We start from the raw sequence: 72,089 nt of genomic DNA on the forward strand, positions 1-72,089 counted from the left end.
AACTAAGAGCCGGGCAAGTAAAAGGAACATGATACTAGCATGATAATGGGCTCTTTCTCAGTGCTCTGTGTTCATAATGTGCATTGTCTGTGCACGTTTGAATGGGGATCTATCTGCTTAATGTTGTATGTAGCCCACAGTCAGCCCGAGCGTAACCCTCTGTGAGCTGTCTGTCTTTCTCTGGATTCATGCATTTTCTTCCCACTTCTGACTGTGCGCTCTCTCCCAAACGCACACACCACATGCACTCGCACTAAATAAGCGCTATTGTAAAGCCATTACAATGTGAATGAGGGGCCCACCAGCTCCATTGAGACTTGTTTGAGTGAGTGTGTGTCAATGCAAGTAGGTTAGGGAGATTGATGAACTAGTCGGAAGGGAGAAGGGAACACCTAATCAAGTTAAAAACACTGTATGATTGACATGCTGTGCCAGGTTGACTGACATTCTACAGAAGTAGGCCTAATGGAGCCGATTCACATGTGGGTGAACATGCGTGAATGTGTTTTTTGAATAGTGTGTTCCCTCCCATGATAGATACCATACTTGATTATGTTAGTGCATTTCTATACCAGCTCTAGTCTAATTGTTGCTTCTACCTTGTGCCACTCATGATCCTTGAGTCCTACAACTTGTGCAAGGAGCGAGAGAGGATCAGCAAGGCGCGCCATTAACTTGCACCGGTGCGTATCCGTGTGTGACATCCCTCATTCGACTAACACCAACTAACGGGCCGTGAGCTTTTACCGGGCCCGTGATCGCTGATGCCCGAGAAAAAGGCTGTTTGTGTCAATCAAACCGCGCCCCCTCCCCTCCTTCCTTCTCCCTCTCCTTCGATCGCTCGATCGCCTCCACTTGTGTAGGCGCTCTTAAACCCGCGCATTTACGCACGGCAGTCAGTCGTTAACGTGCAGCCTGCTATCTGTGCTCCTCCGTCTACTCGCTGGCTAATCTCCACTTTCAAGAGCAGAGATTAAGAGGACAAGTGGGCATAGCGGGAGAGAGGAGAAGACAGCGGGGGAGACGACAGTAGGAGAAAGAGAGGAATGATGAAAGGGGGGAGGAGAGCTGATCATTCCGGCTGCCCGCATCTGCTGCTCTAGTGGAGGATAGAGAGATAGAGAGGAGATGGCACAACGCTTCAGCATCCAGAACACACGGGAGTGGTGCGCCACCGAGACCGGAGCCCCGGACCCACCCGAAGCAGCATCGCACTCACCGCTCTCCCGTCACGCCTCTTCCCCGCACGGCAGCGCCTCAGTCTCGGTTAGAGGTAAGTAGGCGAGTCGGCGCTCGTTCTCAACATAAACTTCAGTGGCAGGAAGCGGGATGGAAAACTCTCTGGAATCATCTGCTGTTAGTTTGAGTTCATCTTTCAGCCTGCGAAGAATCGGAGATGTTTGCTCTCGTTTTCCATAGAGATTGAACAGCATTAACGGAACAGCAGAATAGATTTTAAATTTTTTTTTTTTTTTAATTTTATTTTTTTTACCTCCAGTCTTTCTTACTGTTTTAGGCTACTGAACACCTCGATCCTTCACTGCTCATATAATTTACTTAACGTTGAGTAGATTTAAAAAAGAAATTACACTTATGAATAACGATTAATATTACGACCACTCACCAAAAAAAGAAAAAGAAAAAAAAAAGATTTTGAAGTTGTGCAGTTTGGTTTACAATTTAAATCTCAAACCTTTATGTAGCATTTCACAGAATGCATGAGACCTAACTTGTAGTCGTAGTATATTCTACATTTTTCATGCCGCATGATGCAGAGCACCATCGGGAGTTTCATTTATTAAAATGCCAGAAGAAAACTTTCATGTGAAGTCTCGTGTGTTTATCCGATTTCAGCGCCCTCCTGTGGCTCCCAGTGGAGAGGCACATGCAGAACTGTAGTAACAGGTTAAACCGCCACTCACCTACAGATGAGACGCTCACGTTTCACTTTTTCTCATTTGAAATCTCAGAGCGCCACTTTGAATCTGAATAAGACCGAGTGTGTGCTCCTTTTCTTCATATAAGAGGTATTCAACAGAATGAGTGTAGTCATTAAAATACCTATTAAAATGGCACACAAAAAAGTACTTTCTCTTCTGTGCTGGCTAAAAAGAGTTTTTTTCTTTCTCTTTTTCATTTTCTGGTGTCATATATAAAGCGTATGACGGGAGTCCCTGCTCTGTGACCTTCTCTTTGCATGTGTTCTCTAAAGGCAAGGAACAAGGAGAGAAGGATGGGGAACATGAGGAAAGACTATTGATATTCAAACAGACAGAAGGAGAGAAAGAGGGGGTGTAAAAAGATAGAGAGAGGGGGAGAGTGAGGCGTAGAGAGAGAAAGAGAAAGAGATGCTGTGGGATCTTTTCTTCTCTCTGCCTCCCGGCACATACATTAAGATGCTAATCCTGGTCTTTTTTGTCTCTTTCTATAATTCATTGCATTTTGTTCCTCTCTCTGCTCTTTTTCTCTGTCTCTCTCATTCTTGCACATTTCTCTTGCTCTCCATTTCCTCTGTACTGTCATGGGCTCCCCCCAGATTAGTGCTCCTGGCGAAAGGATTCCAACTCTAATTTTGTGGTATTTCAGATGATTAGGTTCAGAAATAGGACAGAAGTGCACAGAGTTTGGCGCAATTAGAGGAATTCTCGGTAGAGCTTTATGGGACTGATTAGTTGAACTCCCATCCACCTTCCCACATTGCCATATTAGCACACAACCAGCTGTTGTTTATTTGTGAGGACTGACTTTTGTGTTTGTGCTTTTAACTGCGGTGTCACTTTGTGTGTGTGTGTGTGTGAATACGTGCCAGAGGTTGGATAAGCCCTAAGGATGCAAGTTGTTTTCAATCAGCTCTGTAGTTACCAGCTGTGCCCTCTCACTCCCCAGGGTGGCACAACCTAGGTACACACTCACACTCACTCTAACCCGCGAGCACACACACGGAGAACTAATGCATACTATTCAACCTTGCCCAGCAAATTCACTCTTTCTTCTTTTCTCCTTGTCCCCTTTCTCTGCAGGCATTAATCATCACTTGCTCTGTCTCTGCATGTGATTCTTCCGCAAGGATTGGAAGGAGTGTACCTCGACCGCTTTTCCTCAATGAACACCTTTGTTCCCCAACATCCGGCACAGCTTCATTCTCCACCTGCCATGGTGACATGACGCACCCCTGAATGGCTTTGCTCCTTTCTCACACTCATAGACAATCTCTTGGGCTCCTCAAACCTCCCAACCTGGTGCAAACACTCTTCTAGGCTCCAGCAAACTAGAAAAGACATCTCCTCCTGCTACGCGCAACAACTCCCCAGTCCGTGATGACGGTAGCTGTGCGATTCCGTCGCCACCTGCGTAGGCTCCTGCTCCTGCTGGCCTCATGCTGTCTCCTCTCCCTCCTCCTCTCAGCTTATTTTCTGTTTACAAACTCCTCCCCCTCCATGCAGCTCGGACAGTCCCCAGAACCTGCCTGCTCCCAGCCTCTCTCCATGTCACCGTACCATCAGCTTCCATACCCGTACCCTCCCAACCCTCCTCACACACACGTCCACACCGACCCGGTAGTGCTGGTGCTGGTGGAGTCCCAGTACTCCCAGCTGGGTCAGGACATTGTGGCCATATTGGAGTCAGCACACTTCCAGTTTCGCATGGAGATCGCCTCAGGGAAGGGCGACCTTCCGCCACTGACAGAGAAAGGCCGCGGCCGGTTTTCGCTCATCATTTATGAGAATCTATTAAAGTATGCACATGCAGACACATGGAACAGACAGCTGTTGCATCAGTACTGCACTGAGTACAGAGTGGGCATCATAGGTTTCTACCGCTCCACAGAGAACTCCCCCCCACTCCTCAAACTCCGAGGCCTCCCGCTGGTGCTCAGGACCAATCAGGTGCTTTGGGACTGCTGTGTGGTGTCTAGCTCACCTCTCCTCCATCTGACCAAGCCCGGCACAGATCGCGGGCCTTTACCTGGGGAGGACTGGACTTCCTTCTCCTCCAATCACTCCACCTACCAGGCTGTGCTGCATGCACGGGCCAAGGAGGGAGCAGGGGCAGGTAGCGGCGATAATCCAGGGCCTGGCTTTAGTTTAGGTCTCCAAGCCACTGTGGTACAGGACATGGGACTCTATGATGGGGTGAGGAGGGTACTATTTGGCCAGGGACTCGGCTACTGGCTCCACAGACTCATCCTGGTGGATGCCATCTCCTACCTCACAGACAGGAAGTTTACTTTGGGTCTGGACCGGCACGTACTGGTGGATATAGATGACATATTCGTGGGGAAGGAAGGGACACGCATGAATGCCAAGGATGTGAAGGTATTGAGGGTGATGGGTGTGTGGTAACGTACATTAGAGAGAGAAAATAAGGAATGTTTAATCATTGCCATGTAAGTCTGCAGACACCTTAGCAAAAGATTTTACCTGGAGTGTATTTCTGAGGATTTTAGCTCGAGCACGGGTGCATGAAGGGGCAATTTTTGAAAGCTCATGTATGTGTGCTTTTGTGAGCATGCGCTAATGTCTGTGTGTGTTGTTTGCCAAGTGCATATGTGTTGGGGTACAGCGAGAGGGTGTTTGTCTCAAATGGAGGTTTAGCCAGAAGTAAAGAGGCCATTTAAGGGAACAAAGACGTGGAGTGTAAGAGAGAAAGAGGAGAGATGAGAGAGAGAAAGAGGGGTAGTGAATGAGCCAGTGAAAAGATGAATGGCACTTATTCCTCTTTTCCCACGTTCCTCCTCTAAGGGAAACTAAAGGAGAGTCAGCCATGCAGCCCGCCTCTCAAGACAGCTATTGTTTCAATACACACGCTTGCATGAGCAAACACACACACACACACACACACACACACACACACCTCCACAGATACACACTCGCAGGCATATAAACCCTAATTTATGTATATTTTAAAAAAGAGGGGAAAAAGTGTGGATAAAACACTTCTGCATGAGGAATTTTGTTTGAAATCAGTGCTCACATCCTCCCACTTTGTCCTCACTCAGGGCCATTCAAGAGAAGCAAATTGTGTTTGGTGGGTAGTTCTGTGTGTGTATGTGTGTTTGGGGAGGGAGGGGGGCAGGTGAGATTCTGCAGTGATGTGCATGTGCTCAACCCAGAGGCATCTGCCCGTCTCACTGCAGCCACAGGATACACATGATAGGGAAGTGTGTGTGTGTGTGTGTGTGTGTGTGTGTGTGTGTGTGTGTGTGTGTGTGTGTGTGTGTGTGTGTTTGTGCATGGGTGTTTTTCTGAATCACTACTTTAGATTAGAATGTCACTTTCCGTCAATGGCTGACACCTGTCCTGTCAGGCAGTGAAAAAAAAACCAGCCACCTGTCTGTGGCTGAAACACGGGAAGGAGATGAGAGGACTGGGGCGGCTGAGAAAACAGGAGGGCAGTGGGTGGTGAAGTGGAGAGGAATTCCACCCTTGAATATAAAAAAGATGCTTGTATCCAAAAGGGATAAAAGCGTGCATATTCACACACAGACACACATAGTATTGCACACACATACCCGTGAACATACACGATCACAAAATGAACACACAAGCACTCTCTAGTTTGAGTTTTCATTTTAAGTCTGCCTGACTCTTCAGCTTTGTAGCATAAATATACATGAGGATGAACTAGTGCCATAACAGAAGGACAGGGAGATGGGGATGGAGGAAGAGGTGGAGAGAGGGAGATGGAGAGATAGAGAGAGAGAGGGGAAGAAAAAGAGAGGGCAATGCCATTTGAAACATTCACATTTCTCCTCTCTCCTTCAGGATAGCTGGCAATCACAGTGAGGAAGAGCAGAGGAAAAAAGAGTTGGAGGGAGGGAGGGGTAGGTGGAGTATGGCGCCTAGGGGGAGAGCTAGCAGCTAACTTTGCGATTTCAGAGAAACAAAATGCTGAAGGGAAATGGGGAAGCAGAGGAGGGAAGTTAGAGGAGTGGGGATATGGTGATTTGTAGCAGTCCTCCCCTCAGAGAAGGAGAGCCTCAGGTAGAGTTTTCTGATTACGCTCAGGCTTATTTTAAGTGACAAGTGTGTATGCACATGCACGCCATGTGTGTTCATAATTGCGGACGCCAACCATTTTATGTCACTGTCATCTTTTCTAAATGCCACGTATCTTTGATTAGTAAATGGTTAGTTTTCAGATGGGCCCATAAATGGAAAAATTTCCCTTCTTAGCGAAGTGTCATTGAAAAGCTGTTGAAAGGATGACTCACATTAGACGGCCATGTGTCAAATATACATTAAGAGTCGGGTGAAGGTGACGGCTGAAAAGATTCTCTAGTTTATTTAAAAAGCAAGGATGAATGCTTGTGGAGTCCAACGAATTATTTAAGCATGGCAGGAAGATGTATGGAGAAATGTATAAGTTGAGGCTGTGCAGAATCGATTGACAATGGCTTTAAGGAGTAAAATGACATCAAATGGAATAAATTCAGTTGGGTAGAACTGGTGTGCATAATCACATTATAGCCCAGGTTTATCCCCAAAAATCTACATGCATGTTCAGTGTTATGTGATATCATCCCGATGTCATCAGGACATCTAAGAATGTTTCATTCTAAATATTGTGGCGCTGCAATTAGCAAATATCAGTACGAGATGCCACAGAACAGATGTGAATGACGATGAAGTTAATGTGAATCCTCTCATCCCCATGGTGCTTTAGAGACAGCTTGTATGTAACACGACATCAAAGTATGTAACAGGATGTGTTATTGACCAATTAGTAGGACAAGGCGTTTGCAGTGCCAATGTTTGAAATCCCTTCTTACCTCTGTAAAGCCAACATTCAATCTCCTGTTCTCCCCGCGAGAAGAAGGGAGAGGAGTGAGACAGAGAGAAGCCAATTAAAATGCCTCCCTCCTTCTCTCTGCACTCTTCATTAGTCTCACCCCACGAGTTCATCTGGTGACAAACAATACCTACACCCCCCCCTCCACGTCGGCCCTCCCCCGTCCGCACACACACACTCACGCACACTGCTGTATTTCCTCTGTTAAAATGATTCACAGGGAGGCACCCCACAGATGACATTTCTCAAAATGAGGGATGATGCCAGTCAAAAACTCCCGTCAATGATACGCATGTGCCCATGTTTGCATTATTTAATTCATGCGTGTAGGTTTTCTCCTGTTGTCTGCCTTGGAGTGCTCGTTAGGGAGGTGTTCGATTCTCATCTTCACATCCCTCTTTATCACATCCTTCTTTCCTCCCTCCTCCTGCCCCACGCACCCCCTTCCTCGCCCGAATCATTGATCACTATCTGCAGACTATTTGTATTCCTCCCTAAACCTCTCAACTCGTTCTCACTTTTTTCCTCCCCAAGGTGTTTTCTGATGCCGTGTCATCTAAGTTGAGAGGACACACACGCACATGTGAACGCACATACTGTTCAAGCCAAGACGCACACTCTCTTTGCACATAGGGCTGCATTTACTTTAACTGATTAGAGATTTGGCATTTTTATGTATCCAAAGGAAGGTAGTGGCACAGTGATATGCACAGTCAGCTCACATCAACTCAGAACCTTTCTGTGTAGCTGTGCTTTGTGCAAAATGTCCGCATATTTGTATGAGTGCAAGTTAGATTATTCAGTGATGGTCTGCTGGAAATTACCTGCGTTTTGCCCATTTCAGGCTGTGGCAGTCAGTCTCTTGTACCCCTGAAAAGAAATAGTGGGCCAAATAAGATTAAAACATGTGCTTCCAAACACCCAGGGGGGCAGTTTTTGTCAAATAATTGCTATTTTCATGTGGCCCAATAGCCCTAAAATGTTATTTCTCCTTTATGGGTAGGAAGCCTGTTTCCAGCTAGAAGATAGTTATTCTACCTATGACTGCATTCATTGCACTGAGGAATGTGTGACTGGGGTGAGATTTGAAATAAAGACTATAGATATCTGGGCTAAAGTGTTTTTTCATGTCTTCATGATCACTTTGGTCTGGCAGTGACCTAAAATTGAAAGCAAGACAAAAAGTGGAATTTAACAAAAGGGGTAAAATTCAGACTTCATTGAAGATTGTTGGCTCCGCAGTCTGGAATTTATTGTGCAGTCCTACTTAGAGTTCACCTTAATTAAGAATGATGCCTATTTGCAGCGTAAGTCAATTAAACAGAGCTCATTTCATACCTGTGTATTACTTTGCCAAATTCTGACACAACTAATGAAGAAAAGACATAAACTGCGGCGAAAACATTTGAAAACCAGTGGATGGAGACAAGAAAATGGGAGAAAAGGAGACTTTTATTGCTACAAGAGGCACACAGATTTGTTTTTCTTAATTTGTCAGACGACATCCTCCATTTAACACATAGCAAATGCTGACACCCTTGCTAAAGAACCTTAGGTGTCAGACCTTAATGGTTCTTAAAATGACAAAGTTGCAGGTGAGAAAGGGAGAAAAGGAGATGACATAGAAGACAGCAGAGAGGAACAGGATACTGCTTCCAGCGTGATGCTTCCCGACATCTGTTCTCATTCTCCCCCCTGTTCTGGACAAGTGAAATTATCACAGTCAGCCCTGCAGGGAAGGAGAAGTTTTACAGTTGCAGAAAGAACAGACGCTATCACATGTTTATGAATAGGGGAGTTTCATTTTTATTATATACCATACGGTACAGAAAAAGACAGCCATCGCTGTGTCATTGTAATGGCGACGCCTTTCAACAAGCAAATTATCTTAGTAAGTTTTTTTTTTGTTTAATTAAGTATTTTTGTTAGTGCTCTTGTTTTTACTCCAGATTCACTGTGAGAGTGTGGCTGTGTGCCATGCATTTTCCTCCACAAAATGAGGCAGGTTTTGCGGTCACAGCAATCACTGAAACTCAAAATCCTTGAGGGGCTGCCAAGTAGAATTTAGTGTAAGTATAGCGATGCCAAAGCAATCACAAGTACCTTGGATCCGTAAATGCAAGTGAATAGATGATTTTGTAAAATGCTCCAATATGAAAAGCTACACAGACTTGAAATCTGACAAGCGAGACTGGAAGTGAGACAGAGAAGGGAAGAGTAAGCAAAAGGAAGACTGGCATTAACTGGTGAAGCGCTCTTCCTGCTCATCAAATAGAGATGCCTGACCCAGTTAAATTTGCTGGTCTAGTGTTCACATTACATGCACAGCTTCACATAGACGCAAACACATGCACTCATGGAGATGAGTCAAGAACTTTGACCTGCTTTTGCACAAAAATGAAACCCCACAAATGTGTCTACTTTTCTCATTCCTCTCGAGCCGCCTTTAAATCTGTTTGCAAATAAGTTATTTTATAATTACTTTTGTTATTTTTGATCTCCCAGCCAGGCTTATGGCTGCTAAAAGAAAAAAAAAAAAAAAAGAAACAGTGCAAAGGCGAGAATGACAGAATGGGTGTATGGTGGAGAGGTGGTTGGTGTAAAGGGTTTGTGAAAGGCAGTGAATGCCAGCTGTCCAGATGCCTGTCTCCCATCTGTTTGAACCCCAACATCTAGCTGGCACTTCTTCCAGTGCTTACCACACACACACACACGCAAGAACACACAAACACGCACACCCGCTGTCGCTCCCACATACACAGCAGCAAACTGGCATTGCTTCTGACACTAGCAGTGCTCGGCAGCTGTGGGATTGGGCACAGAAATGAGGGCTATCGCTAACCGCTAATCACAGTGTGTGTGTTTACCTTCATCAATAGGATTGTCAAGATCTCTCATAGTCCCACCTCCTGCTAATCCAAATCCCCTCTTCTTTCTTATGAAGTATCTCTTATGGCCTATTTTAAAACCATCTCCAGCTTTGAGCTCTGTATCCAGTGGACAGATTGGCTCCATATTGCTCAAAGCCCTCCATTCTCCCAGATCTGCTGCCGTTACCCTCAGAAAAACAGCAGGAGGGGACTTCACTGTCCCTCAGAGCCAGAGTTAGGGTTTTGTCATATGCTCAGTGTCCTGTTTCCTTTTGATTGCAGGGTATAGCTTGTACCCACAGTTCTGCGTCCTTGTGATGATATACAGTAGAACAGGTTTTTAGTTTCAGTTTAACTGCCACAGTCCTCCAGCACGTTGTTTTTGGTTCGCTGAGGTGTTAACAAAACTTCCTGTTACTGTTACTGTGGTTGCTCTATCCTGATGTGGTCGCGATATGAATATTTTACCAATAATGTGCAGATTTCAAAACTGTATTATTGGCTATGACACACAACTGGCAAACAGATCTTATCCCCATTGTCTGGAGAACACACACTGAGCCCACCAAAATAAAAATGTTGTAAACGCAGGGAGGTTAGGTTGCTATGAAATTCACAAAGGCCCATAAGCTTGCTTCTTCAGAAATGTTTGTTGGATGGTTGAATAGTTTCAGGAAATCCCCTCCCCCGACACCTTTCTGACGTTGGATTAGGGGGGGCCACGTCCGACCCTTCATGTAACTTTCTGAAAACCGTCAATCCAGTTGACACCCACTTTATGCTGTGGTTGCTGTGCTGAGGTGAGAAAGGAAGCAGGACTTCAAGTTCTCTCTCGTGCTCTATTTTATCATCCTTTACGCAATTATTTCAGTTTTCATGTCAACAACCAAGCACAACACTATGAACACCGTCCAAGAGACACTGTCTGAAAATGTGTGCTCAAGCATTGTCGGACCGTAACTGCAGTACAAGAAGTGCTCGATAAGATGATGCAAAAGAAGATACTAAAGAAAAATGTGCTCATAATACAGAGTGTATGTGGTTATATCCTGTCGTTTAGACTGTCTTGAAAGGTAATAATTAGACTAAAAAAATAATAATAAAATAATAAAAGGGCTAAAACATGCAACAGCACCTGCACAGTTGATTGTGACTCTGAGTCAGTGGCGCATCACGACAATGTCCTGCGTGGCTCTTCTCTGTTCTGCTATGGATGTTAGGTGGCAGACCACAAATGAGGTGTTTAAACTAATATACCGCACATTTGGACACACACCTCCGCCAACCCTCACAGATACCAACACATGTGTTAATAATGCATTTCAACCAAGTGCATCAGGGAGCGTATATTGAGTTACAATGCAAAGCACTCAGCTACAAACTTAATTTGATTCCGAAGTCTTTGCATCCTCGCATGTTTGCCTGTGTGTGGCATGGCAAACACGTGTGTGTGTGTGTGTGTGTGTGTGTGTGTGTGTGTGTGTGTAAGATGTAGAGGATGTCATAGGAGAGAAGACAGGGGATCAGATTAGGGAGCTGTGCACATCTGTCAGCATGTAGCCATCTTCAACACCATTAGATTAGAGTTAATGAAGATGCTCTGTGCATGTGCCTGTATATTTGTTAGTTTGGGACACACACATACACACTGAGGGAGAGAGGGTGAAAAGAGAGAGAGAGAGAGAAACTGCCTGGAACGGATTCCTTGCTCTGACATCAGCTGCTCAGGTCTCGTAAATCAGGAACGGTTCCTGGGGATCGATTAAAAGCAGCATGACAAAGATTGGTAATAGAGATGTGGCATGTGGCCCAACAGAAAGACTCAGGCAGACTGAAATATACGGAGAATAACAGTATAAGAGTTTCATAAATAAACAAAATATTTGTGTGGGAGCAGATTGCAAAAAGTGCAACCGTGGCAAGGAGATGGGGTGGGAGAGTGCAAGAGAGAGCGAGGGGAGAGAGTTATAGAAAGGGAGAGAGAGCGATCTTTCCTCCATGCTGCTTCAGCCTTCCTTTCAAATTAGAACAGTCCCGTCTCCTGAGAATGTGACATTTTCACGGAGCAGGCGAGGGAGAGATGGAGGTTGAGAGAAGGGTGGGGTGTGGGTGGTGGAAGACAAATGGGGAAGGGGGGCAGAGCGGCGACTGCAGGTTCTCAGAAGCAGTAAGAATAGAGGGAGAATAAGAAGGAGAGGAGGCAGCAGTAGAGTGGGGGGGGGGTGATGCAGGGTTTCACTTGGTAATGTTAGGGATGGATGGAGAGAGTGATGAGAAGGGAGGAGTGTGTGCGGGGGTTATTAGTCCACCCTCCAGAGGCTACTAATGCACTGACCTTCATTAACTCGCATTACTGTCGGTGTGTGTGACTGTGTGCGCGAGAGTGCAACTCTCTTTAGTTAACACTCATTACAGAGTCTTTGTTTAAAGGCCAGTAAACTAATGAAGTCATTAAATAAGTGGAGAAAATCCTGATCCTCAAGTATTGGAACCAGAGACTGAGGTAACTGTAAGGACAGGAGCAGCCACCGGAACACTTAAACAGAATAACAATGGAGCGAAATAATGAAACACAGCGTGACAGCATGAGTTCAATTAAGAGCAGAATCAGGAAGATCAGGTGTTTATCTGTGTGCACCTGATATACTGTGTGCTGTCTGAGCAGTTAGGGGATGGATGTGTTTCTGTCACTAATATTCTTTCCATCCATCCATCCATCCATCCATCCATCCATCCATCCATCCGCAGGCTCTCCTTGACACTCAGAGACAGCTGCGTTCTCAGATCTCCAACTTCACCTTCAACCTGGGCTTCTCTGGCAAGTTCTACCACACAGGTGTGTTCTGTTTATGTTTTCCATATGTACCATACCAGTGCCAGACCTGCATAGTGCCTATATGAAATAGAAATCTGAATATAATATTTTTAAAAATGTCTGCGAAAAAGGTGTTTTCTATCATTTGGACTGTATGAATGATTCATTGCTTCATTCATTTCAGTGGGTTTTTATGTAGATGCTTGAAATGTCAGTTGTTAAAATGGTGCAGGTTAAGGTTCTTGGATAAAATAGTTTGCCTTCAATAAAGCTATCCACCGGTTTCAATTTGAGCTTATTGCATATGGTAATTTTATGTAAAAATCAGTTTTCATTTTTACTTTTGCTTCGCCGTTCGACATTAAGACATCTTTTTTTCTTTTAATTCTCCAACGGTCGTGCACTGACCTTGTGGAGCTCAACATCCTAAACCGTTATTGGGTCTAATGATGAAGGATGAAACAAATCTTTTAAGTGGAAATGTTCACATTAACATTTGTTTACACCTAGCACAATCCATCAATTGAAAAGTGTATTTAGATGCTACCCAGTGTTCGTCTGAGTCAATAAAAAAAAAATGTATTATCATAATGTGGAAGTCTAAATAGCACACTTCTTTTACTACAGTAAGCAGTTAAGACAATATGTGCCTCATTTATTTGAAACATGGCACTGAAACTGCGTAAAAAGTAGACATAATGTTTCACAGTTCAAGTGAGAACCATTCGTATTTATAATGCAGATTTCTGTTGAAAGCATGTAAGTATATAACAGGTAGTACGAATGCATCTGTCAGCTGACTCTTTACACTTTGATTAAATGAATAACCATGACTTTATTAGTGAGGTCATGTATTTGTGTTAAATAGATGTTCATTTAAGATTAAAGCAGAGGCAGAAATTCTTTCATTTGTGTCGTGCATTGCAGTAAATCATATTAGTATTTTTACATAAATATATGTGAATATATATGTGAATAAGCTACATAAAGATGAAAGAAAAGTCAGCCCTGAAGAAACTTTATTAAAGAAAGGATGAATTTGCTGCACAGTTGTACAGTGTTAGCGGGAGTAATCAGTTGCTGTAGCTTGTAGTGTGTATATAAGTCAACCTGTTCATCATTAAAAAAAAAAAAAATAGATCAAATTATTTCACGCTACCTCCAGATTTTGAGATACGGGTTAATATTTATACAGGCACATTTGTGAGGCGATGACATACTGCTGCGCATTCTAAGCTCTGTTACGGTTCCAAGGACAGGTTTTATTGATTTTCTAGTTAAAGTGTCTAAATCTGCAGCGAGAGAACAAAGGAGAAGGTTACAATAGAAAAGCAAAATAGAGGTGAGACTGAACGCAATTATAATTAGAAGAAATGTGATACAGAGTAGAACATATTACCATAGCATCTGTTATTGTTACGGCATCACTTTTCATCACCATGGTATCAGTCCGCCACCTTATTTAGCAGCACAACCGTAAAACAACCGAGTCGCTTGATGATGTTCTCTCATCTCATACCACAAAAAGTTGTATATAGCAGCACTTCACACATGCTTTTTCTTGTCCTTTTGCCCTTGCCTATGTGTGCGTTTATATGTGTGTGTGTTTGTGTGTGTGTTTGTGTGTGCAGGCACGGTTGAGGAGGATGAAGGAGACGATTTGCTGCTGAAGTACGTGCATGAGTTCTGGTGGTTCCCCCACATGTGGAGCCACATGCAGCCTCACCTCTTCCACAACGAGTCCTCACTGCTGGAGCAGATGGTCCTCAACAAGGAGTTCGCGCTGGTGAGACGTGCGCACGCACACACACCTCCTTGCAGCTGCCTATTTCACTGTTGCTTCCTTCTTGTGTGTCCTTTTAATCACGCTCGCTCCCCATGATCGCGTATTCTTCAAGGACGTCTGTTGCTGTTAGTGACTGTTATTTCCTTGACATGGCAGATTACAGACATGATGTTCGCGGGCCGACGTGCTGGAACTGTTTTCACCGACTTCACTCTGAATATAGAGGATACACGCTACGTGACATACAGTACATGTTTTATAGGAAACATGATAGCAGCCTTCATTACATTCACTTGAAACATTTTTCTGCAGCCCAGGAAGTGTGACCAAAAGGATGTAAACAAGGGAATCTGTTTCATTTGTCCTCAGTGTTTCCACAAGCCAATACTATAGGGAAAAGAACCTGAAAGATATTGACTGTGAATGTTTTGCTGATTGGTATAATTTAAATTTGTCCTTGTTGTGTTGATATAAAACATAATCAGGGTGGAGTAACACGTCCTGCAGAAAATACTCGTTAATGCCAATTAGTTGCATAATAACATATGTTTTAAGAGGCAGGGTCCAGAGCGCAGAAGAAGAATAGTCGTACATCCGTCATAAGCAATAAGGCTGCTTTTACTAAATGATGTACTCATTTTCTTAAAACAAACAAAATGTAATACCGCAGGTGGGGAGTGATGCACTTATTTTGATGGGCACACCTGAGCCCTGTTTGATGTCTCCTGTTTAATCTGAAGTCCACAAGGTCGAGTGCTTTTGTTGCTCTGCGCTGCCTTGTTTTCCTGTGTTAGTTTGTGTGTGTGTGTGTGAGTGAGTGGAGATGATTTGTGTGACCGCACCGGAGTGTTGTGTCGAACATACAGTACAGTTTGGTTGGTGGGGGTTGGGGGTTGCTGGTTCGTGTTGTTGAAGGTGAACATGATCATAAAGTGTGATCCCTAACATCAACTGTACACACACATGCATACTCCACTCCCTCATCCCCTGACTGCTGATGCTTAGCTTTGACAATGTGTGTAGGTGTGTGTCAGAGCGAAGGACAACACCATCAGTCTGCGAGATGCACCCAGCAACCATCCACCCCCACACTCCCACACATACACATGCTTGCGCAAAATATATATATTTTTAATTTCCAACCCGAAGGCCAGCATCGTAACAAACACAAACCCTCTTCTGCAAGGTCAGACTGTCGGGCCCTGTGTGTTTATGTACTACCGTGCCCTTTGTCAGAGTTGTAAATACATTACAACGTCTATGTTGATGTATATAACCCTCACATACGTGTCCCTCCACCTCCAGGAACACAACATCCCAGTGGACATGGGCTACGCCGTGGCCCCTCACCACTCAGGTGTCTACCCGGTTCACCTGCAGCTGTACAAGGCTTGGAGACGCGTGTGGAACATCCAGGTCACCAGCACTGAAGAGTACCCCCACCTCAAACCTGCTCGCTACCGCAAGGGCTTCATCCACAACAACATCATGGTGAGAAGACGGCATTGTTCATCACATGTCTGCAAAAAGCTTCTGGTGTGCATCGCCGCATGCACGCACACACATGGAAATGTCCTCATCCACATGCGCGTCCATAAATGCACTTTGATCAATTGACATGTTTTTGCACATCTATGAAACCTGGTTTGCACATTAACAACTAACAGCTGGATATTCATTAATGAGCTTTTTTTTTTTTGTTCAGCTGAAAGCCCAAAATGGTGCCACAGGTCTCAAATATATTTTTCAGGCAAACATATCTGATTATTTCTTTTTTGCTGCTTTGTTGTTTGGAATTGTTCCCTGCTTTCTTATGTTCTGTAGGGCTAGATGTAGTAATAATTTAACGAATTTTTCCACAGCTGCTAGTCGTGCGTAGATTCAAGTCGGTGTATAAAATATGTTGGCCGGGCAGTCGCAAAGGGAAGATGTGTTTGTCTGACAAAAACAGGTCAGTCAGGTTAGTCAGACAAACACGATAAACATCACAACAAAGTGCGTCTTTGAAGAATTCCCGTCTGTTACCAGGCGCCTCTCTTCACACAGCACGATTGATCATGCAGAAGTCAGGAATCAAACCTAACACTCAAAGTAACGTAGTGTCCTTGCCCACCAGCAGGAGAAACGATTTGCTTAATTCTTCTGACTGAAATTAAACCCGTGAATTGTAAATTCTCGGAGCAACTAAATCAAAGCGAGCGTAAACGCAGAATGATTTAGTCGCAGGAGTCCGTTCGGCTGTGTTGTTTCGCCGCTCTGTTCTTTTATCTTACTTTGAAAAACTGTTTTTCTCGACTGTCTCCGTGTTTAAATAAGTGCTTGCTGAATAGTAAACTGTGTGCTGATTGTTTCTTGCGGTCTTAAACAGAAAATCAATGGTGCTGTGCGTGGTGTGTAACCTCTGCGCGCGCGCGTGTGTGATATGAATTCTTTGACCTCGTCTCACCGCAGCATGCTCAGCTCCATGTTGATTCAATATTTAATGGCTTCCCAATGCGGCTAAAGGGGTGAGCTTTACTGTGTGTACGTGTCTGTGTGCGCTCGTATGTTTGTTTATGTGCAGGATGTGCATCACAGAATAAGGATGCAGTAATGAGGGAACTTTTACACTTTCATGCTCCAATAAATAATTCATCAGTCACTGTTTGAGACAGCAATAGAACTCTTGTCACCCATTCCAAGTTGTCTTCATCCCTCCCTCTGTCTCTCCTCCTCCTCCTCCTCTTCATTCACTTGTCAGTCAGGCTCTTTGTCAGTGTGCACAACTGCTCCCTTATTGACAAAAGAACCAATCACATCTGACACTAAAATTACCAGTCCACGTTGTTCTGCCGTATTTGGGTCTCGAGCAAAACATTTGAACAGACAGCTCTGTCAATTTCCTAATCAGTCCTCCAAGTCTGCTTTCATTTCTTGACGTTTTGTCCCAGCGTCATATAAGACAGCCACTTAATCCTACTTTCTTTCGATACAATAGCAAAGCCGACAGTTTGACAGGCTATAATGTGTTATTATACATTATCAATAGTAAGGTATTGAGAAGCATCAGCGAATCACTGAATTAAATAACAAGCCGCTGAACAAAAACATGCATTCAACGCTTCACAACACAAAACAAGACAAAGAAAGACAGCTGGAGAAACAACAAAGAACAAAGTAGCAAAAAAATCAAATTTTTGTTTGTTACATGAAGAAAGGATTTTTTTTTCTTTTTAAAAAAAGCTGAAGAGGCTGAAATGAAATTAATTCCCCAGCAAAAATTACAGCAAAAACAGTGTTTCTGTTTTCTTACTGCCTTTCAAATACTTTTTATCGGCTGGAATAAATTTCTTGTTGGAAAGTTTGCCCATGCATTAAAATCCCAATGGAACGGGAGCAAGGACACAAATCAGATGCTTTGCTGAAAGCTGATGATCTCGTACAGAGCGATCTTTGATCAGCTGAGCTTTCCTGGTCTCTCAGTTTGGTCAGGAAACGAAGGAACTTAAAATGCCTGGAGGGAAACACCCATCACTGCTGGGGTAGAAGCTCTCCAGGGAGACTGCTCGGCTCTGGTGCAAGCTGGCTCTACATGTTTATGAAATGTATGACAGGCATCACTGTTCAATACAGTTGACCGTGATTTAATTCTCTGAGGAAAATGTTATGATGAGCTCACCTGTGGGAAGCGCAGCTGGACCTCAGGTCTATGAATTGGAATTATCTGTCACCACTGGTCTCAGAGGTATCTAATTCAATCCCACCTCCAACAGTGTCCCTCAAGACAATATATGTTGAAGGAACAGCAGGCTTCACTTCGCCCCACTGCCATCATCCTCCAAAGAATTTACAGCATGACTTTTGAGTTTCATACTTTAAAACTTTCACAGTTCATTCTTGACTTTTGAAACAGCAGTGTAAAAAAACAACCCCCCCATCCTCAAGGTCCATTTAGAAGCTGTTCTGGAGCTGTTGATCATATCTCATGATCTTCATCAGCAGGTGGAGTTTGCCGAATGTCCAGATTTCCATTTGTTCTGAGCACTTTGAGAACGTTTCATCCTCATCTTCATCAGATGAAGGTCATGTGATATGAGCTGCAGAACAGCTGCTCAATGGACTGTCAGATGAGATTGTTTTGAGAGTGAACTTTGAAACTCAACTTTTAAGCCAACGTGACTGAAACGGTCTCAGACAAAACTGAAATTTGAACGTCAAAAATTCAATAACAAGTGAGCAAACAGCATCTGCTGATGATCACCTGATATGATCGATACAGTGACTCAGCAGGAGACGTTGTTCCATCAAATTCGTGTACAAAAACTGCAGAAATAGACAATGTATTAGAAGCCATTGTTAAATATATTCGGACAGGGGAGCAAACCAGCGTAGGAAGACAGTGAAAAGGCTCTTCTCTTGCTTCAAGACATTGCATGCTGCACTGACTAAACAGAAACGGGAGGCGAGGAAAAAAAGAACAAACTCAAAACTTAGCTCATGGAGGCGGAACATTTTCCTGAGAGGCAGTTCGTGTGGCAGTTTGTGTGCGCGTATACGTGTGCAATTTTAAACCATTTCACCATAAACCGGTCAGCTTTTCGATTCTGATAATTCATCCAGCCTCCTGACCCCTCGTAACTCTGGGACATCACTCACAGCCTTCCCATTTTCTTTACCTTTCACATTTTTTCACTTCCAATTTTTCTCGCAATTTCTGTCTATTAATCTCTTTCCCCTCTGCCTCTCGCTCCATCTTTGTTTGCTCAGAAGAGGACAGGAAGTTGTCTTAAGGCTGTAAAATTGGTGTTTGGGTGTCTCTGTCAGCAGATTGAGAGCCACCCACCAGACCCACAGTATCAGAACAAATCAGACTGAGATATGGGATTGTGCTCTGTGTGTGTGTGTGTGTGTGTGTGTGTGCATGTGTGTGTGTGTGTGTGTGTGTGTGTGTGTGTGTGTGCATGTGTGTGTGTGCGTGTGTGTGTGTGTGCGCGCACTCCCGCAAACATGCATACTTGTGTGTGTGTATTTCTTTTTAAAATGTACTATATCAGTTTGAGCTATAGCTCTGTGGATAATTGGTTTGGTGAAATAGTGCTGAGTGTCTGTGGCTCTGGTGGCCTTCACACTCTCTCTCCCTCTGTCTCTCTCTCTCTGTCTGTCTCTCTCTCACTCTCTCTTTCTCTCTCTCAGTGTTTTATAGATAAACCAATATCTGCGCTTCCAGCCTTTACTCTCTATTTCACACAGAGAAGTGCTCCACAAGGAGTTCACAATAAAGACCTTCTTCTTCCTCTCTCCTCTCTCCTCCCTTCTTCTTCTTCTTCTTCTTCTCTTCTTTCCCCTTCATTTAATTCATTTAATGACCTAATGAAAATGCAATTAATTCATCAGCTGTTCAACGCTTGATCCGGCACTCTGTTGCTGCTTATGTCTTTTTGAGCGCATTATTTTTAATGTTTTTAGCACACAATAATTTTAAGTTTTCACATCAGCTGAAAGACTTTCAGACTCTCAGACTCACATTGTCACAGGACACATCGTCATTCTGATTAAATATAAAGTTAAAATGTAAAATCATTGCTGCTGAATTCAATTGTTCCTCTCACTTTTAAAACCCTGTCCAACCATACATTCACCAGTAGCAATTAAGAGAATCTGAGAAATTGGTATCTGGGACCCAGCTTCCATTAATCAAGGCACAGAGTATGTAACTCAAACAGGGCGTCGCGGTGTTGCTTTTGGTATTTCCGTGGCCACGGGTACACGGCGCACCTGCTCGAGGCGGGATAAAAAGTAATCCATTATCATCTCCCCCCGCTTCGGTAAACAGCGAGTCACCAAAATACCAAACAGGTGTAGGTGAGAAAAAAAATTGAACAGTGCCCCAGAAAGATTTAACTCCACCAGTGCAAATCAATGCCTGATGCTACGCACCTGCATGAAAATGAGGTCTCGACTGCTGTGGTGAAGTAATCTCTGCTCTTCAGGACTCGTGGCTCTCGAAAGCAGTAAATGGTGTGTCCTTGGACAACCCTAATTCGACTCTCTTATAGACCTTTTTCACAGCAGACGTGTTGACTAGTCATTACAGGAAAGGCACAGGTGGAACTAATAACATTTAATGATGGCTCCATTCTATTTAAGTGTCCCAGTAAGGGCAGCCAGCGAGCCAGCATGTACAATACCACTCCTGGAACTGGAACACCCAAATGGAGCACAGCCATCATTTTTGTTATTAATTACACCATTTTATCCCGTGACCAGTCAAAATGGCAGCTGTGAAAAAGGTTTGTTACTCTCTGCAAGAATGTGACTCGAAACATCTGTAGAAGTCTCATCTGTCATTCGTAATGTTGCCATATGCTGCAAGACACCACATCAGAATCTCCCTGACCTGCTCTGCTGTCTGCTCCTTTTTAGAAACTGGCATGCAGACAAGTGCGGCTCTACAGCTGAATATTTCATCTTTATATCTGTCATCTTTTATGCTGGCAGCTCATTTATTTTTATTATTTTAAGTTATCTTTGTGCCTGGTTTGTTTATACTTTGGCCTTGAAATAGGTGAGTGATCAGCACTTTCAACAAGCTTACGCACAGCTGGCTGTTTTCTCCATTGTTTAATCTCAAATCATTGCATCACAGTGGGTTCATGTGCCACGTAAAGGGGGAACTTCACCAATTTTACTCATCAAAGTCTGTTTACAGGTCTTGGGGAGTACTATTGCATACGTGAAGAAATGTCGTGTAAAGCCGTTTGTAGCTCCAGAGAGAGCTGCGCAAAGTCTGGTAAATTTAGACTTGTAGTCTTCAGATGAAGTCACTTGAAAAGTGCAAGTTTGAAAATGAAAACAATCCGAAGGAAGAAGTAGAAGCAAGTTTAGCAGGCTTCTGAAGCATGCTCCTCCTCTCCACTTGAACCAATTGTCAGGTTGCATTGTGGGTAATGTAGGTTTTGATGAGAAACAAGCTTGTGAGTTCCACAATATTATAGGAGTGCAATGCTAAATCAGAGGAGAGCTCTTTGAAAACAACCAATTATTTAATTTTTGTACTTTTCCTGTGCAAACTAAAGATGTGAAAGATAGTAACTAGTCCTCTTTTTGTGTGCGTGTGTGTGGTTGTGTGTTTGTGTGTAGGTGCTGCCTCGTCAGACGTGTGGCTTGTTTACTCACACCATCTACTATAAGGAATACCCTGGTGGACCTAAAGAACTGGACAAAAGCATCCGTGGGGGAGAGCTGTTTCTCACTGTGCTACTCAACCCAGTGAGTCAGAGAAACTACACACACACAAACATACACACACACACACACACACACACACACACACACACACACACACACACACTTGCACATGTAAACAGATATGCAGAGCGAGAAACAGGGAGGACTTACTTTCTATTTTGATTTTTGCACCTTAAAGAGGCACCAACTGGGTTTCCCGCTCTGTCTGTAAAGGTAACTTCTTCTCTGTCTGGTTCATTTTTCATTCTGGCGTGTGTGTCTGTGTGTGTGTGTGTGTGTGTGTGCGCTCATGTGTGTGCGTGCGTGTGTGTTAGTGTGCATGTGTGCGTGTCTGTGTCTGTCTGTCTCTTTTTTTGTCAGGGGCTGCTTCTCACAGTGGAGCTGTGTTCATCTCCCCACTTTAAATTAGGTCTCACCACAGGGGGGTTGCTGTCACACATACACATGCACACACACACGCACACACACACACACACACACGTGTCCTCCCCCTCTCGCTTACCCCTGCTGTGTATGTCAGCTCAACTCGATTCTGCTTTGAATTAAGGAACAGAATTAGGTTTTGGTGGCAGTTAAGATGCTCATCCACGCGCACGTGCTCACAAGTGCATGCAGGCACACAGTTAAAGGTAGACATAGAAATTCCCAGGAATTATCCCCAAACAATCTCTCTCTGACTCAAACCGCACTCATGCACATGCACAGACATGCACAAAGATGCTCATAGACCAGCGGTAGGCCGTATTGAAGTGTCAGGTAGAGGAGTGCTGAACTAGAGGAGCTGTCAGAACTCAGCGAACATCATAGAGTCAAGTGCAGCTTTGCACAACAACCCAATCTAGTCCTTTCTTCTCGCTCTGCACCACTTTGTCTCCATCTGTCTGTCTTTTTGCTATTCTTTTTTATTCCGTATTTTCTTTTTGTCTCTATTTCCTGACATCTTTCTTTTGTTTCTTTCCTTTCTTCCTTTGTTTCCATTCCCTCTTTGTGTCTTTCTTCTGCCTTCCATTCTTTGCTGTTTTATTTATTTAGATGTTTTTTCCTTTGTTTTGTCCGTCTTCACGTCAGTTCATCTCCGTTTCTTCCTTTGAATACAGTGTTTTAACTACTGAAAAATGCTAATAACATATAACATCTGAGAAATATTGTGAGAGCTTGTTGTCCTACTCTCAAATGACAGTTGATATAACAAAACCAATTAATATGCAGTTCAAAAGAACTCTTTTAATTGCTTCATTTTCTGTTCCTAACTTCTCTGTATCAGGTAACACCTTCCTGGAAAAAAATGTCCTTTGTTATACATCAAGTGAAGTGTTTTACATTTCCCCTAGCATAGACAATGGGTTTCTAATAATAGACAAAGACCTAGGTGGCTGGTTTGGAGTGAGAACTACAGAGAGTGTAATTTACCTTTTTCTATCAAAGAGAGGTATAAGTGGGGAGGTGAATTGCTTGTAATGTGTTGTTAAAGCCAGAAGTCAGTGGAGAAAATGAACCAGACAAAGAGTCAACTGTGCTTAAAAAGTCCTTCTCACGGCCATTTTGAACATTCATTTCATTATACACTTCACTGAATGAATCGTGATAGGGCCTAATACTTATGTAGCCTTCTGCAAAGCTGTGTATTTAGCTTGCAGGGGGAGCACAAGCTAAAATGGCTGAACAAACACATGTAGTGTTGAGGAAGACAGGTAGTTCTATATTTTATCTTTGAGTTGAAGGTAACACGAGTAATGACTTCCTAGAGTGCCTTGTAAAAAGGAAATGCCAAGATTTTCGATTCCAGCAGGCCACTATAACATGAGGGGTTTTTCTTCTTCTTCTTTTACTGGCAATTTAAAAGGAGATACATTAAAAGATTCCAGTACCTTTACAAGCATTGAAGCATGCAGTCCATAAAAATTACTGACATAGCCAGTTTGGACAGAATTAACATCATGGACTTGCTCTTATAAATTTTACATAAATCCACCTCCCTCTTTTAAACTTGCCCTGTACATACACTCGCACAGTGGTTGCAGGCTGCCTTTTGGTCCCTGAAATCATCTGAAAGGACCCTGAGAGGTGCTTCTTCCATGACAGCTGGACTGAGTGCCTCCAGAGTAAACACCGCTGCTCCATAAAGCCAAGGCACCGAATGATCCAATGGAGAATTACCCAAAGGCTCCGTGTACGAAACACTGTTGTTTCCTCAGATTCCCCATCCTGCTCTAAATGCAATGAGGGAACCAATGCTTATTTATTCTGTTTCTGCCTGATTTTTAGCAGTGCGGAGCTGCATAAACACAGCCCAACACCTGACCAAGGAAGTACCACTTGAGAATAAGAAGTTGCTATTATTGCTACACACATCAAGTATATGAAGTCAGAATATTTCAGCGCTGGCTAGTTCAACCAAGCAGTAGCACTTAAAATAACAGTTTACACTAATTTGTTTAGAAAGCCAAACACATTACAGTAATTATGATACAGTAACTCCTCTCTCACATGATTAAGGTGGTAGTACTAATTATAGTACTGGTATATCAACAACCTGGTATGTTGTGGTTTTAAGTGCTGCTATTGTGGTGCTCATTATAATAGTATAATATGCTAAAATAGGATTTTATAACAATAAGGATAAATTGTTTTTTTAACCTAGTGTTCAGTTGGGTGACAAAATCCAATTAAGACATTAGCAACATCAGAGAAATACTGTAGAAAGAAAATTCTACAGAAGAGGAAGTTCTTTTAATATATTAAACAGCATTACAGTAAATTAAATTGGTTTGAAAGCACAAGCAAATTTTTGTGTAAAAACATAGCTTTGCAATAATAAGATTTTTTTTTTTTTTTTTACCCAAATTACATTAATGAAAACATATATTGCATCATGCCTCAGTTTTCTAACTGTGCACTGGGCTTGGGTTGAAGCAGCCTGTTCTTTTGTTTGTTTGTTTTTTTGTGGTTTTCATTTCATTTCCAAAAATCCAGAGAAGTTTCCATAATAGCATACTTCAGAAGTTCTCCTCCATCAAAACATGTCATCCAATTTCAGCTTTTGTTACATTATAATGTCATATTTTTGTTGTGACTGAGCAGTGTGTTCCTGAGGTGGTGATTAGTGCCAGAAACATTTCTACAGATAATTTAATTAGCGTGAGTGTGTGTTTGTCTGTACGTGCGTGTGTGTGTGTGTTACTCTTGTGTGACTGTGACTGTTGATAGCTGCTCAAAGGACAAAGGACCTGACAAAGTTTGCCTCTCATCACCAGTGATGTCATCTCAACATGAGCTCACACACAAAGAGGGATGCCTCTGCACGCTCTTACACACACACACACACACACACACACACACACACACACACACACACCTCTCTGTCTCTCTCACACAGTTAAGGGTTTGAATTTCATCTTGACAGGCAGAAACACACAGAGGCTAATTACATTTTTTCCTCTATTACCACAATCTTTTGTCTTCCGCTCTGACCGCCTCCCTTTCTTCACCAGTGTAATAAGAGATGAAACTCTCCTCTAATTGTGTCTCTTAATAAAGAGAGCTATTAAACATGAAAACATTTGAATGTCCGCCGTGATGAACATGCACACACATACGCACATGCTCACGTATACATGCAGACTGATGATTCATTTTCACTTCTGCCTGCTATGTTTCCATTTGCAGACGCAAAAGCTTTCATTAGTGTGTGCTCTGTAATCAATAGTGTTCTGTAGCTCTCTGCTTTAGTCCCCCGGGGCTTTCCTATTGTTTGATGATCTGCACATTGGTAACATTGTCACTTCCCATTCAATGACTTTAAATCACATTTGGCCTGTGGTGGCGGTTCACCACTGACTGTGCACGCGCATCTGCTATATATGTGTGTGTGCGTGCGTGTGTCTATGTGCGTTTGGCTACTTTTGCATCATTCCGGGCTGCACCAGCGATCATTGAGCTCTCCGTCTCACATAAGCTCGACAATCGATTGGACGACCTAGACTCTGCAAACAGCCAATAGGGCACAAGTCATTCCCCAATATAAATGGCCAGAGAGATGGTGAGAGAGAGGGAGGAAAGAGAGATGGCTGAGAAGAGGAGACGGGGAGGGAGCGGGGTGAGAAGGTGGCAGACAGATTGAGATTTAATTTTCAGGTCACGGCACCTTGTGTCACTTGTGAATCCAGACACATACAAAGAGGAAGTGCTGCACATACAGGCACACACACACACACACACACACACCCAAACACACACACGAGTGCATATGTTAGTGCATCAGCGTCCAACTATCTGTGTATGTGTGCATGTGTATGTTTGCATAAATGTGTGTCTTGCTGACATAAGCAGAGCTGTAGACATATATCAGGGCTGACATTTAGCGCTTAGCTCTGCCACTAAGCTTATTAGCCAAACACCAAATATCAGCACAATCTGCCTCATCTCCCAGCCCACTGTTACTCACCCTCCCATCCCTCACCTTTCGTCTTCTGTCTAAGGCTCTGGTGGCCTTCTCCCTCTTCCTTCTCTTTTTCTTTTCAAACCGTTCATGTTGACTTTGGTCACATGTGCAAATCTTTCCACACTTTTTTTTTTTCTCATTTCCACTCCTACCTTCCATTTCTTGGGAGTCCTGCTGATTGCTACTGAAGGCTTTGGCAGCTCATCAACACATACAGGCTTTCAGACAAACACACACACACACACTTTCTCTCAGTCACACACAAGTGCACACACACAATAAGCTTCAATCCAAACAGGAGAAGAAATTACAAAGTGAGAGCATAGCAGTGAAAAACAGCAGAGTGGAGAGAAGATGTTGACTGGAGCAGGCAGAATAAATTGAATTGAAATAATTTGCTGTATTGACGTTCAGCTTTCAATTATCCACTGATGAGACAGAGACAGCAAGACGGACTCTGGGAAAGAGAGAGAGGAACACTGCAGGAGGAAGGAGGGGAGAGAGGAGGATGACGGTGAAGGAGAGAGAGAATGAAACTGGAGGGGGTAGGCTTCTTTTTAGCAGCAATAACAATTCAATCAGGGAGAAATGTATGTGGAACTAAGTGGTCTGTAATGGGAAATAGACTGCTACAGCTACACATTGAAGGAGAGAGAAGGCAGCAGATAGGGCAGAGACGGACAAGGAGTGAGGGAGTGTAGAGGGAAATAGATAGATAGATGGATGAATGGATAGATGGACAGACAGAAAAGTGGGAAAAATCCATCCTGAACCAAAGGCCAGTGAAATAAGTAATTTCTTCAAAAATGCAATCATGTTAGAGGGGATTGGAACATGTCACAAACTCAAATACATGACTGGTGGCTCTCTTAATCTTCCAGGACATGGAATTTGTGCATGTACGCGGGTGTTTTATGTGCCTGTGTGTGTTCATGTGTGCATGGATTTTGAAGAACATCACTCCCATGTTGGACTGACATGCTTCATCAGAGCATCTAGGTCAGCATGAGATCATAGATAAAAAAAAAAAAAAAAAAAAAAAAACCAACAAAAGTCACTTTGTGGAGCTGACAAGAGAGCGAGAGCAAAACGTTGAAAAGGATGCGAGGCGAGGGAGGAAATTAAGCTGCATAGGAGCCACGAGAAGAAAAGACACGGGGCAGAGATTAAAAGAGGGATTGGCTGTGGGGTTGAGTTTATGTCTCTCATTTTTACACTTCGCTCCCAGCCGACTTCCAAGTATGATTTGAGCCCAATTCTGGTGTTAAATTATTAGCACAGTATTCTTTATTAAAGGCTCGTAGGGGACTCAAAGCAATCCAATATTCAGGAAATGAGACGTGGCAGCAGATGCAGAGAAAAGGTTTATATGGTTCAGTTAATTGAATTCTTAGCCACAGTGAGTTCTTCCACCAGAAGGGTGCGTGTACTGTGTCGGGAGATTAACACTGTCTCTAGTGGCTTTTTGGTATTTTGTTTTTTAATTCAGACTCACCTGCCAAGGTTACTGTCACTGCCCCCCCCCCCCCCCCCCCCCCCCCCCCCACACACACACACACACACACACACACACACACACACACACCTCTCTGTACTTTTTTTTTCTCCCTATTTTGTCTACAGTTCTCCAATTACAAGGAAAATCATCTTCTTCTCTCCCCCTTTGTTAAATTTGGCAGCCAGTGCTTAAGCTCCATAATGAATGTTTCCATGTTCAATAACACTCAGATTCTCCCCCTTCTGTCTTTCATGCGCGCACACACACACACACACACACACACATACAGTACACCACGTCCCCTCACAACCTGAGTCAGACATCACAGGGTATTGAGTGGTTTGAAGGCAACATAAATCACTTTTTGATCACCTTGCCTGCTTTCGAAAAAAAAGCACAAAACAACACAAAAAGGGAGAGGTGGGAGACTGTGAAAAGGTTTATAGCATCTTATTTTCTCCCTTTAGATTCGTCTGCATTCACCGCATATCAGTCCAAAACCTTTTCATTTTATAATAAACCTATCACGCTCTTCCCCCTCCCCCAACCTGAACTACACCAGCATGCCGTGGGAAATATTCCCTCTCAATCCCAAACGTGAATAGATGACACAGTGCTGAATTTAATTTCATACATTTATTCCAAGAGAAGTGCTTCGAGCTCTCCATTCATGCACTGAAGAGGGAGGCTTTGGCATTTTTGACATTACAAGTCATTGGAGAGGAGGAGCAAGCACATTTCTTTCTGGCTTGTGTTTCTGTTGTTCCTGCTTGAGTGCCTGGTGATGCCTTGACAGGTGTTCCACATTGTTGCTCTAACATCTACTAGATTGATACGAAGCAAGCGAGGCTGGATGGTGCGCTGCTGGTGTGCTTAGAGTGAACACAAGATAAGAAGGGGGGGGGGGCAGATGCACAAAATTGTGCCGGCAAACGCACAAATGCATAAACAATTATTCAGATCCACACATACACATAAAAAATGATTGACATGCACACCCTTGCTATTCTCTCTTCTTTCTCTGTTGTGTTCTATCACAAAACACACACTTTCCACACATATGTCTGGTTCCTCTTTCTCCCTCCCACAGTGTCTCTCTCTCTCACACACACACATCCCTCCCATCAGTATTCGGGGGCGATCGGTATTCTGAACAGCTTTCCAGGTCGGCCGGACGCTGATCCATCAAACCCGGACACTTTGTCGCTTTGTATCTACGGCAACCTTCAGCGTTAAAGAGGAGCACCGACAGTCCTCTGTCACCGGGAAATTCACTGTGCATGCCTGTGTGGGTCTCTCTGTGTCTGTGTGTGTTCACTTTTGCAGGCATACTCCCAAATATACTGACACACAGTCATCCATGCACACAGGCAGACACACACATGCTCACATCCACCAAATAATTCATATCTTAATGGCTGATGTTACCGTTTCATCCAGACACTTCACGTTCCCAAGCTCCCTCCAATCACAAAAGAAGCGCATGTGTGTGTGTCTGTGTGTGTGTGTGTGTGTGTGTGTGTGTGTGTGTGTGTGTGTGTGTGTGTGTGTGCGCATTTGTCTGTAGCAGCTATCTTAGCTTGTCTCTTTGATCAGCCTATAAAAGCACTGAGGCATGGACAGATAGCCTGGACCAACACACTATCGCTCCTTCATTCCCTCTGAGCCTCTCCTTCTCCCTCACACACATTAACCGTCATGAACACACACCCGACACACTCTGAAACACTTTTGCGGTGTGTAGCTGCACCTCGTATCAGCCAGTAGCTGTGAGGAGTATTGTGCTGCCTCCTCAGCTTTATCTATCAGGAGAGGTGAATACATCCGTTCCAGTTTATCTGCTTCGCTCTTTATACTTGAGACTGTATTGTGCTGAAAGTTAATGTTTAATCTTACATAACAAAAGTGAGTGTGTCACTTCGCAAAGTGATGGCAAATATTGATACCCGGTGGACAGCTGCTCTGTTACTGACTTTAAAACCATCACACACTGAGAAATAATCTGTTTGCTTTCCACTGCAGTCACAACAACAGTAATTAGATTTACTGCGCTGCCTCAGTTTTCACAAATGGTAACTTGGGAAATGAGATTTTGACTTTATCACAATTTTGCAGAACACAATAAGTTTAAATTTCCTTTCCCCTTTTCTCTCTACCCCCCTACTCTCTCTCCTCTGTATTTCTCCACCTTAGATCAGTATATTCATGACCCACCTGTCTAACTATGGCAACGATCGACTTGGTCTTTACACATTCGTCCACCTGGCCTCCTTCCTTCGCTCGTGGACAAACCTGAAACTCCACACGCTCCCGCCGCTGCAGCTCGCACACAAGTACTTCCAGCTTTTCCCTGAACAAAGGAACCCACTCTGGCAGGTGTGTATGTGTGGGTATTTGCCCACATGTATGGGCTTGTGTGCGTTTTTACCGTGTTTTTACGTGTAATGTGATCTTGTTATTGTGCAGACTCAAAACTATTCAGGATGAAAACAGATTGTGTGAGCTGTGCCGAAACAGAGTTCCATTTGAATTATGACGATTTCATGAGAGTGCCTCTTTCACAATGCTAACTTTGTCTCAAAAGCCTGGAAAAGAAAGCAAGATGGACTACTAAACTGAGTATTTACACTGATTTATTATAGTACTTATTCTTGCAATTGATTTCTGAATTTAGTTAGAGACAATAAAGGTCCGAGGATTTGACTGTAAATGTTGATTTTCCATTTTTTGACTTTTATATAGTGTTTTTGAAAATGTATATGCAGCGCGCTTGTTCAGGCTCATATGAATTTGTGGTGTCTTGTAAGCTGCTGTAGGCTGTGAATAGTTGTGTGCATGGCTCAATAAGAATAACTTAATTCATTCTGTGTAGCAAATCCTGCATGCACTAGTTATTCAGGCATGCATGCTTTTGTATGCAATATATAGTAATTACTTTAACCTCTAATCCTTAATCTATGCCTCTGTAGAATCCGTGCGATGACAAACGGCACAAAGACATCTGGTCTAAAGAGAAAACCTGCGACAGATTACCCAAGTTCATGGTCATAGGGCCACAGAAAACAGGTAAGCTGCACGCAAATGCGCACTCAGACATGCACATGCAACAAAGAGACTCCCTCTGTGTGCCCAGGTGTCGAGATCCTCAACATCAGAGCCCATTCATTTAATCCCCCTCACTCCATTGGTTCTGTCAGAGGGAGACAAAGGAGGAAGCTCTTACCTCCTTTCTTCCACCCACATACTATCTACTTTAGATGCATAGAGATACAGTTCTGAGCTACCACCCTCTACCTTTTTCTTTTTCATACTTTGGTCTTTTGCAGAGAGACAAAAAGAATAGGACATTATGAAAAATCTGCAATTCATGATGTCGCCTCTGTGTGATTTCAGGAGTTCTAATTGCTGGTGTTTGTTGTTAGAGGTGAGGAGGTCCCGCAATGCTGCTAATTAACTAGGTGATAATTTTCTAAATGGGAGGAGAGGTCACTATAGCAACACTGGCAGCCCAACAACAATAAATTGTATTTATTTTATTGCAGGGTATACCTCGCGTGTCAGAGAGCAAATAGGAAAACAGGGAGAGGGGGTAGCAGGATGTGTGGGCGCAAGTCTGAGTGGAACAGGGTGAAAAGAGAGCCGCTGTGGGTGAGACAGAGGGCACGACCAGAGCCCCAGTGCTGATTGGTGTCAAATGGCTTTGAATCATTTGATGGGGAGGCCTGCGATCTCTGCAGACACACTCACACACACATATAGTGTATTCTCAGCAAGATATAAATCTTGGGGAGAGAAAAATCATCCAGTATGGATCAGTGGATGACAGCTACTGACACATCCACACACACACACACACACACACACACACACACACACACACACACACACACAATACTCTCTGCTGAGCTGAATTAACGAGCCAGTTATGAATTATGCCCTTTCTTCCAGGAACGACAGCACTTTATCTCTTCCTGCTCATGCATCCCTCCATCTCCAGTAACTTCCCCAGTCCAAAGACTTATGAGGAGGTCCAGTTCTTCAACACCAATAACTACCACAAAGGAATTGACTGGTGAGAACATGCACAAACACACACACATATACAAACACACACACACACACACACACACACACACACACTTGCCTATCTTTCCTTCTCTCTCTATGCCTTTTTTATTAGCCAGAATGGAAGGTCAAATGAAAGATTATAAACAAGTCTTTCTCATTTTGCAAAGTTGTTACAGACTGTAATGTGTCTTGACGACTTTAACAATACATTAAGCAGTTCAAAACAGTTCAACAACGTCTTTAAAATGATCTTTTAAGCCTGCAAACATAAGCCAACAGGCATATGGCTTCCTAAATTGACCCATAAATGGGTTACTTAAGTGACAGAGACACAGCTGGTGGAGTCTCGGAAGTCATCCAGAAAGGATTTAACACTGAAAATTCCTCATGAAAAACTGTTCAAATTGTATCAGCAAGTTTATTTTAGGCTCATTGTCTATGCACAGATTAGTGCCCTAACTTGGTGACTTTAAAACTTGTATCTGACTTTGAAGAATGTGTGAGAGTTCAGCAGCGTGCACTCGTGGTTACTGAGTTCGCAGTAACGCTGTGGTAGGGGGTGTCTATCATGAGTGTGTGTATGTGTATTTCGTCTCACTTTTGTGTGTTTCTGTTGCCTCAGGTACATGGAGTTTTTCCCCATGCCCTCTAATGTTACCACGGACTTCCTGTTCGAGAAGAGCGCTAACTACTTCCCCTCGGAGGAGTCCCCGCGACGAGCTGCTGCGCTGCTGCCCAAGGCCAAGATCATCACCCTGCTCATCAACCCCTCTGACAGGGCCTACAGCTGGTATCAGGTACATACACAAACACAGCATATATTAGATGCCACTGACTGCACATGTATTATTTTTAACCCTGTACAGCTGCCTGCTTCATGTCATGCTTCATCTCTGTATTGATTTTAATTAGTTTCCATATCCAAGAATGTGTGCAGAGTCTGATCTCTCTCTGCGAGCGTGGAGTTAATGAGCCTGCTTCATCTATACATCTCAATGTGGGAAATGTCACGAGATACTGAAATCATCTCTAAGTCTGTTTGATTAATGAGACATGAATGTCAACAACGTGCCAGCTCAAATGTTATGTCATTGTCCTTCGCAGCATCAAAGAGCTCACGAGGACCACGCAGCCCTGCAGTTCACCTTCTATGATGTCATCAGTGCAAGACCGGGAGCGCCGGCCGAGCTCCGCTCCCTCCAGAGCCGCTGCCTCATCCCCGGTCTCTACTCCACACACCTGGAGAGGTGGCTCACTTACTACCCTGCTAACCAGGTAGGCACAGACACAGATACAGACGGCTGCACTTTACTGCACAGTGATACCAAACACACCAAGATGAGACTCGTTGTTCTCAACTTTTGAAGAAAGGGAATGAAAAATTTGATTTATTTTTGAGCCTTTACTGATGTTTACGGTGATCATGTTCATAATTGAATGAATGGTAACTGTGTATATTTTGCCCTGTTTAAAGTTGCAGTCTTGAAGATTTCAGTCCTGGTTGATTTAGCGATACCTACAGTTGCTGGTGATAACAGCAAATGTGGTTAAACACTACAGGTCACAGAAGTCAGGGGGCAGCAAAACAAACTATTGGTGTATTAATAAAGAACTCGAGCAATAATTGTTCTTTTTTTTATCATTCTGTGAGCAACCACGATCTGATTTTATGCTGCACATGGCATGAGTCTGCAGACAGCAGGGCACAGTGACAGGAGTTGGTTTGCTCGCTTAGAAGTTGGAGGTGTGCTGCCTGTCGCCTGCAGCTCACTGTGGCTGCTCCTTCTTGTTCCATGACTCCCTGCAATATTTAAAAATGATCCGCTGTCAAAAAATGGAGAAAAATTAGCAGCAACTTGAAGTGTTTTCGTAATACCAGTTTGCAATACTACAAATATATAAACACTGCAATACTTTCATCAGTGGGCTTTTGGCTCAATCACTGTATTCCCTCATTCAGTGATAGTGACTTAACAGACATTTGTTTATATTAAAATCTTTAAGATTCAACATTAAAATGTCTATTTTTGTTGTGAACTCCAAACAATAACAGTACACATGGCCTACAGGAAGTAATAGCAATACACCATGAGGAGAACTTTTATGACTTTTATTAAAGTGGATCATGTTGCACTAAAGAAGCTGCCCCCTGTACTTCTGCTTTTACCCATTCTCTAAATTAGTTGGAATGTACTAACTAGCCATGCAATAGCAGCTAGTGTTACAGTATGAATGTATCTGTGTGTAGCTGATGATCATAGACGGCCATCAGCTGAGAACTGACCCTGCAGCTGTGATGGATGAAGTCCAGAAGTTCCTGGGAGTCACTCCCCACTTCAACTACTCCCAAGCCCTCACGTAAGTCCCTCTGGCTTTCTCTCTTTGATCTCTTCCCTGGCATCCTCAGGTAAGGCCCACCTTTCACCTGGTGTGCGCTGCGATGGAAATGATAGCACAGATTCTACTGAAATGACACTCCAAATCCAAATCTGTGTGAAGCCTGACATCTACTGGTGAACAGTGGGGTACTAAACTGACCAGCTCCTCTTTGCCAGTCTTTGGTGCCAGGTGGAGTCATTCTCTGAAAAATACGACAGTGACATCACTTGGCACCAAAGATCAGCCAATAGCAGATGGTCAGTTCACTTCTCGCTTTGAGCCATTACACACTGCACAGATGTGGGTTTGTCAGTATTTGAAGGAAAGAAAAAAAAATGTACGTGGTCACAAAAAAAGACAATATGGATACAAAATGAACAAGAGACACAAAAGAGAAAAGAAACAGCAATGAAGAAAGGGTGGAGGCATTCATTTCACTTCAAATTTTTCACATTTAAGTATAGAGGACTGTAACTGTATTTTACTTTTCCATTTGACCTGAAATGACTGTTGGCCTTGTGCTCCATCTATTGTGCATTCATTCCTGTTTAATCTGACCAAATATTTCACATTGAGGAGGCAACGGCTTTGTGTGCCTTCGTATCATAACCGCTTGGCATCGCGTCAAACTGAAAGTAAAATTCACACAAGACAGAATAAAATACCAGTCTTGAACCGTGTTCAGGGTCAGACCTCTAAAATCAAACTCTGGTGTACGAGCTCTGTCCTTTCAGCTGAAACTTGGTTCACGCTGTACGTCTGGTTGCTCTGTAAACCTCTTCCTATTCATTATTAAATAGTACAAAGACAACTTTGTCCCAGCATCTTTTATAGAAAGGTTTCTCACAGGAAATAAGAGAATTTCCACCACAAAGAGATGGCAGAAATTCTTAGTATAATGTCAAATTAATAAAACAGTAATTCCTTAATGCCAAGGAATGGAGCAGGTAACTTTATATAATGTGGTGACTTTTGAGGACTGACATTGCTTGTATGATATATGTGTAAGTTCTTGAATAATACTTGTTTTACGTAATAAACACATGAATTTGTTTTTGCAGTCACAATTTGATGCTTACTCTTGCCAAAAGACAGTCAAGTGGTGAAGCCCCCTGAGCTGCTGGCCTGGGCTCAAATCCCAACAGAGCGTTGACTGTCTCACTTACACTGCCCGCCTGTCTGTGGTGCTGCCTGTCTGAATACATAAAAGCAGGAAAAAGATTTGCGCATTGCACAATGCCAATCCAAAGGAACTAGAACAGCATAGAGACCATTGCTAGTAACCGAGATAAATAACTAATGCGACTTCTGTGAACTGAAAAAAAAGGCATGAGCAAAAGGGAGAAATAATGGGTTCAACTGAGCAAGTGATAGCAAATTCAGCACACTGTTGATAAACTAATGTACATTAAAGAAGTCATGTGGAAATACAGTTCCCTTAAGCATTCTCATATATCTGTAACTGTATTGACCATCTGAGGAACATTCTCGGTCTTAATAATAAAACTCAAAGACAGCATCAAGTGTTTTGTCTGTAATACAGATACACTGTACAATCGTATTATTAATATGTGCAGCATGTTGGAAGGGATGCCTAAAATATGCGTGTCAACAAAATACTCAGCAACCCGAGAGAATTAGTTTTGGCCTCTTGACGCTCTGTTTCAACTCATTCTCCATTAAAGATTTTTGGATGTGAGTTTGGGAGGAGTGGCAAAATGTTTATTTCTCAAGCACCACTCATCAGAATGCAATCTGCCTGCAAGCCCTCAAATCTCCAGACAGGGACATCTAGAATTTGTAGCTCAGATTGGGACAGAGAGTGCCTCTGTCTTGAATCACAAGCCCACATGCATACAAATACTTTGCAACAAGATGCATTTTGACAGAATAATAAGGCTGTGTGTTGGTGCGCGTGCACGTACTTGTATAGCTACCTTTGTGAGAACCAGTTTGAGTTTTAAAGGGTTAGGTTAGAATTAGGGTTAGAGTTAAGGTGAGGGTAAGAGCTGGGCTGAAGTATTTAGTTGTGATGGTTAAAGTTAGGGTAAGGGGCAAGGGAATGCATTATGTCAATGAGTGTCCTCACAAGGACAGAAGTGTATGTGTGTGTGTGTGTGTGTGTGTGTGTGTGTGTGGGTGTGGGTGTGTGTGTTGGGTGAAGACCAAGTTACACAAAAGCCTAATCTTTCTTTTCTCCTTCTCATTCTTTTGACATGGCAGCGGTCTGACAGATCCTCAACACTGCAGCCTATTTATTTAATCCCCCTCTCCTTTCTTCCTCCTGTCCTGTCAGAGGAAAACTGAAGGAGAACCACTTAACTCGTTTTTCTCTTTTATTCACCCACTGATGCATGCAGATAAAGAACAACATTTGCATCTTTCAGTCACACCCACATTAGACCTTATACTCTGACTGCCAAATAGCAGTTAGCAAAAGCATATATCTTTTTACCTCTTCTTCAGCTGTATTTTGTACAACTATACTACAAGAGCAAGGTGTATGAATCTATACATAAATGCATGCGTAGCAAAATGATTAAAAAATTAATATAATGCAGTAAATATACTCACATGGAAACAAACAGTACATGTGCAGGCAGATCCATAAATACTGTATACACATGCACATACGTGTACCATGAAATATACATCCAAATCCATATCCATTCATATGTATTCGTGCATATATTCCATATACACACGGCAATAAGCGCGTGTATTTATGAGGGTGCTTTGCCCCAAGCCTGTGACAGGTTGTCACATTATATGCTGCTAGAACCAACATGGGAACATTATAGAGGCATAAAATGTATTAAAATATTCCTCCATCACTTTTTTGCGTTTTCTACATTCAGTCATGAATTTTAGTTTCGTCTCAGGCACTTGCATACATCCCCCCAGTGATTGTACGTTATCTATCTGATCTCATTGCCATTATCTCTCTTTGAGAGCCATGTTTTCTGATGTCTGCTCTTTCCGATAGCGAAGTTGTGATCGCTGTCTTTACCTGTAAACCACGGCAGTCAGATAATCCTCCATCATGCTTTTTTGTCTGGAGCAAGTCTTGATTATGAGCTCATGTTTTACAAAATCTGAAGATGAAAAACACTTTGGATAAAACAAGGACGACATTCTGTGTATATCATATTTAATTTTTTTTTCCAAATGTATCGTGGCATTTAAATAAATGAATGATAACCAGAGTGGTGGTGTCCTCTGCACCCACTGGAGCTCTCGGAGGGCAAAATAAGTGGTATTAGTATAAAGACAAAAATATACTTTAATCCACTGGTAGGTTGAGGCATAAAGAATCCAATTCCATGCAGTCTGCTGGATGGTCAGAAATAAAAAAAAAAAACCTTTAATAAATATGGTCCAGTACATTATAAAAATACACTAGCATTGGTACAGTTGCCTCCCTCAGGTAGTCTTTACACACAATGAACGCAAACCAATACGTAGTCACATTTTTAAATTAGATTTGCATGGAAATGAGTAAACAAAACAAACTGTAGCCTATGCATATTTCTAACTCTATTTAACCATCTCATAAAATACTACTAATACATTAATTCATAAGAAGTGGACAAGTGGAGCCAGTCAATAAGCTGTGCTCGTGATTGTTGTGTTGGCATTGAGAGGGAGGATAGAGACAGAGAGGAGAGACACGGAGGGAGGGCGATAGAGACACGGAGAGACGAGACGAGACAGTCAGACACCGATAGCAAAAGAGTAAGAGACGGAGAGAGTGTGCTGAATGCAAAGTGACATTTATATCTGGTCTCTGAGTGTGTGTGACTCTTTTTCAACTGCAATTTCTTTACAAAAGAAAGACTGCTTTATATTCGTACCCATACTGAACATACTCCATTTCATTTTTTTTTATTTTTATTAAGATCTCTTGTCTCTCTCTCTCTCTTTTGTCACCTCTCTTTGATTTTTTTTTCTCTCAGATTCGACCCTCAGAAGGGCTTTTGGTGCCAGCTCCTTGAGGGAGGAAAGACAAAATGCTTGGGAAAAAGCAAAGGGAGAAAGTACCCTCCTATGGAGCCAGAGGTAAACTTACACGTTCTAATTAAAATGGATTTCTGCTCAGTAGGACACAATTATAAATGCATTTAATGAAACGTTAGAGGAAGAGACAAATAAAACAGAGAAATCAGCATCCTGACTGACAGTGCCAGCCTACTGTGGCCTCCATCGCTGTGGCAAAATTTCCCACAGGACCCAGCATTGGGGTGGAAGCTGTCAGCCAATCAGATCCAGCCAGAAAGTTACAACCTAATTATGAGGACTCAATAGTGACACAACACCCATGAGGCAGAGGATGGAGGATGGGGAGAGGAAGGTAGAGGGAGAAAATCCAATCCATAAATCTCTGTTCCGGCTACTTATTCCATAGAGGAGAGACCAGACCTGCAGACAATGAATCACACATTTGCTGGCACACGAAGACACACATGGACACAATTTGTCTTCCCACATGTGATCACGCATGGCTAATGGCTGCACCTCAGTGTCACCTGTAATTAAACTGTATTTGAGTTTCCACCGGGGGAACAGAAAGAGAGGACAGGTGAGGAGATGGAGGGAACACCAAGGAGGGCAGACATGGGAGGTGGAGGGATGCACACAGGAGGAATAATGGATCTCATGCATCCCTCATATGATTTTCACCCTCTCCAACCTCTCTTTTCTTTGCTCTGTTCATACCACTCGGCACTTAGTGGCCCTAAAGTCCTACCGAGGAGAAATAAACTAATCTAAAGATGGTGGCACATCATTAATCTCTCTCAACATCTTGTTTGCCTCCTGCTTCCATACCGTCTTTCTTACTTTCTAACCCCTTTTCCACTCACCTCCTCCTCCTTTCTCATGCTTCTGCACACTGTTTCTGCCAATTTCCATATGTCTTTTTATACTTTCTGTCTTCCCCATCTACCACTTATCGAATCGTGACTCGCCAACTTGTATTCTTCCCCTATTTGTTTTATTTCCTCATTCCATCTCCCTCACTCTCCCATCTACATCTGCTCACTTATTTTGCTGTCACCTTTGCACTTATTCCGTTTTTTTCCCCCCTCTTCTCTCTTCAGGCTCATGCATACCTCTCCAGGTACTACAGGGAACACAACGTGGAGCTGTCAAAGCTGCTGCATCGCCTCGGACAGCCTCTTCCCTCCTGGCTAAGAGAGGAGCTTCAAAAGGTCAGCGGCATTAAACTCTATGACACTCATCTCACTAGCTTGTAACTAAAATTGAAATATTTAGAGAGATTTACATCAGTGTATACTGAAAAAAATGTTCTTAAAGCCCCAGAAAACATAATTTTTCTTTATAAGATTAAGTTTATGTGACCAAATAAGCAACTATTAAAGTCTCAGACTTAGTTATTACATTTAACTCATCTGATCTCCTCCATCAGGTGTGTGTGGTTTGAGCAGAGGGTGGTGTTGCACAGCTATTTTAGACCAGTCTTCAGTCTTATGACAGTCTTAATTTTGCTCTTAGATTAGTTTAATGCAATAAAGACGTATACATTTTAAACCATAAATGTGAATTAGGGACATTTCCCCCACATAACCCCACTGACCTTCAGTTCAGCAAAGCATCCTGAACCTGACTGACGAGTTAGCAGCAGTATTTAGCCCTAAAACATTCACAAGCAGAATTTGTTCCAAATTGGTCTTACTCAAGGCAGTCAAGAACAAGACAGCTTTGTGCATCAGATGACTTTAGACATTGTCACCAGAGGGTGACAACAGGAGTGGATTTTCACCCACCTCAGATCCCGACAGAATAAACAAAAATCAAAAACCTGTCCTGTCCCAGTCCCAGAAGAATGACTCCAATCTCATCCCGTTCCCTTGCTGTCCACCCATGTGATGCACTGGTCAGGTGGCTGCAAACAACCAGCAAGCAGAGGAAAAAAGACAACAGAATTACGATCATTATGTTTGAAAATACAGAAAATAGTGTTTAATCATATTAGAACTGCATATTTATATATGTATAAAAACTGACCTATTGTTATTATGAGTCCTGTCTCTTCCCAGTCATGTGAAGGACTGTGAAATTGACTCCCATCCCCACAGGATCGAGCTGGGATGACATAAAGATGGACACAACACGTGATTTAAAAAACATTTTATCTGAAACTAAGACACAAACAACATCCTAAATGAATCTTCAGTCTGTAAGTCAGGGTACCACAGCCTGCACAGGTGCAAAACATTAAGTTAGCTGGCTCCGCCCATCCCTACCTGCAGGTGGGCAAACACACGAAACAGAGGCTTTGTTCAGAGGCTGTGACAAACATGCATCTGAAGTCTGACAGTTAGTTCAGATCTTCATGAAACTGGACCCAGATTTGATTGACAGTGCCAGCAACACGAGAATGCAACCCCTCAACAGTTATTTGATTTTGATTCCTGCTTCAATCCAGCGAGGACTCAAAAAAAACAAATGCAGAATCTCCCGTGGCTCCCAAAGCTGTTGCGACTTTGACAGAAATTGCTGTCTTCCTGTAGGACCCCACTGCTCATAGTAAGAAGCTGACTGATAGAAGATGTTTTTGAGGTGAACCCATACAAAGCACGCAGCAAACGCAACATGTTTGGATAGATTATCAATGGCCAAATATTGCTGGCTTTTAAGAAGAAAAAGGTCTTTTTAACTTGATCTAATCCTTGATTAATCCTGCCAAGATATTCAAAGCATGCACTTAAATGAGGCTTTGAAGTGTAAGTGCAGTTGCTGACAGCCGTCTCACCTTGATCCCTGCAGAGCTCTCTTTCTCCTGCAGTGCTCAACATTGTTTGACTTTTTGTCTGAGGATTTGTTTGTGCTTCATTTGTCACTGTTTATAAATCAGACGGAGCCACCTGACAAGTTCGCTTAGGTTTTCCAGAACATTCACTGCAATCACAGCACGTTTTCTGTCTTTTTTCACGGTTGGCATATCAATCAATAGGCAAACGACATGGAATTAAATTACTTCTCCTCTCTCCTTTCCCTCTTCTCCGTTTCCCTCTCCATCCCCTCCCTCTGTTTACCACTTTCTGAAGGTTAGATAACCTTTGCATCCATGAACCGGGGTTAAAGGTCAAGGGGTCAAAGACCAGGAAGTGACCAGGAGCACCTGACGTTCAGATGCACTGTCTGTGTCCTTTTAGTGAAGGTGAAGGCAAGGACTGGGCGCCTTGTTTCACCAAGGAGCTGTGACGCTGCTGAAGGGAGCAGAAGTCATGAAAGTGCAAAGAAACTTTGTTGGGCTGAAACTGAATACTTGAAAGGATGAGTGGATGAATGAGCGGATGAATGGATGGATGGATGGAGGAATGATAGTTTCAGGTGACTCAGACAGCTCTGAAGAAAGCAGGACTAAAAGGAAGAACCAGAGAACTATGGGAGACAAGGAGCACTGGGCAAGTCTTTGATTCTCAAACCCTGTTCTGAACTCTGGTGCACTGTCGTGCCGACCTGCGGTGACTTTAATGGTTATTCCTACTATTATTACTGTTATTATTGTTTTATTTTCACCTTTGATTTATGATGCCAGAACAGCGCTGGTCAGCTGTGTGTGGTTCCCATAGAGATGACTTTGCACTAAGTTCTGTTCTGTTCCATGTACCTCCAAGACAAAAAAAAAAAAAAAAAAAAAACATGCACCCAATGTGGTTTTGTCTTCCTTTTTGGGGGGGGAGGGTTTTTGGTTTTTTTTGTTTTTTTTTAATCACAATGAGACTGAATAGGCAGGGAGGATGAGTGCATGGACTCAGGGTGAGTGACAGGCTGTTATTTTCTATGCTAGGTTTTCTTTGTTTTGTGAGTTAATTTGTTCAAATGAAGCTAGTTTCTGGTAGACGTGCTAGCGTTGTTCACCCTTAGAGATGTCACTTGCGGCTTTCACTGGAAAGTATGGACTGGAAATGAGTCACTGAAGCAAGATGCATCGCCTGCTCATTATTTTCCTGTGACAAGTCATGCAGAAGAACGCCGTGTCCATTTAGCAGAGCACGAGCGCTGATGATTTCACTGCTCAGGACTGAGGAGACATGAGTGTGTGGTAGGGAAATTGACCAAAATGAGGCTAATGGATATGACACTTAATTCCAAGACCCTTTAAGTAGCTATTGCAACCGCAGGCAATTTCCTTTTTGTCAGCGTCTCATTTGAGTCTCAGCCTCCTTTTTTTTTTTTCCTTTTTAAATCCAGTGGCCTACGTTGTTGATCTTCAATTTGAATGCAAAAAAACCCCTAAATGTCAAACACAGAAACCAAAATTAAAGAAATGGATATGAATGACATGAATGACAACATAAGATGGGTTTTTTTTCACTGTTCAAGAAACACAGATGAACCATGTTGTGCAGGGACACACCTGCACACACACACCCTTGTGAAGTCACATGATCTTAAATGGTTGACAATAGGCTGTTTGTCCTCTAAGGTAAGTGAAAATGACAAGCATGACAGTTAGCTATTTGAAGAACTTGTGCCTGTCAGACACTGCATCAGTCACCATGAACTGACCTAGTGTGCAATAATGTTCACTTCAAACAACAAGGTTATTTTGCTATTCCTGTTTTTATAAGAAATGTGCAGAGTACACAACCTCATGTCAGGCAATGCTGTCAAGACAAGGCAGACATTCACACTATGTCCTATTTACTCTGCATCCTAAATTTGGCCACATGATGATGGATGAAACAGTGAGGTAAAAGTTTAAGCGCAGATGATGGTGAGAAGTATGTGAAGATATTCCATGATAGACATCTGAGAGTCGTGCAGTGTTACTGCTTGTGACACATGATGCTTTAGTCCACAGCACAGACCACCCTCAATCTAAATAAGTTTGGATGCTGCGTAAAATGCAAATAAAAACAGAGTGCAATCATTTGCAAACAAACTGTGTTCACTGACAACGGTTTTATAAAGTTTTCCTGTGCAGTAAGATATCCTTTATACAATCACATGTTCACAAAGTGGTGAAACTGGCTCCATCCTTACTTGTGAACGACTGAGCCCTTCGAGGATGCCCCTTTCATCATGATACCATCACCTTGTTGCTCCTGTCTTAATTTATTTGAAATGTGCCGCTTCCATCAAATTCAGAATAAGCATCTATATATAAAAATCAATGAAGCTGATGAGGTCAAACATTAAATAAGTTGCCTTTGCACTGTTTTAGACTTCCATTAGCTTCAGACAAACTATTAAATTAATTTCTGCTCAAAACAAGGACTGTGGATTTGGCCCTAGTACACTGAAGGTGTGTTAGGAAAGGATCTTATAATGAACAAGCAAGCAGAACTCGTTTCAGTGTTCACATGGACGTCTGCATGTCATTTTAAGATGGACTTGAAAAATTGTGCACCTATCCTTCAAGGCACAACATGATAATCAGATACATATCAGTCAGTGTTAGAGGGTGTGGGGTTTGATATACTACAGTGAAAGATCCGAGGTGAGATCACATCTTCAATCTGCTGTTAAGCCGTTTTTTTCTCTGATCATAAAATGTAGAACATTTGCAATAAACCTTGAATGTGATGGAGGACTCTGACATTACCCAAGCAGCAGGATATGACATTTAGCCATGGAGTCCATCAGATTTCCGCCTCAGGCATCTAAACAGCATCACAGTCCAAATGGGTCTGGAAGATCAGACTGGAAGACAGTACTGGATGAGAAATCAATAAAAACATCTTTGTATGACCAGCGAGGTTGGAATGAAGGAGCGAGAACACACAATCTGAAAAAAATACATATTTGACTTTTTTTAAGGAACCATTTAACGATTTCTTCGCAGTCACAGAATGCTTTTTTGGCAGATATGGATGAAAGCTGAAATATACAATATAGCTTCCCATAAATCATTGTCTTTATCTACAGTAGCTCCATCCCTGCAGTAGCCCTTTGTGTTTGTAAGGAGCCAGAACTGATTAATGATTAAATTATTTCAGGTGTTCCAATTATGGCTCATTTACAAGGCATAACAAATGATTGATCATTATTGCAGTCATCAGAGTAATAGCAGGAAAGCATCCAGTGTACTAATTAAGTCTCGAGTGTGCATACATATAAAACTGCAATTAGTTGGATATGATATTATGGCTGTAATGTTTTTTGCTTGTTTGTTTGTTACTGCATACAGTAGGTTAAATAGATGGGCTCACAGAGAATGAAGTGAAAGCATGTGTAGTCAGAACTGTGTCACTGTTGACAGAAAAACAACAGGCTTGTGGTTAAGAAATGGAAAGGGCAGTTTATTTACAGCCACTGCAAAGCAGACAGTCATAAGCCATGAGAAGATTTAGGTGGTTGCATCATCTTTTTCAGTTCTCTCAAACAGCTTTTTAAGATTGCAGTTTCAAAGATTAAAGTTTAAAGGAGAGAGCGTGCTCCAGATGAAGGTAGGACACTCAAGTGTGGCAGATGTAGATATAATCAGTCTAAAAGTAACAGAAACCACACGTCTATAAACATTCAAAAGTAGCTGGTTGAGGAGGGAGTTTCTCAGCAGCCAATTTGATGTGCATGAGATCACTCTCATTCAGGTTTAATCACTATCTTTAGATCTTTGCCAACTGATTTTCCCCAAGTGTTGCCATACTTTAAGGGATGGAAACAGATACGAGCAGAAATAAATCATCCATGTATAATGAGACCTTCTGTTCTGCATCACTGCTGGTGACATCTAATATAAGCTCATTAGTGCAGAAAGTTATAGCTGGAGGCACAGTGGGGATAGCAAAACGTAAAGGACAAAAAAGGGGCAATGTTGTCTGGTTCCTCTAATCATTATTTTAATGTTTATGCACAATACTTAGATTTTCGCTACTGTCTGTGGTGAGAATGTCTGTGGTGAGAATGTGTGTGTGTGTGTGTGTGTGTGTGTGTGTGTGTGTGTGTGTTTTGTACTGATAGTTGCAAACATTATGAAATTCAAGAACGCTGATAGTATTAAAAAAAAAAAAATGTGATGTGTAATCATGCATGTTGAAAATAAGAACAGTTTTTGATTTTTCAGACTGTGTACCATGTTGCATTAGCTCCGTGGATTTTGTAATGTGGGACAATGACCATAGGAGGGTGCTCTCAGACAGTGAGGACAACTGTGTTCTCGCTCGTGGCAGTTCTTGGGAGTTCAGACAATCAATTTAGCAGATGTAAAACAAGATAAATTACGAGTTGCAGGTTGCAGATTTACTCCCATAAACACCCCCCCTGCCACATGCTGTGCCTTCTGTGCTCATTAGTTAAATGAATTATCTGCCTCTGTGTTCATGTGTGTGCAAAAATACCTTTGCATAACTACCATTGTGCAACCATCGCATCTGGTTGATACATAATTCAGTTTTGATTAAAACTGTTGTGTAACGTCACTGTGCTTCATCAAAACTCTATGAGGGCGAAAAGGGAGAGTTTCAGAGGTACAAAGGCAGTAATGCATGATGACATTTTATTCTCAGCGACATGGCTCATAAATTACTCATAAATTCAATATTTTAAAATGAGGTGAAGGCACAGCCACGGTGGGAATGACATTAGTCACCACTTTCAGAGCCAGACAAGCCCATTCTTATTACGATGCCTTTCAAGATCGTTTGAAACATTGTCTCATGGTACTGTATGCATTTTGATAATACAATTAGTGGCAGTAATCATTATCTTAGGTCCATATGTCAGTGCAAGGTAACAAATAACAAGCGACAAATCAGAATTACAGAAGTCAGTCTAATGTGATGGTTTGACCACAAGATGGTGCTGTTCTGTTGGCTGTTAAGACCTACTGTGCTGATATAAACACTCTGTCCAGGAAGTATTTGGCATTTAAGGAGAAAAAATGTACAGCAAATCCAGTGCATTGATACAAGAAGCAAAGGTATTTTGAAGCGCTTGAGGAATAAAATACAACTGCTGGAAAGATAAGGATACTTTTATGGATGTTGCCAAGATGTCATGCAGCTTCTCACTGTAACAGTTGGCGCAGTTCTTGAATGTGTGTTGAGTCAACGTGCCATGTTTGCCTTGCAAACGAGGGCAACTCAGTAAATGGCTGCCATTCCTGCACACACTGTGTGTAGGCGTGTGTGCATACACATTGTCCAACATAGTGGTGCTCACTCTGACAGTTTGCAGTCAGAAACAAAACTGAAAGAGGTCTGCCAGTTCCAGCTGCTGTCACCTTTCACATGTGTGGAAACGATAGAACGTGTAAAACAAAGCGCAACAACCACTCTGAAAGTATAAACAGTAACAACAAAATGCTTTTACACAAACACATTATTAAGTGTCTTAACCAAATCCACGACAGACTCAGACTGTTTACAAAATCTACCTTTATGAGGAAATGTTACAGTACATTAAAATATAACACACGGTAAGTAAACAACAAATAAGAAGGCAGTGTATTGTATTATTTGTTCTGTGTTTCTTCAAGTGTACCAGATTCTGTCTTCAGTGGCGTCAAAACCTTGACAACACTAAACTATGCCACCAGAAACAAAATAACATGAATTAAACAGTGCTAATATGACAAATCAACTCTGTTGTGTGCTTTGATTCAGAAACACTTCAGTTCCTTCCTTTCTCTGCAGCACTGAGACGAAGACAAATACTGATTGGATATAAATTAGAAATGCCTGAGTAATTACTAAGACCTGATATCTGCTTTTTACACAGTAAAACAAAGAACACAATGGAGAAACGTTGCTGGAACAAGAATGAAATGAGGTTGAAAGACATATTTCCCTTTGGTAAATGTCAATATGACTAGAACGTTTAACACATAAGCACTGAATATCATGCATTAAGTACCTAAAGGGGGGTTCGTGGTGCAAGTCTGCAAATTCATATCATGCCATTACTTACTGTGTATGCATATGTGCATGCATGTATACTGTATGGTGTTTTTTTTTTTAACACTATGGTCCCTTTTCAACATGTTTAAACTCATATTTCATATTATAAATTACAAAATGACAAGGGCAAGCACAGAAAACATTATTTGATGAAATAAAAAAAACATTTTAGTATGAAATGTCACAAAAGATATTTAAGTTACACTGTTTTCTTGAGGTGAGATTCAATACCATCCAAAATCTTGCCGCTCTTGAGAATATTAAATCATTAAAATAAGTGCTCATGACTTGGATGAGAGCAAAAGACATCCTCTCTTCCTCTCTCCAAAAAAATATAAAAGGTTTTTAGAGGAAAAAGTCCACCATTGCCTTGTCCTCTCCATTTGAATGTCAGGTTACAAGTTACATGACTGGATAATCAGCTCATAGCATCATGACAGTTATTCATGGAGGAAATATATTGTTGTATCACTTTTCTCCTGACCAAACAAGTAAGTCTTTTGTCAGTCAAGAGGCCAGTTGTCACCTTTCATCGCCTTTTCTCTTTTCTGTCATCACGTCCAATCACCTTGCGTATCCAGGAGCTGAAGGCAGACACTTTGGTGTAGACGCCAGGGGACTGTTGTGTCCGGCAGGCATGGCCCCAGGACGTGACCCCATAAACCACCCAACCCCCTCCCGGACGCTCACACACCAGTGGACCTCCACTGTCACCACGGCAACTGTCCACACGCCTCTCCGGCTGGATGCTGCCGGCACAGAGCATGCGGCTCGTGAAGGCGTCGTGGAAATGTTCCTGGCAGTGACGACGGGGAAGCAGGGAGATGGGTGCCTGCTGCAGGGTCTTGGAGTATGAGCGGCCTGAGAAAGAGAGAAAGCCTTAGCTTAGAATGAAAGTATTGAGAGTGCATCTGAGCATCTATGTGGTTATTAGTCAGAGGTCAGAGACTGATTAGCTGATTCATGCAATTGAGGATTGAAATTATACATTTTACTCTGAGCCTCAAACCAAATGTTTGCAGCTTGTCAGTCATTTAACATTTGTATTTTAGCCATGCAAGCAAATGGTCAAGCTTATTCATGATCACTAGAGGATGAAATGTACAATCTTTGGTCCCCTGACCTTTCAAGTAGTCCCATCATCAGAACAAAATTTCTGTTGATCTAAAAACTTTGTTTCATGACAAAATACCTGCAGAACTGATAACACTGCCATCAGACTCAGCTGCACTTGTTTAGTGTTAATTAGCAAATGTTAGCATGTTAACCAAATGAACTAAGATGGTAAACATTACACCTGCTGAGAATCAATATGCTAGCATAATAAGATTATCATTGTTAGCATATTAGCATGTTGACATTAGCATTTAACTCAAAGCTTGACTCAAAGAGCCACTAGCATGGCTGTTGACTCTTAAAGTTGCGAAAGGGTTTCTGTAACCGCTGACCTGTTTGAATCTTTATACTATTTTCAAATTGTTTTGACATTTGTTGATGTGAAGCACACGGTGTTCCTCGTGTGCAGGATTTGTTCTAAACATTTTTTTTTTCACGTGTGCCTTGCCAGCAGGCAGCAGACTCCCCTTGACTGAGCCTCATTTATCACATTCTTATCAAAGGCTCTCCGCTTTTTTTTCAGACAGAGGGCTCTAATTTAGAAATTAATCAATTTCAAGGTTTCTGGCAGTGTAAGAGAAGCTGTTTTCTTCCATTTCATTGTGGTTCCCATTACATATCTTTTCCTGTGTCTCTATTCATGCAGAAATTTGCTTCAACTGATACAAATGCTGTCACTGGTCACTTTTTTCAGTAAGGAGCTGTCACTAAAGTTTCTGCAGAGGTTCAAACTATCCCCCCATATCGTAAACTACTGTGTGTGTGCATGTTTTACTCACAGTGTGGGGACACAACACTGTTTAAACACTGTGGGGACTCACCTTCCTTATGGGGACAAAACACAATTCCCCATAATGGAAATCATTACATTTTTAGGGTTTATGGTTTTGGTTAAGGTAAAGGTTAGGGTTATGCAAGTAGTGGTTATGATTAGTCTCCAGGAAGTGAATACAAGTCTATGTAAGTATAGAAGTACGAGCATGTGTGTGTGTGTGTGTGTGCGTGTGTGTGTGTGTGGCCATGTATTCCTCATGTTGTGGGGCTAAATGCAGGTCCCCATTACGTACATCATTAAATTTTAGGATGAAGGGTGAGGTTATGGTTATGGTTATGGTTAGGATAAGTCTCCAGGAAATGAATGTTTGTCTATGTAATGTCCCCAACAATTCTGAAAACCTAACGTGTGTGTGCGTGTGTGTGTGTGTATGTGAGATATCAGAGTGGCAGATAGCCAAATGCAAACAGCTGTACAAAGCAGACATCTTGCCTTCCTTTAAACAGCCGTTACGAGCGTCACACGCTCCAAATAGCCTCTGTGTTATCATCACACATAAGTAAACCAATAAAAACACTCCCTCCCACACACATAGACACACACACTCACATGTGAATTCAACCAACATTAAGAAAAATAAGACACTGGCTTCTAAACAGGGAGTGTGTGTTTTTGCATAAGCGTGTACTGTGACCTTCTGGAGCCCGTTGTGACTAAGTGGCTATGATGAATGACGTCAGCATGTAATTTAAAGATCACTAACAGATGTGTGTCCATGTGCACGGTCAAGTGTACAGACAGATACAGAGCATGAAGTCAAACAAGTGTAATTTACTGGTGGCGGATTCACTTCTACTTTATCAGCATTTGCACTTGACCTTCAAAATAACTCACATATGGCAGGAATACTGTGTGGTTACATTATATGATTGTTTTACTGTCTGTCTGAATGTACAATAGACTTCATACAGTATATAACGTGATGTCATGTTTTGAACTTCGGGGCCACCATGCCCACACACCCTCACCTGTGTCACCCCAGCCGGTGATGTGACAGTTGCGGGCTTGTTTGAGCACCCTCTCTTTCTTCATGGGCAGACAGGCGGGAAGAACATGACGGCTGAATGACACACACTCTCCAGGCATTTGACCCACCGCCCCCGGTGACAGACGAACCAAGGCCAGGTCGTAATCGTTGCTATGGGAGTGGTAGCTTGGGTGGAGGACAATCTGATCAACGGCGTACTCCTCTTCGTATTCCTCAGGGACGAGGGAGTGGTAGTCGCCAACTCTAACTTTGTACTGCTTGGTGCTGTTTCCATACCTGCAGAGAGGAATAGAAGGATGGATCGACAGAGGCCATTAGAGATAGAAGGTGTCTGTATGTGTGAGCAATACCACTGCTGATACATAAATCATGAGCAGTAAAATTATGAGCTCTGGTGGACGTTACCTCAGCAATAAGTCATCTAGAGCTGGAAATCGTAGTCAGACAGTCATAAAATCTGCACCAGTTGCCTGTGAGCATTGGAATAGATTTCAAGTTTTTTCTAAACATTTAGGACTTCAGAGGATTATTCTCCCAGCCATGTTTTGAATATCTTAGCCCTTATGAGAAAAAGTGACATATCCATGCAGGGGTCTGATGGTCGTTTCACCAATCTGCCTGATTTTCAAAGGTGACCACGTAGGACTGGTCACCTTTGGAAAGCAGCATGTGTGAAGCATGTGTATGAAAATCTCTTTATTTTGATCTTTCCATTCAATAATATACTATTTTTGGGCCATTTTTAGACTTTTCTTGTTTATTTTTAGTTAAATTCTGTATTTACTTCACCTTAAAGACAGTCCTGAATCAGCGACATGGTCTTTCTCCGCTGTACCTCCTATCCTTCTTCAACACAACAGTGTTTCAATGGTTTTCTACATTCTATGAGGGCTGTACGCAGTCGTTCAAAGCTTCATTCACAACACTGACATTCCTCACCAACATTCAAATGCTGCACAGCTTCTTCTTTTTTTTGCATGTCTATGTTAAGGCTCTGCTGCCTCACCCTCCCTTTTCTTGTGTCTCCCTGTGTTTTCCCCTCTCCTTTTGTGTCATGTTTGTCCCCTCTTTGTTGTTATGTCTGTCTATGTGTGTGTGTGTGTGTGTGTGTGTGTGTGTGTGTGTGTGTGTGTGTGTGTGTGTGCCTGTGCCAGTGTGGTTCCTCCTCCATCTACTTATCGCCTACACCTGATTCCTGCTGCCAATCAGCAATCACAGCTGCAGTCCATCCACTCATCATCCAGGACAAGATAAATACCCGGTTCTCTGCTCCAGTTCTCCAGATACTCACCACTGGTAAATGTGTAATGGCCACAGGAAATTCCTAGTACTTATTTTCTGGTATTATCCTGAATTTTGAATTGTTTGCTTGATATCTGCCTTCCTTGGCCGCCCAGTGCCAGTTCACGACCTGCCGGCCTGGTGACTTCCCTCCATTCCATCGGTTCTCCTGCCTAATAATAACAATCCACTGCAATAAATCTCAAATCAGCCTGAACAGTGTATTCTTTCAGTTTAAACCTTGTCTTTCTGCACAGTTGCAGTTGAAGATTAGGCTACCATAATATAAATTAAAAAAATACTAAAAAAGTATTGTACTATTTGTAGAATTAGATTGCAGTGGTGGCTGCACGGGGTTGTTTCCAACTCGTGTGATCCAACTTCCAAGTCAAAAAGTCAGAATTTATTGAAAACAGATGGATGTAATCATTTCCAAAACACACAGCATGTTTCATCTGAGAAAATGCTCTGCTTCAATCCATATTTGTTGGCGTTAAGTCTTTCAAAAAGGAAAAAAAAAAGCTCAACCTCAACAGAAGCTTTGAAATGTAAAAAAATCCAATGGCATTCACTTTAAATCATAACTAAGAAAGGGTTGCATACTGCTCGCACTGCTTCAAGGGGCTAAACAAATGGAAACTTGGACAGAGAACGAGTTTAGGCCAGAATGATAACAATAAATCTGTCTGTGTGCCTTTGTTTATGCTTTTATGTGACTCATAGGTTAACATAATGAAGTGTTTTGCACGTTTTCCATGTACTAGTTGGAGATGTTTGGCCTTTTTCAAAATGTAGTGGGAGAAAAGGAGAGGAGAGCAGGGTAAGTCAGGGACAGAGACAGGACCAAAGGAGAGGGAGGGAAGAGGAGAGGAGAGGAGAGGAGAGGAGAGGAGTGAAAGAGGGAGGCCTTTCGATGGAGCCAAGTGTCTGTGTCCAGTTACAACTGGTACAGTGTTTCCGGAAAGATCTCCTGACCTGGGAATGCCACAACGTTCCTGGCAGAGCAGAGACACTGCTGACCAGTCATCTGCGTACAGTACATGCCCATCTACTCATGCAAACACACACACACACACACACATGTTTGGAGCTAGACTGCCTCACTGTTGGTACAACACTACCAGGCTGTGCAAAAGGCAAAATCTCAAGACCAGAATGTAGCGTGAAGTGACACCCAAATTACCTTTCACACATTGTTGTTGTAGCTAAAAGCAGTTAAAAATCTGCTGGAGTTCTGTTACTGTTGGCAAGCCCCCAGTTGTACAGCGACAAGGTATAAATAGGTTTAAAATGTTGACACCATGTGACCACTGAGCAGAGGTCAATTTTTATGAACCTACTAATGGTAGTGTAAGCGATAACGTAATACGATCATGTCAGTTACGTTCGATGGTTGCACCTTAACGTGTCTCTATAGAATCATCTCCACATGTGTGCACATTACAAAGAGCAGAAGTGGGTCTCCGTCGCTGTAGTTTCTGTGTGTTGTGTGACTGCATGAGTGTATTTGTTTGTTTGTTGCTGTGTGCTGTTTGAGCATGAGCCTATTTTGGTTTCCATATATGAAAGGTGACACTCTTGAGTCGGAAGTCCCTATCTTGGTCTGCGTGCTCCGGCTTGCATGCAGCAAATTACTTTTCAAAGCTGTCATAGCTGAAGCAAACAGTTTGGAGCACTGAAGGCTGATATGTGATCAGGCTGTACTTTGTAATAGCTGACCTTTCTTGTCTGCTTGCAATGTCCATAGTAACAAATATCCTACGCATAGAGCTAAAAACATCCTTTATAATGTCTATCATTTAGAAATGTGTGGTATTTAGGTGCACACTTACAGTGTCTTCTGAACAACAATAAACATTTAGCAGAAATAATGAACTGTTATACTTGGAAGGAGTTGTGCTGTGCATGTGCTGTGTCTTGTGCCAATGCACAGCACACCGTTGTCGGTCTGGCTCTGACAGATGAATTCCACAAGTTATGATCAGTCATTAAAAATCATTCATATAAAAAGCAAAGCCAGAGGCAGTAGATGAGTAATATATAAACCATATAATTACTTTGTTTCAATAAAGCCGCCTATCCTTTACTCTGGCACAAGCTATGACACGCACCCACAAGAACACTGTTTAACAAACAGACAGTGTCATACTTGAGAATAATTACTCTGGCTATTATAGCAGCTACTGAGCGGTTTTAAATGACTTACTGTTATTAGCAGAGAATCATCATTTCACTCAGCTATTGCAATCGTGGTCAACTATTCACAGTGTTTGCATGATTCAGTCCCAGAAGTCCTGATTGCAACATCTCACCTGGTTGTAATTTGCAGCACAGTAGAGCACATTTGTGTGCTTCCTGTGTGTGTCATTTAAAAGAAGGGTCACATCGCAGAGTGGAGGTTCCTGTATGAGGAGTACAACTCTGACAGTGGAAAGCAAGCCTGGGAATGGCTCGAGAAATTGTAGTGGAAAGGATTTAGTGAATGACCTGGTCCTCTCTTTAATGTGGAAATATCAGGATTTATAGTGGTGGAGCTGCCGGAGCCTTTAAAGAGCTCTGGTTTTCCTACCAAACCAGAAGCTTGGAACTAATATGTGGCAATGCAACCAAAAGATATTATCCTGAAAATACAGCCTGACAGCCTTACATGTATTGTATAAATATCAGATGCAGACTTTAGGGTTAGTGCTCTCACAACCCTCTTTTTTTCTGTTCTCTGCTATATGCATTATGTGATGGATTTCATGCTGGTGGTGCCATGTGGGGCCCCCCAGACCAGATGAAGTAACTCTTGCTGACTCCCTGCCTCGCGCACCACAGCCAAACCACCACTGATTAATGCTCACATTGCTGAGGTTCACATATCTCTGTCAGACTTGAATACACTGAGGAAGAAAATAAGCTGTGTAGCTCAGGTGTATCTCAAACTACAAGCAGAGGCAAGAGTATGCACAAGCAATTAAGACAACTTCAAAACTCACATTCACAGCGAGGTTAGAGCACTAAATCATTGCATGTTTAAATCATGGGTGTGTTTATTCCTTACTGTATTTTTCTGTGTTTCATTTTTAGATTTTAGTATGTTATCAAAGCGCTGCCTGTTTTCCCTGCCTGAAATGCAGAATTTGATGGTCAATTACCCACACGCAGACTGCAACCACACTGCAGATGCTCAAGCAATCGCTGTCCTGCTTGGTGCACAGTGTCCAGACCTTCTTTCATCTTTTGAGTAAATAGTGCAGGAACTGCAAAGCCTGTTGGGGACGCAGGCACAAGGTAATGCAGACTGGCAAGCGCTGTGGATATGAGGAGAAGAGCGGTGGAGGGAAGAGGCCAGTAAACAGATAAGTGAAGGAATGTTATGACTTCCTGGTTGGCTCTGTGTCGACTATGTCGACTCTGTCTGTGGGTTTGGATCACAAAACTGTTCATGTAGGCAGCAAATTGGCCCACTTGGCAGAGCTGGACTTGGGTTAACATTTCTGATTGTCAGGCTGAGACATGGCATTTATTTGCAAGGACTGCGCTTCACTATAATCTTAATTCATTTGTTTTTTATCTCATCCAGACATCTTAGTCTGTGTTATGTTCTTAGCTTTACAGCATTTATAGTAGATTGTCCCCACTTATGATTTTATCCAATTTAGTAATTTCATTCCTTGAATATTTTTATTCCATTGTTCTACTGAACCTGCTGCATGACATTAACTGGCTTCAGAAAACTGAACACGATATTTTAAACTGTGAGACATACACACGTGTGTGAGCAGATGTGGGCGTGTGTGTCTGACCTCTTGAAGCAGTGTGCCGAGGTGAGGACCCAGCAGGTGTCAATGAGAGTCGCTCCGCACACCAACCTCCCATCTCCTCGAGATCCTCGCAAACGAACCGCAGCCTGCCAGGGCCAGCCCCCCCTTCAGACACACAAACAATTACAATTACAAAACTGCACAAATAACTTAAAATGCACACAGATCCTTAAACAGGTAGCCGACATAGTAACACATACAGTATATTCTAACCAAATATGATTTATGTGATCATTATGTGACACTAAACATTAGTATACCTGGCTGACAGAATTAGTTTACATGCAGCAATTTAAAGCGTAAACATGCAGGATATCATCTAAACATCCACACACAAATAAATGCTCAGTATGAAAAACATCCTTTGGTCTCACATCGACCCATAGATATGACCACATGCACTTTTCCCAAACACTCTTTGTCTCTCTTTATCGCATACACACACCCCCACACACACACAGCAAGACAAAGTCAAAACTACAGGATTTTCTGGTTTAACTCCAGTACTTCCGTGTTGGCTGCGTTTCTCTTTAATGTAAATCCTTCTAGATGACATTTAACATTGACATTTTCACTCATTTGCATGCTTCCACTCACCCCTATATAATATACGCTCATGTTTGCAAGTACACAAAGTTGGATACTTCTGTGTTTGTGGCTTCACATCAGCTGTTTTCCATCTAAGACGTGATGATTTGAAAATGCGCCCAATATTCTTTAGTCTATAGGTCTCTGGCACGCTCTGTCCACCTTTCGTTAATCCCCCCTGTCCCTTCCAGCTTACCTCAGAGAGTTTTCTCCTCCTATGATTCGGCGCTGGCGAGTGTGTTTGAGCCTCAGACCGCAGATTGAGCTGACAGGGTCTGACAGAGACAAAAGAGGAAGCACTGGGTGTGTATATGTGAGAGTATGTGGGAGGCTGATGATGGTTAAACCATACATTTAAGCTCATACGTTGCTCTTACTAAATATTTAGGGGAAAAACAATGATGTTTGAAATTCATCTTTTACCGCTGCATGTCAAGTAAACCTAAAGTTAAGTAAATAAAATAAATGAGAGATCATTTTCATAGTCCGTGTGTGCGTGAGGTTAAAATCCACAAACTTTCAGTGCTTTTTCAGAAGATGTAATTTATCATACTGAAGAGACAAAACACCCTCCTGCACTGGTTTGACGTTCCACAGTATGTGCATGTGACACATGGAAGTAATAGCATATGTGCAGGTAACGGATAGCGTTGTATGAGTGTGCCCTGATGTGTGACAGACAGGGTGAAGCAATAACATCGCTCTCTCCATTTTAGCATCTGGATATATATATACACACACACACATATACACAGAAGTCCCTCCTGCTTTCCTGAAACTTACCTCTTAGTGTTTCTTTAGGACTCGTTTTCTCATTTTCAGTGTATATGACATATTGGAAAGGTTTTCTGAACACACTCTAGTTCCATACATGCTCAGTGAACATGCAGATGCTCCGAATAAATCACAGGAGCTCCATTTTCTTTCAAAGACACAAAAAAACCCAGACCTTACTGACCTTTGACCTCTTTGTAGGTGGGCTGCGATTCGCCGTAGTCGCAGATGACCCCAGCATCCTCACTATGGCGACAATTGTGTGTGCCTGGTGCCTGTTTGATGCAGTCTGCCAATGACCGCTCCTCACCGCTGCACTTCACATTGTCCACGTGGATGGGCCCCGTCCCTTCCCCGAAGTACGCCATCACACGGGCCTTCGCCACCCCACTGGGGAGGATGAACAGGACACACTCAAAATTATAACTGGAAAACTGTAGCTCATATTGAGGCTGAACATATTTATGGAGTACTTTTTTTGAAAACTTTTCACAATAAAAACAATTTATATCAAAAAGCGATGCAATGAATTCATGAGAAATAAAATTAATAAAACATTAGCAAAAAAACAGCAAAAAAGCAGGGGAATTTAAGTTAGTCCTGAGAAGGTTTCGATGAGGGAAATTATTCCAAACCTCTCAGCAAAGATGCCAAATGCTCGGTCTCCTGTAAAATTAAACTAAGATCTGGGAGCATCCAGATTTGCCAAACCAAGAGACATTAATTTACTGTGGACACAACAATTCAAAAATGCATTCAGAGGCTTCAGTGAGAGCCTGATAGCTAATAACTAAAACTTTATGCTAAATTCTTCCACTGGTGGGCAGCGGAGAGAGGCCAACACTGCAGAAATGTGCCCCTTGAACAAACTGAACTTCTTTGATGAAGTGATTAAAAATTTTTATCATGTAAGTTTATTTATTCCAAATTACCTTTAATCATGTCACCAAAACAAAATCAATTTGAATGTTTAGCTGCTACATCTTTCTGTCTCTGTGTGTGTTTAAACGTCTCGGCAGTGATGACATGTGAGCATAGATGTTATGGTTTGACATTCTCCAGCTGTGACACAAACCAGGTCAAAGCACTTTTACAATCTGATAACAACAGTATTTGTATCACGATCTCACCTCTGACTTTAATTAGCAACAAGCTAACACACAGAGGCCAGTGCGTTATGGTTGTGTGTGTGTGTGTGCCTGTGTAGGCTGTAACTGTGACTTTAATTAAGATTGATAGATAACTGACTGTGAGGATCTTATGTTGCATCCCTGGGGTTTGACGGGTGGCAGGTCTTGTATCCCCAGCCCTCCACAGGGAATCTCAAGTCTCTTATTGAGACATCTAGCATTGTGTCTGTGTCTCCAATAGCTCCCTGAGCGGCATTTAGCATGCAAGGGCTGAACCTCCAAGTCACTTGGAGCTAAGCCTGGAGACTGACATAAAGCCCGCTTGGTGTGTTTCTGTGGAAACACACAGTTAACACAACATCAGTCAAAAAAATGAAATGCAGTCTGCTCTGGATACTTAAAGGAAAGCCAAGTGTGTTCTCAGACATTATATTTCATTTACCTTCCATTTGCCATGAATTATCTGTTAAATTTTGGATGACCATTTTTCAAATGGTATTTTTGTTAGAGGCTCTGTTTTAAATATTGCAAGAAGGGATGAAAGAAAAGATGCTGCCAAGGTCACTTGGATGGGTCATGAGCTGCAGTCAATAGGTACTTATTTCAGTTTAAACAGACCTCAAGAAAGTCCTCAATCTCAGCAAAACCTTTTCCATTCCTCTCCCATGGAGACACACTTACAGTGTGACTTCATGAATTCATTTTGCACTTTGAAACTGATATTACACATTCACATACAAATTTATGTGGCAGAAACAAAAAAGCCCAACACAAAAGCAAAATGGTTTGAGGCTGACAAAAAAAGCTCCATCTGCCTTCAAGTCAGATGCTGTTTGTAAGGTGTATTATATTGTGGTAGGTGAAGTGTAGTGTGAAGTAGTGGTACAAGTATGGTTTAGTACAGTTCAGTCCGCATTACTGCCTCTATTTAGACCACTAGCACATTAAATTGTAACAATATTAGGTTTTCGAGGTTTGTGCTGGCTTTTCCCGTGTGTGTGTGTGTGTGTGTGTGTGTGTGTGTATCCATACCCATGTATTACTCATGTTGTGGGGACATAAATCTGTTCACACGGTCACATTGTGGGGACGGTTACGGTTAGGCAAGTAGTGGTTATGGTTGCAGTTAGAGTAAGTCTCCAGGAAATGAATGTAAGTCTATGTAATGTCCCCAAAAGTGATGAAAACCTACTATGTGTGTGTGTGTGTGTGTGTGTGTGTGTTTCATGCCCTCCTCACTCAGGATGACTCAACCTGGGGTCAGACTGACTTTGAATGCAATTTGTGTCAAAGTGCGTTTCTGCATATATTTTGGTTTTATCACCCCCAGAGCAGCCTCTAATCCTGGGGGACCTGCTGTGTATGTAATGGCCTTTCACCACACCCTGTGCGAGACAGAATGATGATCCTGACATGGCTTTTACACGCCTCCAACACGCTTCCTCTCTGTCTCTCACGCTTATGCGGTCCAGATGTGGCTTTCATCTACACACAGATGTGTCACAGAAAATTGGGTGGCTCAGGGATGAGTATCCCTCGCTGAGGAGTGATGTGAGAGAATATGAGGACAGTTTGTTACCGTACAGTTTTCCCTTGCCATTGCATTTCCGTTGTTCTGAAAAACGGGACAGTGTCTCAGAGGGAAGAGATAATGGGACACAGAGTGGATGAGATGAGGTAGTTTGCTTGGTCTCAAAGTATCTGTCACTGTGAATGTGTCATTTGCACAACTGGCCTGCCCTTTAATTGGATGTTTATCTTGGCTCTGCGAAAAGGGCACTGCTAAAACCCCTAATAAAAGCAGCTGGCAGCGCACCAGAGGCTCACAAGAGGTGCTCAAAAACTCAAGCGCCTAATTTTCAAACTTTAATTCATGAAATATAGTCATTTAAACGATTCAAAGCATGGTGTAGGGCAGCTTGAAACTGGAGACGTGCGTGATGAGGTGCAAACTGAAAACAGAGAAGGGTTGAGGGATGGAGGGATGAAAGACAGACACACAAAGTGGGAGTGAGTGTGAGACAGATGCCAAGTCTGAGAAGTGGTGATTGATTTTGCGAACAGAGCAGCCAGTCTGGAATCACTTAACTGAGCGTAATGTATAGAGCGATCACATTGCAATGCCACAGCTCACAACTGAGCGTTTCTCCTGTATTTTACCCCTATTCAACATCCTGACCATGACTGAAAATGAAAAGCATATTGAAAGGTAAAGAGCAAAGGATGAGAAAAAGAGTGCTGTTGCTTTCATACACTTGGATTTGGACTTGGACTGTATACACTCACTGTACACTTTGCCACAGATTGAATATCGATCTGCTATCAAAATAGCCAAATGTAAATGCAGCCAAGAAGCATTTGCAGCAGACTGCAGAATCTGAAATTCTTTCTAAATATTGAAACAGTGTAAATACACTAGATCTGAAACAATTAGGTGATTAATCAAAGTCAGTTGACAGTAAACAGTTAACTATGATAATTATCTTTTCATTGCAAGCAAAAATTCCCTAAATGTTCCACTTTCTCAAAAGTGAGTATTTGTGAATATTTGGTTTTCTAAGCATTTTATTGGAAAGTGAGAAATTTAAATATGCATCTCGGACTCTGGGAAATTGACGGACATTTTTCACTATTTGAAATTAACCAAGGGATAATCAATATTTAACTGTTTGTGAAAATAATTGTAAGCTGTAGCAGTAAAATGCACAAATCAAGCCACTTCCAACAGCTTTGTCTGCCCGCATGGCAAGCAAAACATTCTCCCTGCTCATGCTCCACCCAAGTCATTGTGCTCGTTGTAGGTTTTATCATGTTATCCAGAGATACAAGGCTATCAAAGAGGCTACTCCAACACACATGCACATACACGCATACCTGTATCCCAGCTGTCTGCATACCACCTCAGCGTCGCGATCAGTCCATCCGTCATCACACACAGTCCCCCATTGTCCAGACAGATAGAGCTCCACCCGGCCTTCCCTTGGGCTCTCTCCTCCGACAAGTCTTATTGGGACACCTGAAGAACACACACACACACACACACACACACACACACACGCACACACACACGCACACACACACACAATTTAGATCAGCTAAACAGGCACCATTGCTGGCTGAAGTTAACCTAAACGCTTACATACACATTACCGGGCAAACTGGATCCTCCAGGCGAACGTGTCTTGTGAATGGGGCATGTGCGCTCATGTCCCCTACAAAGGATGCCACATGAACACCTGTCTGTTTTCATACATGCAACCACTTGCGTGTCCAGAAGGGAAAACTGCTCTTCACTATGAGACGTTCATCTATTTTCATTGCATCTGCGTTTTCACATGTTCCCTCTCTTGCTCATTCTCTTTCTAATAGTTGTCACTCCGACTGTTAATCAATCAGTCTGGGCTTTCAGTTCAAACATTCCATCATCGTTTGTCTGCACACAGATGCTCAGACATGCACGCACGCACACACCCACGCACACACCGACATCCACACCCACACACACACACACACTAATCTCAATCAAGTGAATGCCAATGTCTTTTCCTTGTGGGAAAAAGTACCATCTGGTTCACACTCCTGCCAAGTGCCAAGTGTCACATATTTTTAAGCTGTTACATATATATATATGTGTGTGTGTGTGTGTGTGTGTGTGTGTACATCATATACAGTTACATCATCATTTTGTAAATAGTAAATTCTAAAATGATTTCAGCAGCTGTCAGTTAATCCTGCAATCCTTCCCTGTGACTGTAATGAGTTAAATGACAAGCAGTATTCAAATATTGTGTGTCTGTGCGTGTTTGTGCGCGTGTATGTGTGTGAGTAAGAATTGTAGGAGGGGGAGGTTAAGACTGGGGGAGTTAATTGTGGGAATGTTTACCACTTAGCTGGTGTTGGCTATTGAGGAAATGCCCATCTGTATCTTGTCACTTAGAAACACAGTGTATTTTTCCCTCTTTCAACACACACACACACACACACACACACACGCACACGCACACACACACACACACACACACACAAAATGACCAATGAACCTTTCTACCTGTGGAATGTTCCAAACAGGTGTTTTTGGAGCATTCCATCTCTCTCCCAGTCTTTTGTTGCTCCTGTCCAAACTTGTTTGAAACATGTTGCTGCATCAAATTCAGTTTTCAGTAATTGTACTTGGTAATAAAGCTTTTTCTGATTCTGATTGTGATTCTCAGTATAAGCATATTTTTAGAAAAATCAATGAAGCTGATGAGGTAAAACATTAAATATTTCGTCTTTATACTGTTTTCAATTAAATATATGTCAAAAAGAATTAGCAAATGATCACATTTTGTTTTATTTATGTTTTACACAGCATGCCAGCTTCCTTGGAATTAGGGTTGTATCCTTATGAGGTTCCTCATTGACATAATGCATTCCCTAGCCCCCTACCCCAATCTTAACCGTCACATCTAAACAACTAAACGCCTGACTCGAACCCTAAAAACCAAGTCTTAACCTTCAAACAGCCTTTTGAAGTTGTGAGGACGAGCCAAAATGTCCTGACTTTGCAAATATGTCCTCACTCTGTTGGTAAAAAACCACACACACACACACACACACACACACACTACCCTGCTGCTCTGTGACACAACCCTGATGTGATGGTCTCTCACCAGAGAGAGTGAAAGAGGGAGAGATCAAAGCACAGCCTGGCTTATCTGCCTTTTCTCCTTCTCCAAAAACAACATAAATCAATCGGCCTGTGGCATGTTGAGGGGGAAGGAGGGATTTGCACACACACATAAACACTCAGTCACATGCACACAAACACACGCACACAAATGCTATGTTGTAGTGACATAATTCTTTAGTGGGTGCTTGTGAGGTGAGATTGTCCCTCAGCCTCTCGCCAAACAGCATAAACTGCCTAAACCCCACTTATCATCACTTATGATATAAAAACCATGATGTATCCTTTCTGTGACATTCACCAGACTTGCAGTCAACATCAGGACAGATGGGAGAGAATTGAACAGTTATGCACAGTATGAGGTGAAATCTGAGCCACTAGCCATCCAGCTCAGTCCTTACACACCTTTATTGGTGTCTGGAGGCTATAGGCATAAGCTTGATTAATGGGGCAACCATTCAGCCTTTCCTCCCGTTTTCAGCAAGTCGTGACACAACTGAATCCTTCTGCCTCGTCTTATAAAGAGGGGAGAATATAGTCCACTGGTGCCTGGTAGTTAGGATTCTGCACTGAAGAATCGCAGCATGAGTGAGACCTTACTTTTGATAAAGGTTTCCAGTAGGTGCATTTAAGTATAATGACTTTACAAGCCACCCAGTTATTAAGGCAGGACAAGCCAGCTAACAGCTGTGCCTATTAGAGTTAGCATGACTGACATCATCCTCTCTCTGTCACAAGGGTAATGTTGGTTTTCCTCTTCTAAGTAAGATGAGACCCAATTGGCTGCAGGTCGAGTTTGGCAGAGATCTTAGAAACAGATTTCAGGTCAGCTTACACTTCCATTACCTGGGTTTATGAAGTGAAAGGAAATGACACAGACACGTTCATCCTTTGGTTTCCTGATCTTCACTACCTATTAAGTATGTGTGCTCTTTGGCTCCTACAGCCCTTATTTTCAGCTTTCATTACTGATAATAACATCCATATGTTTTATTGTCCATCTTAATACTCTTCCTTATTCTTATTATTACAAAGAACTTTACAGACCTTTTACAACCCTAACCCTAAAACCTAACCCTAACCCTGTATAGATGAAAGGCAAGAAAATATTAAGTATAAACAGCAATGAAAGTGCGGGAGTAATTTCATTGAGAGTGGTTCTAGAATAATATATTGCTAAAAAAAATGGATTTTTAACAAGATTTAAAAAAAAAACCCAAGACCTAGCTCATCTGGTTAGTCATTCCAGAGTTGAGGGGCCCTGATGGCAAATCCAGTTTTAGTCTCCACCTAGGAATCACTAAAAAGGAACCACAATAGGAGCTCAGGCGGAATTTAGCCATAAAAGGCCAGTAGTCAGAATGATTTATAAAGGTGAGTAAAATACATATGCAAGTCAATAATTCAAAGGGGCTGTATGACTTGTATTCAGCAGTGGCAACGAATCAAAAAACAAATACAGAGAGACCATCATCATTTACGAAGGCAAATACCTGCATCACAACCAATTTTCCTAAAATACTGGCTAGAAAAGTTTAAAGCTTGCCTACGCATGCACTCGCTAACTTGCAAACCTCCCACCTCTGACCTCAAACACCCCCACACGGACAGCACATTTCCAGGTGTGTTGTCATTACAAACTATCCTACGCTTTCAAGCAGCACAATGGTAACTGCTCTCCGTCTTGTAAAGTCTACAAAAAGTGCCCATCTACATATGCACAGACATCACACACATATCAGCGTCGAACCACATGCACAACCAGCATTTTAAAGGTTACGCTGAGCTTCTCTCACACATTCATGGTTTCTATGCTGTCTGTAACCTTTTAAGTATGTCTCACAGTAAGATAAGATTCTGCCTTACTAGTGGGAAGACTCTCTCCGTTGCGTTCAGGGCTGCATGCGATGCTAACATCTTCATGGTGTGTGCAGTCATGACGGAGCCACTCCCTCCTGTTGCACAGCAACAGGCTGGGCTCTTTCCCTGTGCAGCTCACATCATCCAAAAGAATGGGACCCGACCCCACCCCGAAGCGTGGGACTGCAGTGATGTCTAGTCCTTCAGAAAGGAGAGTTGACCCTAATCTGCAAGGTAGACATGCGCACACACACACACACACACATTTTCTTAATTATTAGTAAGTGCATGTGCATGTGCCTGTGCGGGGCCTTGAATGCTTCACATTACCTATAACCAAGTTGTCGGCACACCACTAGTGTGTTAGAGTCTGTCCAGCCGTCATCACACACTGTCCCCCACTGGCCACGGTAGAAGACTTCTAAACGTCCTTCATGACTGACTGCACCTCCTGCTAACCTGACAGTACCATCTGGACAGCCAGAGAAACAAAGACAGACAGACAGTTCGGCAATGCCCTGTCAAATAAGAATATAGATATTTTCTCATGGTCTTGCACATTTCAAACTATTGTTAATGATCACAATATAGCAACAGAAATTCTGCAAATTATGTTGCAGCTACTCAGAAAAGACACTGATAATGCTCTAATATCTGGCTGCAGTTAAGACAAAAATGCTGTGTGAGATCCTCTTTGGGCTGAATAGCCAGTGTCTGCAGCCAGGATTCAGTCCTTAAGACTTCTGCCTTCACACTCTGGTCACCTGGCAAAACGCCAGAATCTTTCTGTCCTCTTTGTGTGTGGTGAAACCACACAGAACCTTTCCCACATTGTTTGCTGTTTGAGGATGAGCAATACTCAGCCTCCATATTTCCAGGCCTGGCGACCATCTGCTCTTCAAAAAGCTCAACTCGCTAAAGGAAAGAGGTAATGTGGAGAAGGTAGCATTTTTTCCTTGCACCCTTCCAATGAGAGTCTTTAATGTCTTTTTCCCCCCAAACCAACCATCATTTTTCAGAGGAAACATATTGACTTTGTGGTGTGGCTATAACACATTCTAAGGGATCACCAGTATGATTCTTAAACTGTGTGATTGTGGTGTGACTAAGTACATTAATGATTGCTCTATTCAATTTAGGCATTCCACTAACCCAGTGTGCACAGTGCCCCAGTCCTAGCACCATAAAATTGAATAAATGGAATGCAGCCATGATTAATGTTATCAAACACACCTGTGCTGGACAAAGAGGTAAAAGGTTTATTGTCTCCAGCAACAAAGCTTCAGAAGCCATTGGCACATGCAAACCCATGCCACGATAAAGTGGAAATTCCTGGAATGATTGTGAATATTATGGATCACTAATGCTGAGGCAGGTGTTGATCTACCTGTAAGAGGGTCGCAGGACACTCCTGCATCCTCAGAGTGCAAACAGTTGTGTTCCCCCCAGGCACTTTTTGGACACTGCTCCAGAGTGAGCTCATTGCCTGTGCAGCGCACCTCGTCCAGCCACACACGGCTTGAACCCTTGCCAAAATGTGCCTGGCCCCATGCCCTGGCCACACCGCTGCAAAGAAAAGAGACGGTACAGAAGAATAGAGAGTCTGCTTTGCAGTAAAACCGTTGCAATTAAAAACAGATGTAGTGACTGGCCGTGACTTACAAAATACCAGGTACAGCATGCTGCATTTGTGTAATCTGGAAACTGAATGAAATAAACCTATTGCAATTCAAATCAGTCTTGGAGAAATTGCTTGCCACGCACATCTGTGCATACATTAACACTGCAACACCAACACCGCAGTGGCACACACAAGAAAAGCACACAGGGACATTTGCGCAGAGTGTACTTTTGCTAAATATGCATATCTCTGTGGTACTAGAATTCGTGCAGGAACAATGAGCCTGATTCATTATCTGACCCCCAGATGTTCTTTACTGCTCGCTCCTCTCTCTGTGTGTCCGAATGGAAAGAATACTTCTCATACTTTTGGAGACAGAGGGAGAGACAGACGGCTGGACACCCACATTAACTCATCTCAGCTTCCTACTCAAACCCTCCGTCACACTTTTTCCTCACTTTCTCAGACTCACAATGTGTTTCCTTTATGCTGATTGTTGGCTGGAATTAATGTGAATATAAACTGGCTATAAATATCTGTGTGCGTGTGGGTGTGCAAGGGTGCCCCTTCACCTCAGCCCCAGTTGTCGACACACCACCTCTGCATCACTGTCGTCCCATTGGTCGTCACATATGGAACCCCACTGTCCTGCATGGAAGACCTCGACTGTGCCCTCTGAGAGCGACCGGCCTCCGACCAGCCGTACAGGGAGCGTCACCACCGCTGAAACACACACAAGCAGAAATGCCCACATCCACACATGGTCTACTTTAAGAGTCTGTGCAGGCTGACACAAAATGCAGGGGCATTTTTTTGTTTTTTTTTTTCATTTTAAAGTATATACTGAAGACAATTCTAAAACTGAATAGGGGCTTCAGAATTATAGAGGCTTTGTAGAGTCATCAAATCTCATTATATTCATCGATCACAGACCTGTAATTCCCCATGAGGAGTGCCTACCTTGCTGCTGCATGCAGGTGATGGCTGCAGCCAGGGAACACTCCCCTCCATTCCAGGTAGTCTTGGGACACTGGAGCAGGTCTGGCTCATCTCCCTGGCAATGGACTGCCCTCCAATGGAGCTTGGCTGTGCCCGGACGAAACAGGGAAACTGTACGTGCACGACCTGCGATCCTGGTAGGGGATCAATAAACCAAAACTTGACTTTCACTAATTTGAAATACGTTTTTTTAAAACCCACAGCTGACATCAAACAGCTAACCCAGTCTCATCAGACTTTTAAAACACTTTTTAAGAGAAATGCAAACCAATTGGAGTTGCTCGGCACTTTTTTATTATCTGGGCCAGTTTTGCCTGGTAGCAGTAGCCTTGAGCCATGTGTACATTCATGATCTGCCATTCAAAGGCCAATACGGTCAGCAGTTTTACACCCAACAGCTTTCAATAATCAACCACGTGAAAGTCATCACCAACGATTCCAGCTGACATATGGCTGACATTTGCCCTCCTTCCTTTCCGCTGTGGACTTTCATTGAGTCCTGTGTGAATATGCACACACAGGCGTGTGTTCATGTCAGCAAGCATGCCAGTGCTGGTGTTACTGTCAACATGTGTAGTGAGTGCACAGAACGTCTCTGTTCTCCGGGGAAATCAGACACTTTCTCAGCTGACTACACTCCAGCTTATGAACACCATCGATATGTATGATCTGACCACAGGCTCCCTCATGAAAATCAGTGGCTCTTGGACCATGAAATCAACTCATAATTCGAGACCTTAAGAAAAAGTCACACTTGTGTGTGTGTGCGTCTGCATGTGTGAGAGAGAAACAAAAGGAGAGTTGGTAACAAGGTAAATAGCTGAGCACTTGAGGTATTTAAATACCTCTGGGGAATAGGGGGGTTGGAATGCAAGGGTCACAAGAAAAGTACAAAGACTGTGGAGAGAGCGCATGCATATGTGAGTCTGAATCGTTGTGAAATTCTCTAACATTCCCTCCAAATTTCCATCACACTCTTGCCATATGTCAGACCTCTGAAAGCAGCTTCCCATTGTGAATCTACATTGCAGATGGTGATTATACTTGCACCTGTGTCCGAATGTGTAAGTATGTGAGCGGGCGAGGCACGCAGAGAGCAGCAAACAGTGCATGTCTGAGCACATGCGTGTGCGCACGTGTGCTCTCTCACCCCTTGCCCAGCTGTCTGCAAACCACTGCAGCGTCTTCGTCCCCCCAGTCGTCGCTACAGACGGACCCCCACACGCCTCCCAGATAGACCTCCACCCTGCCATCTAGCTTGGAGCGGCCTCCTTGCAGACGCACAGAGCCTGGGATGGTAAAAAGAGTTGAGAAAAGCAGATGTATAATAATACAGCCCATGCGGGATGAAAAATGACACAAAAGAGAGGAAATATGTGCCACACCATGTCAAAATGTATAAACAAGTAGGGTGTTAAGAAACAGAGAAAAGGCAGCAGGATGAAACGCAGCTCAATGCGAGTGTAAAAAGAAAAGACGGAGGAGGGAAGGCTGTATTTGATCTTCAAACAATGGCAAGAGAGCACATAAACAAACGCATGACTGTCTTATAAATGAGGCGGTGAATCTGTCTACATCAAGAAACAGCTGAGTTCTCATTTTACTGCAGTCCGTGGCAGAATGTTTCATGTGTTGTCAGATCACAACTAGACTATAAAAAGAAAAAATAGTGTTGTTAGAAATAGTACCTCAAGTATGAGACAGTATGACTGGTTGACTATGCTCCTTGGGTTGTCTTTTTTATTGTCACAGCAAATTTAGTGTTCCACACTGTATATTTTTTTCTTTACCACCAAGAATAAAAGAGGTTTCCCTATATGTCATTGCCAATACAATGCATTCTATTTCTGGTTAACATACCTATTGGTGCATCCTAAAAGGATTTGCTGTCAAAAGTTTCACAGATGTTTCTTGAAGAGCGTGTGTGTGTGTGTGTGTGGGTGCATGTTGTTTACTGTTGAACCTGACTGTTTTGTATTTGATAGATCTGGGTTATTAAGGCAACAGAGGATGTAAAAAGGGTGCACACTCCCACACACATACAGTGTGGCCAGGTGAGTGCCTGCCTCTCACTGCCATCAGCATATCTGAACTGAAATAAGAGAGAACATCCAGTGTGTGTTTTCTACCAAAGGTCACAAACTCAGAAGACCCCAAATTTTGGCGACCCCTCCTGAAGCTTCAAACATCTTCAATCAATGTATGTAAATTCCTTGTCTCAATTACAGGAAGATAATTTACCCAATGCATTGCCAACACTCTCCAAGACTAAAAATACCACAGGCTGCTTGTCTTGTGCCAGATAGAAATCACACACTCGATTCCTTTCACCTCTGTCTCTCTCTTACTTCTATACCTTTCATCAGTCCAGAGATGAAGGGCCCTCTTTGTCCTCACTGTTTGTCTCAGCAGTAGTTTGAGCCTGGGTGATCGACAGGTATTGATAATGTGATGTTCCACATGTTGAGCTATTTTAATGTGGGATTTTATTTTGCCTACTCACACGTTACCCTCTTACACCGGTGATCCCTGAGACTGTGCCATTGCTAAACACACAATATTAAGCAAATACCTGTGCGTTCATTTCAGCACAAATGTGCTTAGACTTGCCGGCTGCATTCACTATAGTCACACCTGGGAAGCTGAAGGTGTGTGCTGTCTAATGACTTCAGTGTGGGCTTCCTGAGCTGAACACAACTTGAGCTAGAAAACTGTTAACACAGTTGCACACCACCGTAAAAATCACTGCACTGCATTTCTCTGCTCTTCATCAGCCCACATAAAAATCAAGCTTAAGATGTTACTGGGACTTACAGTGTCTATGGCAGTCGGCATTATCTGTTAAATTATTCCTCACTTTATTTGTGGTTTGCAGCTCCTAGGTGTCTAGTTCACACTGTTCGTCATATTTCTGCAGATTTTACATCCCTCCAAAACACAGTGCTGTTGTTTGGTTTAAGGCCTGCGTGTCTACCTTGTTTACAGTCGCAGTACCCCCAGTCCACTCTTCCCCTGAGGTTCCTAAAAAAGCACCAGGGTCGGATCCTGCCGTCTGGGTTGCGGCAGTGATTGTGCTCTCCTATTCCTTTGCCCGGGTAGCGCTCCTTGAAGCCGGCGACTTCGGTCCAGTTCATGCAGCGGGTGCCGGACTCGGTGACGTCTATCGCTCCCCGGTAGAAACCCTCTTTTCCGCGGCTCTGGACGCACTCAGTGAACGGCAGGATGAATGAAGGGACGCTGCTGGAATAACAGAAGCCGCTATTCGCAGCCAAAAGTGCGGCTGCGAGAGCGAGAAAAGCCCAATTCATGGTAGGTCTCTAACTGTGTGACGCTGAGGACGGTGGCTTCTATCATCAGCAGCGTCTCTCATCAGCCGAGCAGACGCGTTTCAGTCAGGCTCATCGGCCAGCCGTGGGACCAGAGTGAGAACCGAGGAAGGCAAAACGACGCGGATCAATGAAACTCCTATTTACGTGGGCTAATGGGCAAACAGCCCCCCCAACGAAAATTCATACTTGTAATTTCCCCCCAGACTGCCACCATTTAAATCAATGTTGTAGTTTTACATCATTCAGTATGTAAAATCTAAATATTTTATGGCATCTGGAGCAAATTTAAACGGAGCAAGGCGGAACCCACCAGAATAATATGATAATTACTGTAAAAGTACATTATTATTCCAGTATATGGTAATCCACTAAGGGCCCCCAAATATTTGAAATGTAGCCAGAAACAACCGGTAGTATTTGATTACATTCATCTAATTAGGTTTCAGTCAGTTTTGTTTAGGTCTATATGAGTTTGATGCTTCAACAATAGCGTACACTATCCTCAACCCTTCTGTTTATTTATAAATCACATTGATCACGATTAGGTATGCAAGTTTTATTATTATCATTATTATTTAACGCACATTGGCTTTCAAGAGGGACAATCTGAGCAGGATCTTCCTTTTGGAGCCACATCAATGAAGCATGACTGTGATGCTGCAGTCTGACGCACAGCACTGGGGGATGATTAAACATGCTCTCTCCGTGTCTGTCACTCCCGATGTTCCAGTGTGATGACAGACTAAAACGCTTTATGAGAGATGATTTTCAGTCTGAATTCGTGCGCGTGTGTGTGTGTGTGTGAGAGAGAGAGAGAGAGAGAGAGAGAGAGAGAGAGAGAGAGAGAGAGAGAGAGAGAGAGAGCGCAGAGTGAGACAGACGGACTACGGAGCGCCTCTTGCGATTGGAGAAAGAAAGCGTTGTGTCTGGTGACGTCATCAAACGGCGTCCACTCAATTCGAAAAGTCTCGACTCTTCATGTAAGCGGCGTACGCCGAAGCGTGTCCCAATAGGCGGAGATTGCACTCGATAAACCGCTTAGTTCGCCGCTTGACCTGCTCCAACGGGCTGCCAAGACCATCGCGGACACAAAAACCGCCTCAATATACACGAATAAGACAATAACCACCAAGCAGTCGCAGCCGGATGTCTTTAACACTTTATTATAATGACTAACTCCACCCACGTCAAACTCTGAATCCAATGCTAAACGGAACGCCCCGATGTCCATAACGAGTACACCCATTGTGATTTTTTTAGCGGCTATTCCACGTTAGCCGATTGTTGGCTACTGAGCTAGTAAATCACATTTATATAGGATTTGGATGTAACAACAACTACGGCTTTTTAATAGTCAGTTAGGACACATTTCACGGAGGAAATGAACAGTCGACTCCAAGAGATTCGCGAGCGACAAAAACTTAGGCGGCAGCTTTTAGCTCAACAGGCAAGTTGACTGTGAGCTGCATGTTGTTGTTAGCCAGTAGTTTAAGCACTTGGTTAATTTGTGTCTGTAACTAAATGTTAGTGATGCGTTAAAAATGTATTTTTGACTGTATGGTGAACAGGGACAGTTCTGTCGGATAAATACACCATGGCTGATAAATCCCCGCCATATTCATTGGTTGCAAATAACTTCGCTGCAAATGTATACAAATGACATGGTCGTGTTGACGCTATATGACGCAATATAGTTAAAACAAATATAAATAAATTCACAGTAAATGTAAAAAGGTGTAGCTGAGAGTTACATAACAACAGCACGAAAGACAGACAAAGCACGCACTGTATGGAATGAAGCAAATAAGTACACAGGGTATGCATTATATAATAAGGGAGACCATACTCGAATAATATGTGACTGTACACTTACCCTCTCTTTCTTGTGTTAAGCACAGCTGGGAGCTGAAAGCGCAGACAGTATTGGAGCTGTCCTTAACAGTAAAGATGAACTGAAAGAGATAGAGGAGACGAGAGAAACATGCAGGTAAGATATAATTTGAAATCCAAACAGGTCAGTAATAACAGGAAGAAGACAGGAGCGTGTAGTTGAAAGCAGAAAAGTGAGAGATCTTGATATGCTCAGTGTCTGCACAAACACTCAGACTCAGTGACTTGATGAACACAAAACTGTTTGACGTGCCAAGCAGTTCTTTGTGCCATTCGCTCCCAGTATTTGTGCACATAGTAAGCATATTAAATTCTCTGACTTGTCTCCATTCAACAGCTCCCCCTATTTGTCCATTTTGCTTGCCAGTTTTGTCTTTGTCAGTGCCAAAATGTTGATTTTTGTGCTTTAGTGAGACAGTGAATCTGGGGACGTAAGTTTAGATGTTTGTGTT

The 72,089-nt window shown here is 42.7% G+C and overlaps 3 protein-coding genes across 5 annotated transcripts in view; 2 read left to right on the forward strand and 1 right to left on the reverse strand.

Annotated features, from left to right (window-relative positions):
- The first annotated feature begins 879 nt into the window (after nucleotides 1–879).
- On the forward strand, nucleotides 880–42,188 carry ndst3 (N-deacetylase/N-sulfotransferase (heparan glucosaminyl) 3). Of its 2 annotated transcripts, XM_076728349.1 has the most exons (15): nucleotides 880–1,273; nucleotides 3,021–4,316; nucleotides 12,411–12,498; nucleotides 14,109–14,263; nucleotides 15,569–15,754; nucleotides 21,383–21,511; nucleotides 29,623–29,805; nucleotides 30,399–30,495; nucleotides 31,378–31,501; nucleotides 32,120–32,294; nucleotides 32,602–32,772; nucleotides 33,746–33,855; nucleotides 37,833–37,935; nucleotides 38,976–39,086; nucleotides 40,947–42,188. In XM_076728349.1, exons 2-15 carry the CDS (start codon nucleotides 3,318–3,320, stop codon nucleotides 40,953–40,955), a joined length of 2,640 nt encoding a protein of 879 aa, XP_076584464.1. In that variant the 5' UTR covers nucleotides 880–1,273; nucleotides 3,021–3,317; the 3' UTR covers nucleotides 40,956–42,188. The 2 variants fall into 2 exon arrangements, with proteins under 2 accessions (XP_076584464.1, XP_076584463.1); XM_076728348.1 differs by lacking the exon at nucleotides 880–1,273 and having other exon boundaries at nucleotides 3,181–4,316; nucleotides 40,952–42,188.
- Nucleotides 42,189–46,209: 4,021 nt separating this feature from the next.
- On the reverse strand, nucleotides 46,210–69,876 carry prss12 (serine protease 12). The gene is made up of 13 exons (XM_076728430.1): nucleotides 69,393–69,876; nucleotides 67,569–67,707; nucleotides 66,380–66,552; nucleotides 65,992–66,142; nucleotides 65,186–65,364; nucleotides 64,129–64,270; nucleotides 63,805–64,025; nucleotides 60,144–60,285; nucleotides 56,324–56,529; nucleotides 55,562–55,640; nucleotides 54,760–54,882; nucleotides 49,668–49,963; nucleotides 46,210–47,609 (listed from the first exon to the last, which is right to left on the reverse strand). The coding sequence occupies exons 1-13, from the start codon at nucleotides 69,724–69,726 to the stop codon at nucleotides 47,278–47,280; spliced, it is 2,517 nt and encodes an 838-aa protein (XP_076584545.1). The 5' UTR covers nucleotides 69,727–69,876; the 3' UTR covers nucleotides 46,210–47,277.
- mettl14 (methyltransferase 14, N6-adenosine-methyltransferase non-catalytic subunit) overlaps nucleotides 69,356–72,089 on the forward strand; it is a 9,145-nt gene continuing 6,411 nt past the window's right edge. Inside the window, exons 1-2 of one of the 2 annotated variants that reach the window (XM_076728432.1) lie at nucleotides 69,356–69,727; nucleotides 71,646–71,734. In XM_076728432.1, coding sequence (XP_076584547.1) covers nucleotides 69,725–69,727; nucleotides 71,646–71,734 — 92 coding nt within the window. In that variant the 5' untranslated portion in view covers nucleotides 69,356–69,724. Of the gene's footprint in view, nucleotides 69,728–70,981; nucleotides 71,195–71,645; nucleotides 71,735–72,089 lie in introns of those variants that run through there. The other variant, XM_076728431.1, reaches the window with a different exon arrangement.

The sequence above is a fragment of the Chaetodon auriga genome, chromosome 4 (genome assembly GCF_051107435.1).
Source record: "Chaetodon auriga isolate fChaAug3 chromosome 4, fChaAug3.hap1, whole genome shotgun sequence".
Lineage (NCBI taxonomy): Eukaryota > Metazoa > Chordata > Actinopteri > Chaetodontiformes > Chaetodontidae > Chaetodon > Chaetodon auriga.

Bases quoted from the DNA above. Each gene is read 5' to 3' on its own strand.
- ndst3 (XM_076728348.1), top strand. From the start codon at position 3,318: ATGACGGTAGCTGTGCGATTCCGTCGCCACCTGCGTAGGCTCCTGCTC. The intron at 14,264-15,568 runs GTGAGACGTGCG...CTCCACCTCCAG, and splicing joins TCAACAAGGAGTTCGCGCTG to GAACACAACATCCCAGTGGA. The intron at 31,502-32,119 runs GTGAGAACATGC...CTGTTGCCTCAG, and splicing joins TACCACAAAGGAATTGACTG to GTACATGGAGTTTTTCCCCA.
- prss12 (XM_076728430.1), bottom strand. From the start codon at position 69,726: ATGAATTGGGCTTTTCTCGCTCTCGCAGCCGCACTTTTGGCTGCGAAT. The intron at 65,365-65,991 runs GTGAAGGGGCAC...TTTTCTTTGCAG, and splicing joins TGTCGACAACTGGGGCTGAG to CGGTGTGGCCAGGGCATGGG. The intron at 55,641-56,323 runs GTCAGTAAGGTC...TGTCTCTGTCAG, and splicing joins CACCTACAAAGAGGTCAAAG to ACCCTGTCAGCTCAATCTGC.